Source organism: Mirounga leonina, unplaced genomic scaffold (assembly GCF_011800145.1).
Source record: "Mirounga leonina isolate KUSES-001 unplaced genomic scaffold, KU_Mleo_1.0 Mir_150, whole genome shotgun sequence".
Taxonomy (NCBI): domain Eukaryota; kingdom Metazoa; phylum Chordata; class Mammalia; order Carnivora; family Phocidae; genus Mirounga; species Mirounga leonina.
The window spans coordinates 29,230,567-29,301,554 of NW_023270374.1; the positions used below are offsets into that span (position 1 = coordinate 29,230,567).

A 70,988-nucleotide genomic window follows, 5' to 3' on the forward strand; every position below is an offset into this window, starting at 1 on the left:
CATGGGGAAGTATATCATGTTTTCTTTTTATTTAAATATCTCTAAAAGAGAATTGTTGCGACAGAGATAATAATGTATTTGGGGTTTATAACATACAACAAAGCAACAGTGTAAGACAATAGTGAGCATCAGTGCCCCACGGCCCAAGGTTCTCATCCCGCAGCCAAAACGGGGACGGTCTTATCTGCCCCTCTTGTGCTGCAGGCCGAGGACCCTGTTCCCTCCCACCGGGAGCAGATAGCAGCCAGGTGCCTGCCATATGATGCGCATGCTTCTGCAGAACAAACAAGTATACATCAAGCCCACTGGAGGGGGAAAGATTCTTCCAGACAAGGTGACCTGCCCAGCACTGGCTATGAGGGTCCTTTATGCCATCTCTGGATTGATGTAATGTGTGCGTGAGCCCAGCATGGAGCGTGATGACTTTCCAGATTGTTGGGTTATGAATTAATGAGGTCTCCCTGTAATTCCTAAAATGTACTCTTTCAAAATATCAGAGGCCTGTGTTGGGTGTTCCTCCTGTCCCTGGCCCAGGGGCTCACTGGGTTACTGTGGCCTCTCGGAGATGTGTGTGGACTTGAAGCCAGGTTAGAATGCATTTCACTTTCCTCGACAGGTTCCTTGTAGTATTGTTACCTTGGAGGATTCCACTTCAGCTAAACCTGATTAGTCCACTCAGCGTGCTCTAGGCTGGAGCAAGGAGCCCTGACTTTGGAACCCGGTTGAAACCCCAACTCCATCACTGCAGAACGGAGTGACTTGAGACAAATCACTTCACATCTCGGGGTGAGTCTGACTTAACAGGAAGACGGTATTTGCAGTTCTCCGCAGAGGCCTTCATCCCCACGTTCGACATGACAGCCCCATGGAAGGAAGGCAGCACGGGGTAGCCGTCCGCACCAGCTCCTGGCTCCAGTGGTCTGAGTTCGAGGCCCAGTCTCCTCACTTCACTGGCGCCCTTACCGGGTGACTTCACTTCCCTGCATCTTGATATCTTGATTTCATCATCTGTATCCTCTGGACGATAACAGACTCTATCTCAGATGTTTATGGCAGTTTAATGAATCGATATTGCTAAAGTCAGCCAAGCGAGAGGAGTATGTGTTAAATAAATAAAAGCTGTGTGCTGATATGAAACAGTCTGTACAAACTCTGGGCCTGCGAGGCTGGGATGTGGCACAGCTGGACTCAGCCTTTCTTCTTTCTGGAGGTCCTGGAGCAAGAACTGCACCCTCTTAAAGCCCCAGCTGTTGTGAAAAGATGCCAAGGGGGGACACTGGTCAACTGCAGGAGGGCGGGGCAGGCCTCAACCTCCCAGGGAGGAGTGGATGACCTAGGACGATTTAGCTTGCAGATAGGGGGAGGGCAAGCGTGGTGGTCCTCAAGGGCTGTAGATGAATACAGGCATAAAAATGGTTCTTACTTTCAGGATAAAACCGGCGACAAGAGATGGACGTTTCAGTGAAGAGAACTTCTGACCCATCATCAGGAAGACTGGTTGCCCCACCAAGGCTGGCTGACCCTTCTTGTCTGGGGTTCTGTCGGGAGCTTCTCAATGAAGGTAAAGAGTAGTTGGAGATGAGACATATACGGCCCCTCCCCAATCTAATAGTCCCGGACTCTAGTATTTCTGTTGGCTTTGAGATTTGACTACTGATAAGTGTGCTATTCTTTTTTTTTTTTTTTAAAGATTTTTATTTATTTATTCATGAGAGACAGAGAGAGAGAGGCAGAGGGAGAAGCAGGCTCCCAAGGAGCAGGGAGCCCGATGTGGGGCTCGATCCCAGGACCCTGGGATCATGACCTGAGCCGAAGGCAGACGCTTAACCATCTGAGCCACCCAGGCGCCCTGATAAGTGTGCTATTCTAAAGTTCCAAAATTTGAAGCTTGCCAAGAACTCTATAAAGAGCATCTGCCCAGATTCCCTGGGCTGCCTCCTAATGAAGTGCTCAGTGGCCTGACATTGCTGTAAGAAGCCCCTCCCCCCTCCTCCATGGATTAGGAAACATGGGGGTGGTAGTTTCAGCTCCTGGCAAGGTCATGGAAAGGCACTTTGTCTGAGAGCTGTCATTGCTCAAGAACCCAAAGATGGATCTTCAAACCCTCTTTTGATATTGCCAGTGGCTGCCCTTGAAATTTCAAAAGGGACATTCAGACCTGGCTCTGCGTTTGCCCATAATCCAGTGGCATCTGGACTTCATTTCAAAGGCCTGGAAGTCTGTGAAGTCATTCCGAAGAGTGGCTTTCGTATGTGCCTCCGCCAAAACGAGCATGGAGAATCCTGGTCATGAGGCACTTAAAAGTTTATTAGGCTCTGGTATTAAATTATAGCGTGACCTGTTAAACATGGATTCAAATAAGCCATGGTTCAAGTCAAGCTCTGGCTCCCACTACGGCTTTTCGACCAGCCGTGCAACAGATTGGTAGTGACCCCTCTGTCCCCAGAGGCATCAAACAGTGCCTATGTGACCACTTATGTGGGCCATGCTCACAGAGAGGGTTCTCGAACCCAGCAGAAGAAAGGCGGTAAACTTGAATGCATTCAAGCCCTGGGAGGGCAGTGGGAGGGAAGAAGTGTGGCCAGCCGTGGACAGGGGCGTGTGTGATCACCGCTAGGCAGCGGGGCCAGGTGTCAGCAGGCTGAGAGGCAGTGCCACCACGATGGCCAGATTGTCTGGTTTTTCTAAGAGAAGGTGGAAACCTGGATTTGTCTGTAAAAATCTCTCCATTTTTAAATGATGGCAACTCATTTTTTTTAATGCCAGTGTGTTTCATTTTTGCCATACTGGTTTGTTTGCGATATCATTTTGTTTTAGAATGTTTGATTGTTTTAGAATGCCAGTGTGTTTGCCACTTTTGCGAATAGAGAGTTATTCTTGCTAAAGAGCGGTGACAGGAGTCTGCAGGGCCGACCGCAGGCCGAGAAAGAATCCTTGTTCTAAGAGGCATCTGTAGGTGTGAGGTCAGAGCCTGCCGGTGCGTTCAGGTTGATCCCACTGTGGAGACAGGAGCGCTGGCCTGAGAGCGAGGAGGCCCAGGTTCTGGTCCCAGCCCTGCTGCTGCTGCCCTGTGTGACCTTGGGAAAGTCTTGGGCCTTCTCTGGCCTCAGTTTCCCCTTCTGGAATTGGCCCAGAACATCTCAGGTCCCTGATAGTTCAAATGGTCTCGGGTTCCTCGGAGGAACCCAGAAGGAGAATCGTCAAAAGTAGGGCTTGCGGTTCATTTGGGGTGAAATGGCTATCCTCGGGACTGGTTGTACATCTCGAAGGAGTTCCAAAGCTAAGAAAAGAATTTACCAGAGAGGAGGCTTTGCCAGCGCCTTCCAGAGTCTTTGTGCCAAGGGCTTAGGGCTGATGGAGGTGATGGGTTGGTATTCGTGAAGCACCAGTGGTGAGTTTAGGTTGTGATAGAAGGCACGTGGGGCTTCCATGACAGATGGAGAACAGCAGGTGGAGGGTCACACCAGAGGCCTGGCTTCTGCTCTCTGCTCTCACTCACTCTGACCTGAGGAGACCTTCCCTGTCTCTGAGCCTCAGTTTCCTCTTTCAAAATGAGGAGGTTGGCTGGCCGGTTTCTGAGCCCTGGAGTTCTACGATTCTAACCAATTATGTCGAAAAGTCATAGTTTTATCATCTGCACAAAGAGTTTAATTTTTTTTTTAAATCCAACAGCTCTTTCTTTAGCACCCACTGGTGACAGGCACAATGGATGCAGCCAGCAAAACCTGCCCCCGTGCTGCCTACCGTCTTGGGGGCCAGATAATTACCAGTCAGGTAAGGGAACAGCATAACTGGCAGAGTACCATAAGAACACAAGTTTTCAACGGGAGACTAGAACCTAGTCGGGGTGGGATGGCGACAGCTTCTTTGAGGAAGTGACTCGAGCTGAGATCCAAAGGATGCTGAGGGGAGAACAAGGTGAAGGGGACAAGAAAAAGAGCTGCTAGAAGAGGAACAGCATGTGCAAAGCCTGTGACCAGAGGCACTGAAAGGAGCCAGCACTGTGTGAGCTGAGGCTGTCGAGGTTCGGGCCGAGCCAGACCCTGCAGAGTCTTGTCATCCTTAGAGAAACTTGGATCCTGGTGCTGAGCATGTGGGGAAGCCTCTGGAGGATTTCCAGCAAGGAAAGACAGGGTCCAATCTGTGTTTTGAAAAGACTTCTCTGAGTACTGTTGGGAAGAGACAGGGAATGGTGGAAGGGATGAGTGGGGACCTAGGGAAGCAGAAGAGATTCAAGGGACCAGTGAGGAGGTGGTGACGGAGTGACAACATCCTGGGGAGACACGACAGGGGCCCTCCTGGAACCATGACAGCCATGAGAGAGGGAGAGGTCAGACTTGAGGGCACTTTAGGATTCTGAGTTCTCGGGGCTTGGTGAAAGATGAAGGAGGAGTTGGGGCCAACTCCCGGTGGTCTGAGCAGGGGCACCTGAAGGCGAGCGGGCCTCAGATCTATGGGCATTTCCAAGCAGCAGCCCCTGATGGTTGTCAGGGACCCCCCACTTCTGGTTTTTCACAACTCTGTGCTTTTCCCTCTCGATTGTGGGCTGCATTTAGTGACGTACCACTAAAAGACTATGTCAGAGGTGACGGGTGAAGAGGTTGGGTTATAAAAGGACGGTGACCTCTGTTTGGCACTCTCTCGGTCTCTCCATGGCTCGTGCTGGGGGGAGGCCCACTCTAGTGCATGTGGAAGTGGATCTTTGGAGGCCTGCCAACAGCTGCCTAAGTGAGTTTGGAATCTGATCACCACCCCCAGTCAAGTCTTGAGATCACCACCACCAAGGCTGACACCTCGATGGCTGCCTCATGGAAAATCTTGAGTCAGAACCACCCCGTTCAGCCACTTGCAGATTCCTGACCCACAGAAACTGAGAGTTAATAATCAGGTTTTATTTCCAGCTGCTGAATTTCGGGGTCATTAGTTAGGCAGCCGTAGGTAATCAATACAGCTCTCCCTGACACAGGCTGCACCCTCAGCTTCCCTAAGGCTGGGAAGGGAAGGGTTAACCACAGAGCCCAGGCCTCCAGGCCAGCAGCAAGGTTAAAGCCTCCAGCCTGAGGGACAGTTCATTACAGAGTTATCTAGTGGCTCAGCCAACATTTGGGTCTGTAGCCAGCTGGGCCGTAGCCCTCCTGCCGTGTCTGTCAGAGCAGGGACCCTAGAGGGGAGGCATCCTGGAAACGGACAGATTTATCAACAGCCTCGCTTCCCTGCATCTGCCCATGATGGGCCAGCTGCAAGTAGAGCCAGTGGGACCTTATGGCCGTGTCCCCAGCGGGGGGACACGGCCTCCACTCCTGCAATGTGCTGCCTCGCGGAGCTCATGGCCCCGGGTCTGCAGTGTTGGGTCCTGAGAGAGGTGCTGAGGGGCTTCCCCAAGCCCCGGAGACTGCCAGTAACCACACAGGAGTATGGAGCACCTCCTGGGTGATGAGCCCTTCTACTCATCACCTCGTTTCACCCTTGCAGTAACCCTGCCAAAGTGGGAATGCCTATGAGCTCTGCCCCTTTGCAGGTGAGAGAACCAAGGTCTAAGGTCACGTAGCTGAAAAGCACAAGACCATCTGACTCCAAAGTGTGTGCTTAACCACTGTGTCTCCTTGGTGGCTCTGTGGTGAGGAGGGATTTGGTGCCTCAGTGGTTGAGGGAGCTGGTTCAGGGAATACGGTGGGAGAGCCAAGGAGGCAGGGCCCCATCCAACTCCAGCAAAAGCAGCTCTCCTCTTCCGGGTTGTGCCATCAAGGGACCATGTAAAATTCCATTTCACAAACCAGGTAGCATAGTGTTTCAGAATGTGTGTTCTGAACTGAGAACTTGAAGTAGGAAGATAAGTCTGGTGCAGTAGGGGCAGGGGAAAGAGGATGAGAAATAACCGTTGTGGGTTTTCTCTGAGAGCAGAGCCTTGGAAGGGTGGAGTGGACAGCGATAAGATTAGAAACTTCTTCACATATTTCCTGGAGCCGTAAATCCTGGCTCATTTTACCCAATTTACCAAAGGGATTAAGCTGACATAGAGAGGAGCCAAAAGAAAGAAGATAGGCCGCCTTCCAGGACTGACTGTTTAGAGAGCTGAGGCCCAGCCTGGCAAGGGACAAACCTCTCACTCTGAGCCCAGGTTCTTTCCCAGCACCCCTGGACACAGCCCATCGTGTTCCTGCTTAAACCCTTCCGGTAAGGGGGAGCTCACATGCCCATACGGAGTAGACTGTTCAGCTCTCAGTGCTCAGAAGAGCTTCTCACCCTGCAAATACAAACCTTCCCCCAACAGCTTCATTCAATAATTCAGTGGGTTGTTACATAAAAGCATACTTTTAATATGTTTATTTTGAATCCAATAAAAATGCTAAATTTTCTTGTCAATTTAAATGACATAGTTGCCTATTTTGAGGTTTCTCTATACATAATTATGTTACTTTGGAAAGATGATGGTTTTGTTTTTTCTCCAAATCTTACTTCTTTCATTTCTTTTTCTTGCCTTACTGCCCTGGCTAAGACCATCAGTAAATGAGTAAATGGGTGCAGTGGGCATCCTTGACTTGTCTCTGATCTCCAAAGGGAAAACTTGCAATATTTTACCATGTTAGCTGCAGACATGTCTTTATCAAATTATGGAAATTCCCTTCTGTTCATAATTTCCTAGATTATTTTTTATTAGTTTTAGATCATGAATAAGTGTTAAATTTTTATCAAATGGTTTTCTGCATGTAGGTTTTGTCCCTTAATTAGTTTATGTGCTGAATTAACCTGAATTTCATTTCATTTAATGGACTTTCTTGTTCTTGTTCTTTTTCTTTTTTTAGAGAGAGAGAGAGAGCACAAGTGGGGAATGGAGGGGCAGAGGGAGAGAGAATCTCATCACTCTGAGATTCATGACCTGAGCTGAAATCAAGAGTCAGCCACTTAACTGACTGAGCCACCCAGGTACCCCAACCTTAATGGATTTCCTAATGTTAAACTGACCTTGTGTTCCTGGGATTAGTCCATTTCAGTTGTGGTATCATTTTGTGTACTGATGGATTTTTGTGGCTAACCCTTTATCCGTGATTTTTCATTTCTATTTACGAGTAAAATTGGCCTGTAATTTTCTTTTCTTGCCATATCTTTGTCCTGTTTTGATATGCAGGTTATGTTAGCCTCATAAAGTGAACTGGAGATTACTCACTCTTTTTCTACTCTCTGGAAGAGATTGTCAAAGACAAAAATAGTTTCTTCTTTGAATGTTGGATAGAACTTGTCAGTGAAGCCATCTAGAGCTGAAGTTTTCTGTATGGAAAAGGGTTTTAACAACTGATTCAATATCCTTAATTGTTAGAGGATTATGTAGGCTTCCTATTTTGTCTCAAGTCAAAATTGGTATATTTTGCCTTTCTAGGATGTTGTCCATTTCATTTAAGTTTTCAAATGTATTGACTCAAAGTTGCTCAAAACATTCTCTTTTTTCCTTTAATCGTGACAGTATCTGTAGTGATGTCTCACTTTTTAGTCCTAATATTGGGGTTTTGGGGAGCCATTTATGTTTTTCTCTAGATCAGTTTCATTCAGGGGTTTGTCAAATCGTCTTTTTAAAGAACCAACTTTGGCTTTGTTGGAGTAGCTCTGTTTTAACTTTTGCTTTCTTATTTTATTAATTTCGGTTCTTGCCTTCATCATTTACTTTTTCCTATTTTTATTAGATTTGTTTTTTTTTTTTTTAAAGATTTTATTTATTTTTTTTGACAGAGAGAGACATAGCGAGAGCAAGAACACAAGCAGGGGGAGTGGGAGAGGGAGAAGCAGGCTTCCTGCAGAGCAGGGAGCCCGATTCGGGGCTCGATTCCAGGACCCTGGGATCATGACCTGAGCCGAAGGCAGACGCTTAATGACTGAGCCACCCAGGCGCCCTAGATTTGTTTTGATATTCTTTTTCCAATATTTTGGCATGAATGTTGATCAGTTTTCAGCTTCTTCTCTGACATATGCACTTAAGACTATAAATTTCCCTCTACATACTGATTTACCCACACCTACAAATTTTGATATGAATTTTCTTCATTATCAATTGATCAAAAATATTTTCTAGCTTCCTTTATCAGTTCTTCTTTTAACCCATGGGTTATTTAGAAGTGTGTTTTTAAATTTCCTAGCCCATGGAAAATTTCTAATTATCTCATTATTGATTTATACCTTCATTATAAGGAATAGCAGTTTAGATAATATGCTCTGTGTGGTTTTAGTTCTTTGAAATCTGGTGAGACTGGCTTTATAGCTCAGTTCATAGTCAAATTTTGTAAATTGTCTTATGTATTTGAAAATAAGGTGTTGGATGCAGTTATCTGTATGTGTCATTTATTTAAGTCCTTTGAGTAAAGACTATTAATGCTCATTCCTACCTGATTCTTCTCTTTTGAGGGTGGATATAGGCAGACTACATTTTTCCATACCCTTGGAGACAAGAGAGGCCATGTGACCAGTTCCAGCTAAAGAGATGTGAATGGAAATATGTTTACCTTCTGGGCCAAGGCACCTAAGAATGTGTGCTACCTCCACATTTTTTCTTCTTTAGAAGCACACTGAGATGACAGAGCCATGTGGTGAGAGACGCCTGGATCCCTGGGTCACTGCGTGGAGGAGAACTTCCCTAAGAATTGCCTGACCACTGCACTTTGTGTGAGTAAAAAATAAACCTTTGTTGTATTAAGCCACCAAGACTTTGGGATTTTTTTTTTTTTTGGTCACCGTTGCATAACCTATCCCTATACTGACTTTTTGCCTCCATGTCCGGCCAAATTCTGAGAGAGATATATTGAATCTAACATTCTGATTTGGATTTGAGTATTTCTAATAGTTCTGTCAATTTCTCTTTTGTCCATTTTGAACTATGCCATTAGGTGTTTATAAAATTAAAATAGTTTACTGAAACATTTTTTATCATATGGTGCCCTTCTTATCTCTGGTAATACTTTCAATGACAAAGCTTCTTTTGTTTTCTATTAATATAGTCATGCCACAGTTCTTTTGCAAGCTGTATTTTATTCCATCCTTTTACTTTCCACCATGTTATATCCTTATGTTTCCTAGTGGGAGGGGTGATGGGAGGAAAGGGAAATTTAGAATGAATTCCACATACCTTCCATGTGTGCTGGTCATGTAGCTGGGTCCTGAGTTCATAGAAGAGAACAAGATACAGTCTCCTCTCTCCAAAAGGTTACAGTATAGTAGCAGAGATGACATGGGTACTTCAAAAATCACGTGGAATGTAGTAAGTGCCAGACATCTGATACGTACCTTTATAAATCATCGCTGAGTGAATGATGTGAATTGCCACAAGAGTTCCGAGGAGAGAGAAATTATGTCTGATGGGAATGGATCCAGGCAATCTTTGGAATGGCATTTGAATTGGGCCTTGGAAACCAGTTATTTTTGGACGTTCAGAGAAATAGAAGAAGGTAAGAACAATTCAGGCATGGGAGCAGCATGAAGGCATGGAATATCTTTTTATGTTTATGGAGATATAATTTATATACCAGAAAGTTCATCCACTTAAAATGTACAATTCAGTGGTTTTAAAGTGTATCTAAGAGTTACACAACCATCACCATAACCTAATTTTAGAACATTTTCATCATCTCCAAAAAGAAAGTACTCATTAGCAGTCACTCCCTATCCTCTTGACCCCACCCCCTCCCTGGCCTACCCCGTGGCCCTAGACAACCACTGATCTACTTTCTATTTGTCTATTCTGGACATTTCGTATAAATGGAATCATCCAATATATAATCTCTTATGACTGGCTTCTTTCATGTAGGCCTAAAGTTTACCAGGCTCATCCACGTTGTAGCATGAATCAGCACCATGTTCTCTTTCGTTGCGGAATAATATTCCATTATATGAATGCCCCACATTTTATTATCCATTTGTGAGTTGATGGACATTTAGGTTATTTCCACTTTTTAACTACTGTGAATAATGCCGCCCTGAGTATCTGTGTTCAACTTTTGTGTGCAGGTATGTTTTTATTTTCTGATTCCACTAAGAGTGGAATGGATGAGTCAAATGGTAACTATGTTTAACCTTTTGAGGAACTGGCAAACTGTTTTCCAAGGTAGCTGCACCACCTCATTTCCAGCAGGCACCTATGAGAACTCCAATTTCTCTACATCCTCTCTCACATCTGTCTTGTTGATCACAGCCATCTGGTGGGTGTGAAGTGGCAGCTTGTGATTTTGATTTTCGATTCCCAATGGTTAATGATGTCGAGCCTCTCTTCATGTGCTTATTGGCCATTTGTAGATCTTCTGAGAAATGCCTATTTAAATCCTTTGCCTCTTCTTAAATTGGGTTCTTTGACATTTTATTGTTGAGTTCCAAGAGTTCTTTATATATTCTGGCTACAAGACTCTCATGAGTTACACGATTTCAAATATTTTCCCCAACTTACATGTTGTCTTTTCACCTTCTTGCTGGTATCCTTTGAAACACCAAAGTATTAAGTGTTTATGAAGTCCAATTTATCAGTTTTCTCTTTTAGCACTTGTGTTTTTGGTGTTGTATCAGTCGTTCTATTTTGTTCACCTAGGTGCTGGTCCCCTGGGTGGTTCAGTTTGTGGAAACCCACCAGGCTATTAGTTTGTGCACTTTTCTGCACATGTATGCAAGATTTCCATAAACAAGTTTTTTAAGGGGCTGATCATAATTGCTGCTTCCTCCACTGTGTCATTGTGGGGACTGGATGAGTGAATGCATGCACAGTGCTTGGCATAGGTCTGGCCCCACTTAGCACTAAGAGATGGCAGCTGCTATTGGCATCATTGTAAAATCTAGCTCTGCTCCTTATTGGGTGGGTGATCTTGGCCCCAAGTCACTTCACCTCATCAAGCCTCACTATCCTCATCCATAAAATGGGTTAGTGCCACCCACTTCACCAGGGCCAGCAGGGACCTTGATGACATGAGATAAAATATTGTCAAGCTTGAGGTCTGCCCCAAGGAGGCCCTCATGCAGGCTTGGATCAAAAAAATAGGAAAAAAAAAAAAAAGAGAGAAAGAGAAAGAAAAACCAGAGTCATGACTGAAGAGAGACAAACTCTCAGGGCTGTGAGGGTGTGAGTGGCTGCCAAGAGCTGGCTGTGGGCTCCTTAGAGCTTGCGTGAGCTGGGCTGGCCAGGCCTGGGAAGGAATGAAGGGGGATTTGGTGGCTTCCAGGTAGAGCCTGGCCTGGTGGTGCCAGGATACCTGGTTATTTGTGAAGTCATCAGAGACCAGACCTCCTTCTTCCCCTCAGCTTCCCACACTGGTTGTCCCTGTTCAAGTCCCATCTCCTCTTTGCCCAAACAATCCCTCCACTTCCCCAATGCCTGTCTTGCCCTTGAGGTCCCACCAAGGAAGACTCATCCCCCTGCCCTGGGCCACTCCACATCCCCCACTCCGTCTTCACCCTGGTGCTCCCACTCCCTCCCAGGCAGCTGGAGGGAGCTTCCTAAAGAATCCAGGAGGTCATTATCACCCGCTGCCCACAACCCTCCAGTGGCAGTGGCTGCCAGAGGATAAATTCCTTCTCTGGTCTCGACGGCAAGTGCAAGTTTTAAGGGCCTTGAAGTTTTTACCATTGTGTGTGCGTGGGCGGGGTGTGTGTGTGTCATTAAATATGACATACATATATAGAGAGAAGTTCCACATACTAAGTGTAGAACCCTATGAATTCCACCAAACCGAACACGTCTGCGTAAACCGACACCACAGTCAAGAATCAGACCGTTACGGGCGCCCAGACACCTGCCCCTGGGGCCCCTTCTAGTTTATCACCCATCACCCAATGGCAACCACTTCTTACGTTACAGAGGAGTTTTGCCTGGCGTTGCACTTCACATGAATGAAATCATTCGGTGTGTACCTTTTGTCGGGCATCTTTTGCTTAACACGTCTGTGAGAGTCAGGCAAGCTGTTGCCTGGAGCCAGACGTTGTCTTTTCTCATCCCTGTGCGGGTGCTTAGAGCCCCTGCACTGCCCTTTAGATGCCTCTCCCACTGGGTTTGGGCCTCTAGGTTGTTTTCAGCTTTGGGATATGACGAAAAAAAGCCATTCTTGCCCATGTCTTTTGGAGGATACATGGACTCATTTCTGTTGGGTAGACATCCGTGAGAAGAATTGCCACCCCATCGGGACAAGTGAACGTTTGGCTTTAGAAGATACCACAAATCATTTTCCAAAGCGGTCCTGCCAATTTACACTCCTCTCCTGGCCACATAGGAAAGTTCTTGTTCCAGATCTTCATGGACACTTTGTGTGTGTGTGTGATATAGACAGAAAGAGAGATTATATATATACAGCCTCTTTCATTTTAGCCATTCTGGTGAGTAGGCTGTGTTATCACATTGTGGTCTTAATTTTGATTTTAGGGGACTATCTTTTTTTTTTCTAAAGATTTTGATTTATTTATCTGAGAGAGAGAAGGAGAGTGAGAGAGAGCATGAGCAGAGCAGAGGGAGAGGGAGAAACAGACTCTCTGCTGAGCAGGAAGCCCGACGTGGGGCTCAATCCCAGGACCCTGGGATCATGACCTGAGCCGAAGGCGGACACCCAATGGACTGAGCCACCCAGGTGCCCCAGGGGACTATCTTTAAGAGAAAAAATATAAGATAGAATTTTGAATGTAACATTGGGTACAAAAGTGAATATTTATTAAGAATGTGAAAAGAAATCATAACAAATTTCTGGAGACTTTCAAGCTTCAGATTCCTTTCTTGTGAGATTTTTTTGAGGCTGTTTCCCAGAAATGCTTACATGGAAGTGCTTCCTGATAGCAACCTGGCTCCCCTCGCCGCCTGCAGTGCTCAACAGCTGCTTTTGGTGAACAGGCCCCCGTGAACGAGGGGCTCAGAGCTCAGGCGTCACCAGCTTCCCGGGAAGGGACCTCTGGCCCCTTCCCATCTCCTACTCTTTAGGGTCTCAGCTTCCACGTCAGCTTCTCAGAAGGCCTTCTCTGCCTTCATTTTGTAAGGCCACGTCCTGAGACAGATGATGACAGAGCAGCAGTCACTGTGGACCCAGCCTGCCTGGGTTGACCTCTTGACTCCACCATCTTCTAGCTGTGTGACCTTGGACACGTCAGTCAACCTCTCTGGGCTTCAGTTTCCTCACCTGTAGAGTGAAGTAGAGTAGACCATGCTAGCTCCCACGTGGTGGGGCATTGTGAGGACCCAGCAAGTTAATGCACATAACGCAGTTGAAAGGGTGCTTGGCACCCTTCTCCATAAGATTGTCATGATGGCCCCCATCGTCATGAGCCTTGGTTCTCTCCTTCTGGCACATCTCACCTCACACTGATGATCTGCTTGAGTGCTCTGCAGGACACATTTGCCGTGGTGCCCGCTGTATCCCCAGGCCGAATGTGGCCCCTGCTATGCCCACATAGCAGGAGCAAAGAAGATGTTGAGTGACTGACTGTCCTCAACGGATCTCACATCCGTCCAGGTGTGTCCAAGCCACAGCCATACCCTGGTCTGTCTTCATCATTCCGTGCAGGCAGTGATCCCCTTGCTCACCTGGAGCAGGCACTGACTGAATACATGAGCCTTGGCCGCCTACCCTCATCTCACCTTTCTCAGATTGGGGCCAGAGTTTCTGTTGGCTTCTGTGTCCCCCAGGCCTTTACAGTTTACTAGGCCTGTTCCCTTCTGTAACCACATCTCTGGGTTCGGTAACAGGGCCGAGATTGGGAGCCCCAGTGCAACAGAGGTCTGGAAGGGGTAAGTGGCTCCTCAAAGTCACACAGCACGAGAAAGTGGGGGGATGGGACACATGCCCAGGACTCCTGGGTGGGCTGCCCACCCTTGGTCCCAGGGTACCTCTCATCCCTTCTGATGAGCACCAGAGGCTGAGCACATAGTAGGCACTTAGGTTTGTTCAGAAAGAGTGGAAAGAGGACAGGCTGGGCTTTAGTCGTTGGCTCTGGGACCGTGGGCAAGGCCTTGACCCACCTGTGCCTCAGTTTTCCCATCTGTAAGAGGGGTTCACTTACCAAGTGAAGGCAGATTTATCTCAACTGGCCTGGGTGGTATTTCTCCTCGGTCCTTCTGTCTTTCTGTCTGTCTACTCCATGATGACTTTGGAAGGAGCTGGCATGTAGTCGGGACTGACTAATGGCATGGAGAGAACCTGGGATTTCCCTCCAAGCCTCTGGTGTCCGTCCTGACCCAGAGCAGTGGCCGGGAGCCATGTTTGGAGAAGCAGCTCCTCTGCCATCTTTAAAGGATATTGATAGATATTGATGAAATGCCGCTGGCGAGCCCAGATGATCTGCAAAGATCTCGGTGAATGGTTAAGGGTTTGCCAGCCCCTGTAATACACTCCCCCCTCCCCACTGCCACCTCACAGGGTGGGCAACGAGCAGACATGATCTTGGACAGTTGTTGTGAACAGTGTGATAACACGTCCAGCTCAATGGCACTTCATGACTCCTCTGCTCCTACTCTCTCCTCTCCCAGGTGACGCAGGGGCAACTAAGGCCCAGAGAGGGAAGAGATTTACCCAACGTCGCCCAGCACATCCAGGCAGACCTCCCGAATCAGAATCAAGTCTGTGATTCCAGGTCTCAGCCTTCTTTACCCCCCAACATTATTAATTATTTTTAAAAATAGCTTTGTTAAGATATAATTCACATATGTTACAATTCACTTTTTTAAAGTAGATAATTCAATGGCTTTTAGAACAGAGTTGTGCATCCATCACCACACTTACTTTGAGAACATTTAACCACTCCAAAAAGAAACCCCGTACCCTTTAGGTGTCAACCCCCTTCCCCTCCCCCAGCCCCCACGAGCCCTCCATCCCCTCAGCCCCAGGCAACCACCCATCCATTTTCTGTCTCCATATGTTTGTCTATTCCGCACATTTCACATACGACACGTGGTCTTTTGCGACTGGCTTCTTGCACTGAGCATAGTGTTTTCAAGTTTTATCCATGGTGTAGCCTATATCAGCACTTCATTTCTTTTTGTGGCTGAGTAATAGTCCATTGTATGGGTGTATCACATTTTATTTATCCAGTGATCAATTGATGGACACTTGGGTTGTTTCCACTTTTTGGCTATTGTGAATAATGCTGCTGTAAACATTCACGTAGAACTTGTTGGGTGGGCATGTTTTCAGTTCTCTTGGGTATATACCTAGGAGTGGAATTGCTGGGTCCTATGGTAACTACATTTGTGAGCCCAGGTTCCTGGCTCTGGCTTTCTCAGACCTTCAGGGTGCTGATGGTGGGGAGGCTTGCCACTTGCAGTGCCCGGGGTCTGGGAACCCAGTCTTCCCTTCCACTTTGCAGAGTCTTCTGCATGGGAGAGTCAACTGGATTCTAACTCCTGCTCTCTGCCATCAACCTGCTGATGTTCCGTCAGCATGTTACGGGTGAGCTGTGTTACGTCTCTGAACCTTAGTCTTCCCATCTGGGAAATGGTATATTAATCTCTATGGTCCCTTCTGAGGGTTAACTGAGATCATAAAAACACAGTTTGCGTCCATTCATTCATTACATTCATTGGTGGCTGATATGCCATGCACTGTTCATAGCGGAAGAGACACTCAAAATCCCTTGTATTTACACAGGAAGCATCTTGCTTAAGCTTCAAGATAGCCCTGGGAGGAATACCTCCCAGTATTCCATCTCCTAGAAGAAGAAGAAGAGAGAACTCTGGAAGCCAAGTCCCTTTTCTCCATCCCCCTTGAGACTTAATTTTAGAATCTAGGAGTACTCTGTCTTTTGAACTTTTACTGCGGTAAGCCCTACACGCAAAAAGAGCACCATTGTGCGTAGCTGAATGTACCTGGTACTGAGCGCCCAGATGAAGGAAATCGAAACCCATCCCCATCCCCCCAGTCCCCCTGCGCTCCAGCCCCGTCTTCCCCGCCAAGGAGAACAGATGAGTTCTGCCCGTTCGTGAACTTCCTATGAGGGCAGTTCCGTAGTTCAAGGTCTTCTGTGTTTGCTTCTTTTGTTCAGCGCTAGGTCCGTGAGATTCATTGTATTGTTGTGTGTTATCATAGCTCCCCTGTATTCGAGGCCGTGCAAATGATTGAAAACAATGATGATTGTTTTCACTGCCTCTGCTTTTAATGGGTCTCTTTGGGCTTTTCTTCTTGAAACAGAACACCAGGTCTCACACTCTCCCAAGAGTGTGTGTCTGGACATCTGCCCAGACCTGTGTGGGAGGGAAGTGGGGAAGCCAGGACAGGGTATGTGCTGACCCAGTCCTGGCCCCAAGGTGCATGTGCTTCTAGGAGGCTGCCACCTGGCCCTCTTCCCAAGGCCCCTCCCTTTTGGACTCTGTCAATATTCTGTTATTCTAGGCTTGCCCTGAGGCCAAGGGGTGAGCTGGCAGGCATCCTAGGAAAGCAAGAGCAGCTGGAGAGGAGAGGGACTTTTAGGGGTGGGGAGACGGACCCAATCAGATCCCCACTGAGGCCTGTCAGAGCTTGTGTGGAGTACGCTGTGCCACGTGTCCTGGAGTACGTGGGAAGGGAGGGTTCGGGTGGAAATCAGACCTCCCCTGGGCTAGGCTGTGTGCTGGGGAGGGCAGGCTGCCTGGGTGCCAGTCCCAGCTCTGTGACTATAGAATCTGTAAAATGGGGGCAACAACCTGTTAGGGTTATCCGAGGAGGAAAGAGCTCAATGCACAGAAAGGTTCCTGGCGTGAAGTTGGCTCTTAGGATTATAACATGTAAGAGTCAGCTAGTTTATGTGTGTCATTGTTTCGAGCCTGCATACTGGTCATGGAAGGAGACACCATATCATCCCCATTCAACGGCTAAGAAAGCGGAGGTACAGAGAGGTTGAGAACCTGCCTGAAGCCACACTGTGAATCTATGGCAGGGCCAGGCTTTGATCCTGGGTCTGTGGCCCCAGCACCCAGGCCTCTGAGCCCAGGGCTCTGAGCCGTCGTGGAGCAGGGCATAGCCCTGCACTGTAGGGGCCTGGACTCAGCCCTCCCCTGGTTCTGGGAGCAGGAGCTCAGGCTCCTTTTCTTTGTCTGCAAAATGGGCCAATAGGAGCAGCAGGGCTTTTCTCCTTCCTGGGTTCCTGGCTAGTAGGCTCCCAGGGGTGGGACAGGCATGGGGGCTGGTCAGGAGAGGCCTCTGAATCTGCTCAGCATCGGCCGACTTTGCTGAAGCAGCCTTGCCCTTGCGTTTTCGGGGGGAGATGTCAGGCCTGGAGGCAAAGTCAGCAGTCCTGAGTCCACCTGGTGACCCCCTTGCAGGGCGTGTGCCCTGACTCTGCTCTTGGGGTGCTCCAGAGCCCCGGCCAGGCACACAAACAGCTGTTTCTAATCCAGGCTGCTGAGTGGAGCAAACGCTACCTATGATAGACCCAGGAGAACCAGAGGTTGAAGCCATTGGCCGCAGTCCAGGAAGGCTTCCCAGAGGAGGCCTCCTTGGAGCAGGGTCTTGAAGGCTGATTAAGAGTTCCTTAGGTAGAGATGATGGCAAAGCTTAGCAGAGGGAACAGCCATAGGCATCAGCTACTCAATTCTATCCCCACGCCCCACCCTTGCTTAGCCATCTGTTTTTCAGGGGGGCTGGAAGCCTGAAAATGATATTTTCCAGAGCCCCTTGCCAGCTCGTTTCTGGTTAGGCTCTGCCAGTGGGGAGAAAGCAGGAGGAGGAGAGATGCCTGCCCCCCTCCAGCTCATGCTGCAGCCGGGCCGGCCAACTTGGGCAGACCTCAGACATTTGGGCAGCCCTGTTGGCTCCAGCAGGCAGGGGGTGAGTGCCGGCTCGGCTGGGGGCTCCCGACCATTCTGGATGGTGGCTGCCTTGTCACCTGCCATCTCCCTTCTACTCTTCCTGCACGTCGGATGCCTTTGGAACCCATGTCCCTCGTCCTCTCAGCCTGAAATGGCCCAGAGGTTTCTGTTTTCCAGCCGGTCACTAACTGATAAAGTGCTCAGGCCATGTAGGCCAGGACAAGCTGTAGTCTTCAGGGGACAGAAGGATTCAGTACCCAGAAAATGTGATGATGTCATGTTTTCATTTTGATTTATTTTCTTAGGTGCGTGTAGTGTTCAACAGGAGTTCCCCCAGGGCAGAGACTGTCCTCCATTGTTTATTCAATCAACAAACATTTATTGGTGGCTGGTCAGTGGGGAATGAGGTGAATGGCCAAGTTCCCCTACTTCTACAATCCCAGTCTAGAAGCCACCTGTGGTTGTGGAGAACCTGAAACGCGACTGGTCCGAATCGAGACGGACTGTCAATGTAAAACAGAGGCCACGTTTCACACACTTGGTATGAAAAGAATGTAAAAGATCTCACTGTTTATATTGATTACATGTTGACATAATATTTCACACATACTAGGTTAGATAAAATACATTATTAAGACATATTTTACCTGTTTCTTTTTACTCTTTTTAACGTGGCCACTAGAAAAATTTAAATTACTAGAGCTTTGCATTTGTGGCTCCCGAGCTCGCCCTCTTGGACAGCCCTGGTCTTACGGAAGCTGAGCTGAAACACATCGGTTTATCAATTCAGCATTTATTGGAGTCTATTTAAGAGACAGACTTCAGGTAGGATGGGAAGGGGGACAGATACAGCAACATGGAACTAAAATTCATGGTGATAAATGTTTGAGTTGGTCCATGTTCCAGGGCTCTGGGGGGGGGGGGGTTGCTGAGAAGAAATCTAGGAAGGCTTCACAGAAGAAGTGACTTTGGTGTTAAGCATTATAGGATGAGTAGGAGTTTACCAGATGGATAAGGAAGAGGAAGAGCACTCCATGCTCAGGGAAATACCCAGGCAAAAGCTAAGAGGTTGACAGGTGCCCAGGGCATTTGAGGGAGTCAGGAAATTTACTGTGGTCCAAACATGATTTGTTGGAGGAAGAGGCTAGAGATGAAGCTGGGCTGGGTAGAAGCTTGAATGCCAGTCAAGTTTCGACCTGGGGGGTGGGGGGGCTGAGGCTGGGGAAAGACTCTTGGGCAGAAGGAGGTGGCTGGTCCCAATGTGGGTGAGTTCACCTACCTACCCACCCTCCTCAAAAGTGGAAAAAGGACCAGACCAGACCTTGTTTGAATGTGCAAAGCAAACGCTTTTATTTTGGTGCTCATGCTTTGTGGCTCAAAAGCATCTACTTCCTGCTTGGAATCCAAAAACATTTACAGAACCATAGAGAATCACTGCAACCTTTGTAAGAACATATACATGTGGGCTTATTTTGTGGTCCTTCCCTGTGCAAATCAGAAAGTTCTACATGCATCAGAATGACTTTCTCCAAGTTCCCCTCTGAGATTTTGGGGGCCCTGGAGGCTGTGACCCCACCCCGGATAGAGCATTCTCCTTCATCCCTCTTCCAGCCCAGTCACATCGAGAGAGTGGGAGATAGAGTCAGAGATGACAGCGCATGGGCTCTTGGAGCTTAGGGCGAGGGCTGTGTTCCTGGGCCCTAGCCCTGCAGAAAGGGGGCGGCTGAGGTGCTAACTTTGTTGGTTAGTGACCAACACAGGCGGCTAAGTCTCTCATGAAGTCTAGGCATTGCAGTGGGCAGGTTCATGGGGAGGACAGGGGCCTCTGGAGCTCTCTTCCCCAAAACTGGTCTGAAGGAAGGTGCCTGGGCACAGACAGGGGACCCAGACAGGGCTGGGGGTGGGAAGGTTTGGTCATGGTCAGGGTTTCACACTCAGAAACATCTAGGCCTGTGGCCTCAGGCTCTGTAGAGCCAGGGAGGAGGACTTGCTGTCATTTGCAAGTCTGGGTCTTCTAAGCATTGGAAGAGCAGAGCCGAGAGGTCAATACTCCATTGCCCAATGAGGAACCTGAGACCCAGAGAGGGGAAAGCAGTGGCTGATCGGACTTGGGGCTCAAACCCAGGGCTCTGACCCCTCCAATCTCCTCCCTACCTCACCCCAACTGTATTGTTTCTGCTCAGGTTCCAAATGGCCTCGTTAATATTCTCAGGTCAGGGCTGGTGCCATGAATGGGGAGCTGGACTCGGAGTCAGAAGTCCTGGGTTATGTTCCAGTGCCTTCCTACTACCCAGTCTTGCAAATAGCCTGCTGGTGCAGAGTGAGCTGCCTCTCCCTCCTCCAAGCCCCAGTGTCTTCACCGAGAAAGCAGCTCCTACTCTGTGATTTCCCATGGTCACTTAAATGGGTCAGTAGCCATGTGAGCACTAGCAAGCACAGGAAGTGCCCAGCCCATCGTAGGTGCCTCACAATGGTGGTGGTGGGGAAGGTTGGGCCAGGGCTGCTGGGATGTGAGGGAACCTCGGCTCTGGCCTTTCCTGGGACTCCACCTGCACCTGCTCTGGTTCTCCCAGGGGCTCCTGGGGCCTGTGTCTTGCCTGGGATCTGGTCAATGGGCACACTGTCTCCCTTTGCTGGTTCCAAAGGGCTCTGGAGTAAACCAAACAATATGGTGGGTGGTCAGTGGTTTCCAACAGCATTTGGGTTGTAAAGGGAGGCATGGGTGCCTCCTCCCCCACCCCAGACCCAGTCAGCCAAAGGCAGTGCTCCTAAGGGGGAAGCACAGAACATTCTTCACAGTTAAAGGGAGATGGGGATCCAAGCTCAGAGGCACAAGATAAGCCAGTAATACATTCCATTCCAAAGAGCCCCCATAGGCTCTGAGGTCTGGGGCCCAAGAGGGGGCAATTGGTGCATTAGCTTGGAACAAAAATTGGGGTCAAGTTAGGGGCTCTTAGCTGGCTGAGGCGGGGCTGGGCACATGGCCCTTAGGCGGGACCAATGATGATGTTCCTGAAGCCTTTCACGGCCTTCAGCTTGTCACTCTCGAAGTTCACCACCAGCATATGGCGGCCCACGTGGCATGGCAGCAGATTCACTCTCACCTTGACCTCCTCCCCCACTTCCACGGGGTCCGGGCTGTGGAGAGGCCAGGATGACATGTGACTACTGGGGACTTAGCACAGAGCCTCAACTTCATGCAACAAGAACAAAATGGGCCCACTCACCGCTCTCCAAGAGCCTGGGCAATCTGCCCTCCCACGTGCAGAGGGGCCCGCGTGTGTGCACGTGTGCATGGAAGTGGACGCTGTGCTTTGGGGTAAGAGTGGGTACACTCAGGGGACTCCATGTGTGAGAATGCACTGAGCTGTACATACAGGACTTGTGTTATTTACTGTATGTAAGTTACAATACAATAAAAAAGTAAAAGGATCTCTGCTTGTACTTGTGTATGTAGATATGCATCTGTGAGGACACACCCACACATGTGCACGTGCACACATTCCAGATGTGGATGCTTGTGTTTGCACGAGGCCCTAGAGGCGGGTGCTTAGTGACTCAATGTGTTCACTGTTCAGGCCTGGGAGGACACGGGCCGGACTGCAGCTAGAGTGCTACGGGTGCTCAGGGAGGATGCGAGGTGGCGACTGTGCCTAAGGGGCTGGGGAATGGTCACGTCGGTGTATTAAGGCAGGTGTGTGGGTGGGTGTGTGGGAGATGAGAGGAGGGAGTTACCGGCCAGGGTTTGGTGCCTGCAGGCAGCCCCTCCCTCCACCAGCACCCGCCCTGTGCTCCCCAGCCCCCCAGCTGGAGTGACCGGCACTCACACGTCCACGATCTTCTGCTCCTCCATCAGGCCGGCCCCCTCCATGGTGAAGGTGCAGCCTGACAGGGGCATGGGAAGGGGGTTCCGCAGGGACGCCTCAGCCACCAGCTTGCGGTTCTGCTTGGGCTCTCCCAGGATCTGGAAGACGGAACACATGTCAGAGGGAGAGGAGCCTGAGGCCCTCAACAGCAGGCAGGGGCCCGGCGGGGCCCGGCGGGGCCATCTCTATATTTGCTGCGATTTGGCCCCACTCTGGCACGATCGCTCCCCACCTCTGTGCCTGTTTCCTCATCTAGAAAACACGGACGTTCACGGACCTGCAGTGAGGCTCCACGTGACTCGGGGGATGTAGAAAGTGCCTCCCTTGTTCTAGGGCCTGGATGGAAAGATCACAGGCTTTGGGGCCAGGCTGATCTCTACCCCTTCCTCACTGTGTGACCTTGGGAAAGTAACTACCCCCTCTGAGCCTTGGTTTCTTCTTAGGAGAGAAATGCCTTGCTGCAGGGCTCTCCTGAGGATTAACTGAGCTAATATGTGCAAGCTCCTAGCAGAGTGTGTGGCATGCAGTGCTCACTCCCACCCCCTCTGCCCTTTACCACTTATTTGTAACTGCAGCATTTGGGATTCTGGGGCTGTGGCTCCTCCAGGCGCATCACTATGGTGCCGAGGATGATGGTGATAAGAATAGTCAGCCCTTATGAGCCCTTATAATGCATTTCCTGGGATGCACATTTAATTCGTACAACACACCTAGGTGCTAGTATTAACTCCACCTTGCAGACAAATAAACCGAGGTCCAGAGGGGCAGAGTGACCTGCCCAGGGCCACCCATGCACAAACCCAGGGAGTCAGACTGCAGAGTCTGTGCCCTTAAACCCTCTGCCTCTCCCTGCCCCACTAGGGCCCCAGGGCCTGGGGATCTCACCTTAGCTCTCAAGGGTCCATGATTCTGAGATCCCTAATTTCCACCCACCCCCAACCACTCTGGGATTCTAGGATTCATTCCTAGAGGTAGGAGTCCCAAATTCTTTCAGCTTCATGATGCTTTCCTTTGATGAAGTTAGAATTTGAAGAACCCTGGGGCATCAAAGATCTGGAGGTGGCAGGGCTGCTGGTATGTGCATGTGGGGTGGGGGAAGCTGTCCTGGGACCCCGCCCCCAGCCCCATACCCTGCCCAGCCCACCCCTTACCCGGATCTTGATTTCTGGATTCTCCAGGTAGATGTCCCTCTCGGCCAACAGGTAGCTGTTGGTATCCGGCTCCATGAGAAGGCCCCGCACCTTGATGAGGTTTGACTCGGTCAGACACTCACAGTACTTCTCATAGAGGATTCGAAGGGGAATGCTCTTCTCTGCAGGAAAGGAGAGGGAAGAACACTCGTAATAGCTGATTTACGGCCCCCATCTCTCCCATGGCATCTCCACGAGGCACAGAGAGGGGAAAGAATGTGCTTGAGGTCACATAGCTAGTGAACGAATAAGCAGATCCCAGGCCTTTCCCCCCCGTCTGCCCTGGCTCGGGGGTCCCCAGGAAGGAGCTGGGAGGGGAGGCAGGACAGCTGGTCGGGGAAGTGCTGGAGCTCCAACAGGCCTGGGTTCTGATCTTGCCTCTCTGCCCTTAGCCAGCTGGTGATGCTGGGCAAGTCACTCCACCTCTCAGGACCTCAATTTCCCTGCATGAAGCTGGTGGGATTGTACCCATTTTACAGATGAAGAAATACTTCCACCAGTAAGTGCTCAGATCGGGAGACCTGGTGCAGCACGGCCACTGACTGGCTGTGTGAGCCTGGGAAGGTGACCTCTCCTCTCAGTTTCTCCTCTGTTCCCTGGGACATCTGGCACCTGCTGGGAGGAGCTAAGACCAGAGGACATTTAGAACAAAGCCACACAGTGATGAGGGGATGAGAAGAGCCAACCCCTTCCACCGTGGAGAAGCAAAGTGTGGTTTCTAGCCCCATTTTTCTGACAACACTGAGGCACAAGGACACTAGGGGTCAGCTTGCAGGAGGCAGGAAAGAAGAGCAAAGAGCACAGGCCTGAGAATCTGCAGGCTTGGCCGTGAAGTGCTTGTCCACTCAGTCCCAGAGAGCCTTGGGCAAACCCCTTCTGGAAGGCTCCTCGGACCTCCCCTCAAATGGGAGCGCCGGAGGGCTGGTCTTGGGGCTCAGTGGAGCCCAGCCAACCCCGGGCCATGATGGGAGACGTGGCTGCCTCTTTTCCTGCCATCTGTCCCCTCACTCCCCTACCAGGCTCCTGCCACTCACCGGAATTTGCACACATCTGAGGATAACCTCGTTATTTGCTCATTGTTTTGCTCTCAGTCCACTTGCCTTATACTTCTTAACCTTTTTTGCCTGGGGACGCTTTTCCTTATTTGCGGCAAACCAGTCTCATTTACTATAAATAGAAGGTAACTGGCAAAAATAAATACAAGCCAAGTCACGCTCGTTCAGTTCCAGCTAGATATTCTTGTCTGCCGAGGGCTCCAGGCTGAGGCGGGAGATCGGCGAGGGGTAGGGGTGCTGAGCCTGCAAGCACCACTGAGATGCTCCTCACGGGGTCCGTCTAAAAGACGGTGGGGGCCTGACGGACAGCCACCTTCTCGCTGCAGGTCAAGGTCTAAGCCCCGGCCTGCCCCGCGCCCCAGCTGTTCATCCCCAGGGTGGATCCGCCCCAACCTCTGAGCAGACGACGTAGGGGAAGAAACCCCAACCTTCTGCCAAAAAAGACAGAAAGGAGTGAAAATCCCCTGGTCAGGGCCTGGTGGAACCGAGTGGAAACCGGCCAGCTACATGGGAAAGGACAACACCGCCCTCCAGGAGCTTAGAGGATGTGGCCCCAACTGTTGACTTTTCCAGAAGGCTGAAGCCAGCGTGGGGCCGGACCTTTGAGAACCTCGGGCCATGGGCCAAGGATCACGGCCTTGGCAGAGAGAGGAAAACATACATGTACAGCCAGTCTCAGTCGTTCCTTAGATGACTAGCCCTGTTCTAGAAAGTGCCCTGGGCGTGGCCACAGAGGCCACAGTGCCTGCACTCCCAGTGACCCACCTGGAGGGGTGAGGGGAGGAGAGAGAGGATGGGTGGGGGCAGGAAGGGGAAGGGAGAGGAGCAGCGCAAGGAGGCAAGGGTGGGGATGGCTCTCTGTCCTAGGCCTGGTTTCCTGTCTATTAGCACATTCTGGAAATTCCCCAGATCTTATTATCTAAGAATAACAAGCAAGCCAGCCAAAGTCTGGGGTCATGGTGGGGGCAGGGTGGTGAAAGCCTCTATCTGAGGCCAAGCTTGGCACTGGAGGCCTGACCGAGCATCCTAGACTAGCCCCACCTTGCAGCCCGAGGGCAACACACAGGACCTCTGCCCTCCTCCGCCCTCTCCCTGCAGGCTGCGTCCCTCACGGGTCGCCGAGGCAGGAGGGACCGCTCTGCCGTGAACACATCCCCGGGATGATGGGAAACACCGACAGGCTTGGCTGAGCCTCGGCAGAACAATGCTCCAAGGTCCCAGATGGTAACTGGGTGGCAAAGGGTGACTCAACAGGAAGGAAGTTCTTCTGGCATCGTTGGCCCGAGCTGGAGTTCACCTAATGCCACACATTCCAGGAAAGACAGTTCCTCCCTTTGAAGAGGTTCCGAACATGAGAAGAACCTGCTGGTGCAGTCACACGCAGGGGCTGGTGGGCTCTTCAAAATCAAACAGCCTTCCTACAAGTGGGGAACCTGAGGCCTGGAACGGAGAAGACAAATCCCCGGGGGCCCACAACCCATCGACAGAATGGTAGGAACTAGAACTTGGGTTTGCTGGCCATGGCACATACCCGTAGGGATGGACCCCTGCCGAGGTCCCCCGGGGCCAGGATGCAGAGGTGACAGCTGGGTCCTTCGCATGCCATTGGGGTTGGGAGGGGCTCAGGAGCCACTGGGCCCAGCACCGAGACCGCCGTCTGGCACAGCAGGTGTTCAGGACAGACCGTCAGGGCTTCTCTGCCTTCCCATGATCAGGCCCCATTTTATACTTTCCAGATATTTCCTGAGCGCACGGTCTCCTCCAGTCCTTCCAGGGGCCCATCAGGACGGTGTGCTGTTACCCCACTGAACGATGGGGGTGATTCGAGGCTCCGAGAGCAAGTTCATCCCACCCAGGTTTGTACATTTAGAAGGTGGGGGAGGCCATAGGCGAAGCCAGGCCTGGCTGGCCTCAGAACACGTGTTCTAGCAGCCCGAAGTGTTGGGGTCCTGTCCTGGCTTTGCCCCTAAGGACGTCCCCCTGCTCAGGGACCCTGCTAGGCCCTCTGCTCTGGGTATGCGGCCCCAGGAGCGCCCGTGGTGGGCCCGAGACAGAGAAACCAGGAGGTGGCACTGTCGCCACCACGGACTCCAGGCCTGAAACAGACAGGCCTTCTGAGGAACTCCAAGGCCGTGGCCCTCACGCCAGACCGTTGGGGGCCAAGGGCAGAGGCAGAGGTAACGAAGGGGAGGAAACATGCGTCTGAAGGCAAGAGTAGGGGCCAGGCGAGGGCAAACAGACTCCATAAACACAGAGCCCTCCGCGCCCTGGGCCTCTCCACCAGCTCCGCATGTGAGCATGCCGGCTCCCGGGTATGGAGCACCTACTCTGTGCACCGCCCCCCCCCCAGCCCACCGGACAGTCCTACACTGCAGGATCATGACTGCCACGGGCCTCATGGGGACACTGAGGTTCAGGGAGGCAGCCATTTGCCCAGGTGACCCAGCGAGTGGGACCCTCCTCTCTGAAGCCCCGGGATGAAGAGTGTTCACACTACCCCTCAGAGGATGATCAGAAGACCCCACCACCAAGACCCCTTTGCCTCCTCAGGCCTGAAGGCTGCCCAAGCACAAACCAGGATCAGGTGGCTGGGGGGCAGGACACCAGGCTCTACGCTGCCTCACTAGGTGACCTGAGTGGCCACAACCCCTCCCAGGGCCTCAGGCTTGTGTTTAGGAAGATTATCAGGTGCAGTGACCAAGCCAGGCAGGGAAAGAGACCCAGGAGGCGTGTGTGCGGGTTTCTGACCAGGAGGCTTGAGCGACAGAGGCTCTGTCTGGGGGCTGCAGACTGGGTCGGCTACTGACATTGTTTCGCCCCAGAACAGGGCAGGGGATCTGCCTCACAGGGAGGCCACGTCGGAGGAGAAGTTCAGGCCGGGAGGAAAACACTTCCTCCCCGGGGGCCGGGCTGTTCTCCTCTCACTGCTCCCAGAGCTACACTGCCCAATAGGGCAGCTTCTGGCCACATGCGGCTGGTTAACTTGAAGTGGAATTAAAACTTGAGTTCCGGGGCGCCTGGGTGGCTCAGTCGTTAGGCGTCTGCCTTCGGCTCAGGTCCTGATCCCAGGGTCCTGGGATCGAGCCCCGCATCGGGCTCCCGGCTCGGCGGAGAGCCTGCTTCTCCCTCTCCCACTCCCCCTGCTTGTGTCCCTGCTCTCGCAGTTCGTTTCAAGTGCTCACCGGCCACATGGAGCTGGCCGCCAGCGTCTGGACAGTGCAGACACAGAACAGCTCCCACGTGGCAGAAAGTTCTAGAGCCCCTTCTCTTTGAGGCCGAGAACCTCCCGAGAGACAGGAGAGGTTCTCGCAGGGGCCGTGGGGGGAGCCGGAGGGAAGGAAAGAGCTGAGAGCAGGCAGTATCGCGTTCAGGGAAGTAACCTGAGGTCCCATGAAGGTGACATGGACCGAAGCAGTGTAGTTGCTGAGAGTATAGGTTCAAGTCTCAGTCCTGTCCCTTCCTAACTGTGAGGCCTTGGGAAAGTTCCTTAACCTCTCTGTGCTCAGTCTTCTCATCTGGAGAATGGGGCAATAAAAGAATCCACCTCCCCCTTTTGTTGTAAGAATTAAGTGGGTTGCTCGTTATAAAGGACGTGGGCAGGGCGCCTGGGTGGCTCAGTTGGTTAAGGACGTGGGCAGGACCTGACCCAGAGGACGTGCCACAGGAACATCTGCAAGGTCCACCGCACCTGCCAGGGGCCGAGCGCATTACCTCGCGCATCGTTGCTTGGCGGTCAGTAACAGCTCCGGGAACGCAGGGCCTTACCGGACAAGGGCTCCAGTGGAAGACTGAGCAGGTCCTTGGTGCCACACTCGGGCCCCAGGGCCCCGTTGTAGCTGACGGTGCGGGCATGCAGCAGGAGACGGCAGGTGTGGCGCTCGGCCGTGCTGTTGGTGATGTAGGCGAAGACGTCAAAGTCACTGCCCATGTTCATGCTCTGGCCCACGCGGATCCGCATGGCCACGCCCGTCTCCACTTTATCAGTCAGCTTGTTCAGGTGGTTGGCCCTTTTGAAGGCTTCTCTCTCCTCTGGAGACCCTGTGAGGATGGGGATGAGAGCTCCACTATGGCCCTTGAAATAGGGACCAAGGACAACGAGGCTGGGGCAGGGCAAGCTGGCTTTTCAGAGTCCCGGTGACTCAGAGCAGCTCTGGAGGATCCCCTTGTCTACACTGCTGTGCCAGGAGGACGAAAGAATATTTTATTCACTTTCCACAAGTAAACTCCTATACCTCCCTCAAGACGAGCCCCAAACGACACCCCCTCCTCCAGGAAGCCTTCTCTGACCACTCCTGCGCCAGGATAAATGAGTCACCATGTCTTCTCGAGTTTCACCTGTGCCTATTGCCTATCATACTTTTTATTTAACCAAGTTGTTTTCTGTTTATGTACTTACCCTCTTAAGCGGCTCAAAGACTAAGACTGTATTTTACTTACCTCTGTCATACCCAAAGCCTCTAACAGTGCTTGGTGGATAGTAAACACCAATATGATGACGCAAACTTTCTCACCTCCCAGTGTTCACCCGGGTATTACCTCTACCTGAGATCTTTTCCCCCTCCTCCCCTCCCGGTGGAGCTCCCCGCCTCTGTGTCCCATCTACCTTTCTCCTCTGCTCCTTTTTGTTTCTTCCCCGGTGTTTCTGGGTGCATATCTACGTCTCCCAACAAACCATCAGCTCTAGACCTTTCAGAGACCAGGGGAAGCACCTTTTCCTTCCGTTGTCTCCCTTCCAGCTAGAGTATGGCTGCTTGTTCCCCAAACCCCGGGCCAGCGCCGCTAAGTCAGTGGGAGTCAGATGAGGGCAGGAGCGATGTCTCCTTAGACACCTAAGTGAGCCCTCCTGGGCTCACGGATGCTTAGAAAACATCTACTGTATTGCATTGGCTGCTGGTTGTGTTCCAAAACAATTTAAAAAATAAGCTGTGTCCTTTCTTCCCTCTCTTGATTTAACACAAGATGCGGAGAGCGGCTTCGTCTTCCTATCAGATTGCAGCTCTCTTATTAAGTTGCTCTTGCCCCACTTCTCTCCTCCTTCCCCATCCATCTTCACGCTCACCTCCCCAGCTCCGTGTGAAATACTGCACAAATAAACACTACAGTGTTCCTGGAATCTCTTTTCCAGGGCCCGCCCCTCTGGACTTGCAAGCTGTTCTAGTCCAAACACATTGCAATTACAAGAAAAGGGGGGTGGGGGTGGGATAGCCCATCTTCGGTTGTAGGTGCCATTACGACAAATACTGTTACAAAACAACACAGACATCATTAATCTTTCTGTTCAGATGCATGCGTCTCCAACATAACGGGCATCCCTTCAGTTGTATTTAAGTCAAACCAGCCAAAAAAGCAAGGCTTAAAAACCCCATGGAATCCTTTTGTGGAATACAGAATTCTTTTCTTAAGTGAATACTCCTCTACTACTGTCTCCCAGTGTGCTTTTTTCTAAGAAAAGATGTAAAATGGAGAGTAACCTACAGGTCCTTATTGTATGCAGGCTGCCAAAAAAACACACATGCATGCATGTGCGCGCACACAAACACACACACACACACACGAGCCCACTGGCTGGTAAAACGGGCTGGTGAAGGCTCTGGGGAGCCGGGCACCTACCCTCCGGGTACTTGTAGGTGTGGGTGATATCCTCCCGCTCATCACGGCCCACGCTCTTTGTGCTGATCTTCATCCCCACGATCTGGGAGTTGTTGGTGGACTTGCACATGGATCCATCGTCCTGCAGGATCCAGTTCACCACGTCGGCATTGACCTCAGCAAAGACAAAAGGAGCGTCGTACTTGGTGCTCAGGTTGCCCTCCTTGATGGCACGAACCGGAACCGGGCCACAGCAGTATGTCCCTGGTTGGAGATAAGAGGAGAGATGGGCCTGGACTGCGGGGAGGGTGGCACCCTCTCACACCTTCCACATTTCTTTTTTTTTTTTTTTAAAGATTTTATTTATTTATTTGAGAGAGAGAGAGAATGAGAGAGAAAGAGCATAGCGGGGGAGGGTCAGAGGGAGAAGCAGACTCCCTGCCGAGCAGGGAGCCCGATGTGGGACTCGATCCCAGGACTCCAGGATCACGACCTGAGCCGAAGGCAGTCGCTTAACCGACTGAGCCACCCAGGTGCCCACACCTTCCACATTTCAACCACATTGTTGCAGGGAATCTCAAGACCATCCAGCCCTTTGACTCAGGGACTCCATTGCTGGGAAAGAAGGCAGCAGAGAGTAAGAATTGACAATGGAGACTCTGGAGCCCACCCAGCTTCTGGGGTTCAAATCTCAGCTGGCCTCTTATTAGCTGGGTGACCTTGGGGAAGTGACTTAACTTCTCTAAGCCTGTTTTGTGTGGTGGGGATATTTGTACCCACCTAATGAGGATTCGGGTACACTAAATGCTATGTAAGTGTCTGAAATATAAAATAGAAGCGTATCCTCAGGCATCCTGAGGAAGGGAGGGAGCCATGTGGTAGAAGGCGTCCATCTGTCCTGCTTCCTGCCCGCACAGAGAGCCACACCCGCCCATCAATGTACTCAGGGAGTGCACCATGACTGAATGAACATGAGAGCTGGATGCTTCTCTCACTGGGGTTCACAAAGTTAAATGTGGAGGGCTAGAGGCTGGGTAGCTTACTACAGTATATCCATTTGATGCAACGCGGTAACATTCATTTAAAATTAAAATCACGGAAAACTATGTATAGAGAAATGCCAAGGACATATGGAGAAGTGACGGGGCCTAGACGAAAGGCCACGTGCAGCTGGAGATCTTAACGCAGGGACCAAAGACCCCCAAAGCACTGCAAATAGAATTCGGGGGTCCGTGAACTTGGATGGGAAAAAAATTACATCTTTGTCTTCTGAATTTGGATAACACTTCCTTCGATTGCGAAAGCAGACAAACCATAGTCTCAGGTGCACTTATGACTTCTCACCCATAAGGAACACAGACATTTATGTATCACTTTATAGTTGTCATAGATAATTGGAAATACCGCTTATATGCATCTGTACCAGTACATTATGGAACTTACGATCTCTACCACTAGATCTTGTTCTGTAAACCATATATTATTATATCATAAATTTATTTTTTTAAATTTTGATAACCATGTTTCAGTGCAATTGGTTTTCTTTGTTACCCTAGGTAATATATTCTATGCATTTAAAAATATTATTCTGTTGGGAAGATGGGGTAACTGGGTGATGGGCATTAAGGAGGGCACGTGATGTGATGAACACTGGGTGTTATACGCAACTAATGAATCGTTGAACACTATGCCAAAAACTAATGATGTACTATATGTTGGCTGATTGGATTTAAATAAAAAATAAATAAATACAAATAAAAATATCATTCTGAGAAAGGATCCATTTGGTTTCACCCAAATTTGCCTTGGTGTTCTGTCTCTTTTTCTCTTTCTCTTTTCTCTATCTCTTTCTCTCCTTCTCTCTGTCTCTGTCTGTCTCTTTCTCCCTCTGTCTCTGGCTCTCTGTCTCTCACACACACACCTACAAACAAATATATAATAGGAAATTACTGGAAGCTGTGTGTAAATGTTAATGACATTTCTTTTGAGGGGGAGAGGACAAAGATGTTGTTTGATTTTTTTCTTTGTGCTTCTCCATATTTGTTTTCCACAATGCATGTGAATTACTTTTCAAATCATAAAAGAAGCGGATCGTACACTACGAGTGAGGACCCCCCACACTCGTGCAGACCAGTCAGTGGTCTCTGCAGTCAGCCAGACTGGGGTTAGAACCTGGCTCTGCCTCTCCCGGCTGAGGGACTGTGGGGGTGTTCTCGCCAAGCCTCAGTTTCCCCGTCTAGGGAAGGGGGCCACGCCCACCCACCTTCACTCTTCTCCTGGGGCGTGGGGTCGAGGGCCTGCCACCCCTCGTAGCCAGGCTGCAGGTCCGGCCTGCTCATCCATGACTCCGCCCAGCAGTGGTAGTTCCTGTGGGAGAAATGAAGCGAGGACTCACACTCCTCCCGCGGGCAGTCCACACTCGCCTGTCCTAGGCTCAGCCCAGAGCGTCCCCAACACTCCTCCTTGCTCTTCCGCCCCTGGGCCCCCGCCAGGTGCTCACTCCTACTTGGGGAGTCATTGTCAGCACCTCTCCCACAGCCCTCCCCTTTCAGTGGCTCCTTGAGTCCAGCTGATGGGACCTCCTTGCTTCTTGGCTGTCCCTTCTTCTCCAGCTCCTGGGCTCTGCCGAGTTTCAGGCCTGCCTGGGCCACACCCCGGCCCCCCGCCTGCAGTCTCTCCCCTTCTGATCTCCTGCTCCAGGGTCGTCAGTGTCCCTCTCCCAGTTTGAAGCCTTTGGTGACAACCTGCTGCTTTTGGAGTCAAGCCCAGACCCTCTAACCTGGCATTCCAGACTCCTGAAAAATCATTCCCCTGACACCTTTTCATGCATTGTTCACTTTGTGTGTTGACTTTCCCTCCTTTGCTCATGCTGGGGCCCCTACCTGGAGAGCCCTCCCTAGACCCTGTTCCCCCTTGTCCAAATACTGTTCAACTTCTAACCCCAATTCAAATGTGACCTCCTCTGAGAAGTCTTCCTAGGTTTCCCTTCCAGGGGACCCTCCCCAGTGGGGTCCACCCCTGACCCCAGGCCCCAGCTTACCAGATCATCTCGCTTTTGTCCCTCTGGATCTCCCCAAATTTGTTGTAGACATACTCGATGAGCAGGTTGCTGTTCTGGTCATGGGCCGAATTAAAGTTGGTCACCACTCGGGTGGGGATGCCAAGGCACCGCAGCACTGGGGGTGGGGGAGGGGACAGGATGGAGAAAGGGATTAGGGGATGAGCTGAGGATCTGGAGACATCTGCCCTGCTCTGTGCATCCACGTGCCCATCTGTATCCCAGGCAGCACTGTACCCATTATCCAGGTGGTGAGGGTGGGCACCATCCCCTGACCTGGATGATGGTGCCCACCTCACTGGTCACTCCATGTCCACTCTGCCTCCTCACATCACAGCTAACAGAAGAAGCCCCCAAAATGCAAGTCTGACATCAACACTCCTCTGCTAAACCTTCGATGGCTCCCCATGGCCCTTGAAGTCAAGGCCAGACCTCTGGCTATGGCCGTTGGCCCTACAAGGTTTGGCCCCTGACCATCTCCTGGGCACTTTGGCCAAGCCACACTCGCTGCTCCTCCAGCACTCTGCACTCCTGCCAGCCACAGGGCATTGGCATATGCTATTCCCTCAGCCTGGAAGGCCACCCACCAGGTTTAGATTGCTCCACCATTTGCATTCATAGCAAGATTGGGGATTCATCATCCTTCACAACGGACGGGCATGTGAGGGATCCTTTAATTTGTCCTCTGAGGGCAGTGAGTGATCTGTCTTACTTTACGTGCCCAGAGCCCAGCACAGGCCTGGCACAGACAATTTTGTCAAATGGATGAAGGGGTGGATGAAGCAGAGAGAGGAGGAGGAAGAAGGGGAAAAGGGAAGAAGGGCAGGAATGGTAGAGATTAGGGCAAGGAGCACACAGTGGAGCAGGCAGAAGAGGGAACAAGGGTCCAGGGGGCCTTCCACGCAATGCCGGCTGCTTTGGGCTGTGTGGCCTGGGGCCAGTCCCTCCAGTTCTCTGGGCCTTGTTTCCCCCTCTACCACACAAGGTCATGGTACACACGCAGGGCCGGCAGTCATGCGGGGGCGCCGTCGTGGAAGGGGAGGGCCCTGCGCTCACGCCAAAGCATGGTTTACAGAGGTCACAGTGGCAGGGGAGGGACAGGAGTCACAGTGGCGGGGGGGGGGACAAAGAAGCAGGACAGCAGGTGGCACCTACAGACCTCCGAGGAGGGAGGGGGGCCCGGGGCAGGATTCGAGCCTGAATGGCGGGGTGCTCCTGACAGGCGGCGTTTTGGGTGCCTTTTCACTCCCTCATTTTTTAATGAGTTTTTTATGTGTTTTGTGAAAGTAATATACTCTTGGGTGGGATAAAGGAAATAAATAAATTTTTTTTAAAAGGTGAGAAAAGGGGGCGCCTGGGTGGCTCATTCGTTAAGCATCTGCCTTCGGCTCAGGTCATGATCCCAGGGTCCTGGGATCGAGCCCCGCATCGGGCTCCCTGCTCTGCGGGGAGCCCGCTTCTCCCTCTCCCCCTCCCCCTGCTTGTGTTTCCTCTTTCACTGTGTCTCTCTCTGTCAAATAAATAAAAAATCTTTAAAAAAAAAAATTAAAGAAAAATAAAAAGTGAGAAAACCCCTACTGAATGGGACTTTTGCCTTTTAGTTTTGATTGAGATTGAGTCTTGGAGATGGTGGGTGGAGTGTGTGCATGTGTGCGTGTGTGTGTGTGTGTGTGTGTGTGTGAGAGAGAGGGACCTTTGCCCTGTTGCCCTGGGTCCACTGTCAAGCAGGGTAAGAGGTCCCGGGAAGGCCCTGGATTCTGGCCCTGGACGAGGGCCCCTGGGAGCGGGGAAGAAGGACAGTGTTGACCTTCCCCCTCCTGCCTCGTGGCTCCCCTTGAGGCCCCGGCAGTAGACTCTCTGCGTCCCGACCCCAGGCCTTGCCCCATGACATGACAGGGCTCAGGATACAGACCAGGCGTGGGGAGGAACAAGGCATCACCCCTGTCCTAGAGCTGGTGTCCCAAGAGGGCTTGTCATCACAGGCTCAGGCCAGGAGGCTGCCCCAGAACCGGGGACACCTGACCTCAAGCCTGGCCATGCTGCTCTCCAGCTGTGTGTCCTTAGGCAACCACTTCCCGTCTCAGATTCCATTTCCTCTTCTAAGAGGAGCTGATAATAGCAGCTTTGGGGGATGTTGCGGTGATTCAGAGAGGTATGGATGTGGGCAGTCTCGTCTGCCCCGTGCCCAGCCTGGAAGAGCAGGGTGCCACGGTGCCTGTCACTGCAAATGACTATCCAGTCACCGTGGGCTGACTCTGGGACATTTCGAAAATGCTCCAGGGTCCGGCTGAGGAATCCCAGCTTCCCCTGAAGCCCACAAACCCAAGCCTAGCCTGAACCAGAGACTGTGCAAAGTGACATCTCCCCGTGAATTAGGTCCGTCACCTCTGTGTCCATTTCATAGGTGAGGATACAGGCTTGGAGACCCCAGTTCTCTTGCCCAAGTCCACCCAGGGACAGGTGACAGAGCTGGGATTCAAAACAGGCAGCGGAACACCAGAGTCCCTGGGCCAGTCCAGCAGGCGGCTTCCTGCAGAAGCTGCGGGGGCCTGCTCATCCAAGCCACTTTTCCCTGGCTCTGTCCCACACCAGGCCGGGGAGAAGGCTGCAGGGACCCAGACTCAGCCCTGGCCTTGGGGAGAGAGGGGTCTGGAGCAAGATCTCCGGAGGTCACAGCCCCAGGGGAGGGAGGCATCTGCGTGTGAGTTTGTGGACCCAGGCCACAGATGGTGGTGGGTCTCCAGAAAATCCTCTTAGGAGGCATTTCAGGCCCCTAAGAAGAAGAGGTCTAGGACAGGGGAGTTTGCACGAGAAAAGGGAATGCACAGGTCCCAGAAGCAGGCAGGCGTGGTGGTTCGGCCGTGGGGAAGGGGGAGCAGAGACAGCCCAGCTGGGAGCCTGGGCCGCACTACCCCTACCCAGACTGCTGGTGCGGAGGACAGCACCAGGACGCCCCGAGGCCCTTCCCTGGGCCTGGGCCCTGGTCCCGGAGTCAGAGAAGCTGCGAATCAGGACCAGCCTCTTAGATTTCCTGAGCCTAATAAATAATAATAGCAGTGTAATCATCGTAATAAGAATAATCTAACAGCATGAGATAAGTATTTGCTGTTATGCAACTGAAATCATTTCTAGCACTTCATACATTATCCTCACAACTGCCCCAGGATAAAGGCACTGTTATGTCCGGTTCACACGTAACAGAGCTGAGGCTCAGAGAGGCTCAATGATTACCCGGGGACACAGCTGGTTAAGAAGCAGAGCTGGGACTGGGATTCAGGCCTTGACTCTGGAGTCTATGTTTTTATGTGGTACAGGATACGGACTCATTCTCATACGCACCAACCCCAGCCCAGAACAGTCTTCACCATTCTCTGGGCTCGAATATGTAAGATTTTTTAAAGATTTATTTTACATTTTGGTTTTAAATTGCTTTCTCTTTCCTCATCTACATTTTAGAAAGAGTTTCTCTTTCTTGACATTGATAATGACTGTTATTATTGAGTTACTAATAGCTAATATTTACTGAGAGCTACATTGGGCTGAATTCTGGGCCAAGCAGTTTTCTATCGACCCACCCTAGGAGGGAGGCCCTCTCGCCCCCATTTTACAGACCAGGAAACCAAGGTTCAGAAGGAAGTCATTTGCTCAAGGTCACAGAGCAGCTGAGTGTTCCTGGGGGTTTTTAATTCAGGGGTGCCTGTCTCCAAAGCCCATCTTCTCAACCCTGAGCCCAGGCTGCCTCCCAGATGACATCCCTTGATCCTAATAACCACCTGCAGGGCAGTGGTTGGAAAAAGGACCAGAGAGGGGCAGCCGCCGACTCCAGGCCTCACAGTACGTTGGTGGCATTGGAGGCAGAGACAGGACCAGAACTGGGATCTGCTGATTCCCCTTTGAGTGCTCTCCCTGCCCCCGTCCCGGCGCTCAGGGAGGCTGTGAACCGGTCCCAGCCCCGGCCCCCGCCCAGCGTGCAGCTCACCTGTGCAGGCCACAGCTGCGAAGACCCAGCACTGGCCGTACTTGACACGCTGGCAGCCCGAGGTCTTCCAGCGCCGCAAGATGTCCACGCTGCCGATCCAGAACATGGGGCTGACGCCATCCTTGTAATTGTTGTCCCAGCGTCCCAGCAGCACACCCTGGTCATCATTGCAGTTGACCTACAACCAGCAGGGCGTCAGAAGGGCCAAGCCTGGGGAGCAGGTGCTGTGAGTTCAGTATGCGGTGAAAGGCAGGGAAAGGAATTTAGGAGCGGGAACAGCCCATGCAAAGATACCAAAGTGTGACAGGCTGGTACGTGGGAGATGGTTGGGGCTGGAGCCCGGGGTGTGGGTGAGAGAAGGGGAAGAAGGGAGGAGGTGGTGAGGGGTCAAGGTCATGAAGGTGATGCTGGTGATGTGAATTGGTCCACGGGGTGGCAGGAGAGTGACAAGAAGTGATCTGAGTTTTATGAAGACCCCCTCCGGCCCCTGCGTGGATTCTGTCATTCCCCTCACGCTCCCATTGCCTTGAGAATAAAATCCAGCCTCCTGACTGTGGTCCATGAGGCCTGCATGGCCTAACCCCTGCCCACCTCCTGCACCCCACTCCCGCTCGCTCACTCCACTCCAGCCATGCCAGCCTCCTTTCTGCTCCTTGAACCTGCCAAAGTCGTTCTCTCCTCAGGGCCTTTGCACAAACTGTGCCCCCTCCCTGGAATGCTCTTCTCCCACTTACTGTATCAGCTTAGGGATTATCACGTAAGGCGGGGGGGTCCCCCCCAGCCCCTCACCGAAGTTGGATTCTGCAGTTAGACACTCTCACACCTCTGGCTTCCTTCGGTGCCTGCATCATCATTTCTGATTGTGACTCATTCCCACGGTATTTCTGTCAATGTCTGTCTCCTCCCACCCACCCATCCACGAGCATATAAGCTCTCTGAAGTTAGACACCGTACACGTCTTACACCCAACTGTTTCTCCAGTGCCTAGGACATGGGTGGCATCTAATAAATATTTGCTGAATGAGTGAATGAATGGATGAATTGCTTTTAGGGACCACGTGACATTACCCTTATTTGTGTAAATCTTGTCTTTCCAAATACAAGCTCTCTTAGCTGAGACTTTCCCATCTCCTGGGACCCCCCCAACCAAGCCCAGGGTGGAGTGTGGCCTCCATCATCACAGGAAGGGGGGAGCCGACTGGGGCCCATGATGGGCCCAGACGCTGGGATGGGCCCCGCCTCTCACTCACCATGGCGCTCACCACCCGGCCCATGTAGACAGGGCTGCTGCGGCGGGAGCAGTCACGGCAGGCATCCTTCAGGAACTTGGGGTTCATGTCCAGGAGCGTCAAGCAAATGTCCAGGATCCCGTCTTCAAACTGTGTTGGGGGAAACAAGAGGAGGAGGAGGGAAATGAGAAGCTACCTCCTCCTGGAAGCCTGCCATGCAGCCCTGCAGCCATAGGTCCTCTCTGTTCCATCTCACACACTAGGGAAGTCCGGGCTGGGTCAGCCACATCTCTGTGAGGCCAGCTCTGCCTGGCCCAGGATGGGCTTTGGGGGGACAATGACTGAGTTTGTGAGAAAGAGGAAGGGATGTGCCTGCATTCAGAGCCTGGCCGGGGTGGAGGGGAGGGGGTTGTCCTGGGAATGTGGAGTAGCACCCACAGTGTCCCTGGGGCTTCCCTCTCTTCAGAGTCACCTCAGGCCCTGCCACTGTCCCTTCCCCGTATCTGCTGTGCCAAATATCTCATTTCCCCTAAGGCCTGACTCACCCTGCAGAGCTGATGAGAATCCTCTCTCCCGCCTGCCCCCTCCACCCCAACACACTGCTCTGATTGGAAATGAGGTAAATTATATCTCGAAATCACTCCTCTGTTTCCACTGCACCTAGAATAAAATCTAGACTTTGCCCTGTGACCTCAAGACCCTTCACAATCTGTGTCCCACCCCATCTCTGACCTCATTATCGCCACTCATTGCCCCAGGGCCTTTGCACTTGCTATTTCCTTTGCTTGGAATGCTCTTTCAGCCACTCTTTGTATGGCCCACACCTTCTCATCCTTGCAACTCAAATGTTATCATTATCAAAAGTAGGGCCCTCCCTCCTTGTCACATTACACTGGACCACCTGTCTGACCAGTCCAAAGGCAATCTGCTCCCTGCTACCCACCCTCTGTGGTGTTGTCCTAAACCAGGCTTCATCACAGGTCTCCCTCCATGGCTTTGAGCCCTTTTGTGGCTCCCTATTGCCATCTGCCTGACATTCGCACCCCGGACACTGCTGACTTCTCCCACTTCATCTCTTGGGACTCCTCCAGACATAAAGTGCTCCCTGAGCTACAGAATTCTTCTTAAGCACAAGATAAACTTTCCCACCTCTGAGCTTTTTGCTCAGGCCATTCCCTTTGCCTTGTATACCGTGTTTCCACCTCCTCCATAGCCCAGCTCAGACCTTGCCTATTTCAGAAATTGCCCTGATTCCCATCGGCAGTTATTCACTTCCTTCCTCTAGGTCTTATCATTCTGGATTGTGATGGCTTCCAGAAGATTTGCAAGAGCTGTGTCCAGTGGCTCAACACAAACCTGGACACAGAACAGAGAGTCAGGAAAGGAAAGGAAGGACTTGGCTTTTGTTCTGTTTCTCAGGGGAGAATACAAAGCCCCAGGAATTAAGAGCCAATTTACTCTGCGATGTATTTTTTGTATCCCACCCACACCACCATTTCATGTACATCCCAGAGCAGGCTATAGGTTCTTGGGCAGATATTCTTGCAATTAGTATCCCCAATATTCAGATGGGGAAACTGAAGTCAGAGCCCCACACCACACAGGGAAGACTTCCCTGTGGTCCCAGGGCAGGACTCTGGAGACCTGAATATGGAAACCCTAACCCAGGGGCTGTTGGGAAAAGTCTCAAGGTGAACCCCATCCCAAAAGGCCAACACCCCCCAACACACCAGTAGGTTGAAGGGCCAGGAAGGAGTGTGACAACTCTTGCTTCATGAGTTTTCTCAGCAAGGTCTCAAGAATTTTCATGGGAGCCTGGATGGCAGGGGAAATGAGATCCCTCATTCAACCCACCAGCCTGGGCTGACTTGCTAGAAGATGAGGAACCACATGGAACAGAGATGTGCCATCTAGCAGAGGTCAGCCACGCCCAGCCTAGGCAGCCATGCCCCAGGTGAGCCATAGATTTATAAGAAATAATAAATAGCTGTTGTTTTAAGCCTGTAAGTTTTGGACTTGTTTGTTATTCAGCAGTAGCTAACTGATACAACCAGTGGTTCACAAAGTATGACCACTGATCAGCAGCATCAGCATTGCCTGTGAACTTGTCAAAAATGCAAATTCTCAGCCCACACCCAGGCCTACTGAGTCAGAAACTAGGGGTGGGACTCAGTGATCTGTGTTTTAACACACTTTTCTGGTGATTCTGATGTATATTCGAGTTTGAAAGCCACTGATCTAGATAATGGTGTAAAGCTTCCCCTCAGCACACACAATGGCATTTCTATTATTTTGGTATATGGCCTTGAATATTCCCTTTCTCACTCCTGGAGCACCTGCTAGCCCCACAATTCCCAAAGGCTCTCCCGATTCTTTCCCCACTTTGAATCTGGGACTGCCATTCCCACGGTGGGTAGGGCAACCCTTTGCTGTATGACCTCAGGCTTGGCCTGGACCCTCTCTGATCCTCCAGCCATTTCAGGGCTCTTGAATCCCTGACAGCATGGGGTGGGCAGCTCTGAGACCAGCTCGCACCTCTGCAGCTTTGACCACCTCAGACCCAGGGCCCCACACACAGTGGGCCTGCAGTGGTTGGGAAGGGCAGGATGTGGCCCTACCTGCCCAAAGTTCCAAGGTATGCTCTTGATGCACTTGACCGAGCCCTGGTAGATGAAGCCCTGCTGGGTGAGCACGTACTCCTGCCGCTCGTCCTCTGAGTCCAGGTATACAGCATCCGCTGGGGGTGGGAAGGAAGGGGCCTGAGCTCTGGGAGTGGCGGAGTGCAAGGTCCCCAAAGACATGGCAGCCAGGGGGCCGAGACCCAGGGCTAGGTCAGAGTCTTAGAGGTCCTTCTATCTTTGAATCAGAAAAGCTAATCATTCATTAATAATCCCATACCCATGAGATAAGTGTTTTCAACTAGTATTATCAGTGGTTGCCATTTCTCTAACACTTGCCTGTAGTAAGTGTATGACATATATTAATGTTTAATTTCCGCAAGAGCTCTATGAGAAAGGGACCTTGAAAGCCCCATTTTACAGGTAGGAAAACTGATGCCCACACAAGAGATAGAGGAGCCCTGGACCAGGAGTCAGGAATCTCCTAGCTGATCCTCACTTGTTGTGTGACCTTGGGGAGATCACTTCTCCTTCTTCATCCCCCCCACTGTGTTCCCTGAGGGTAACATGGGATGCAGAGCCGAAATGTGCTTGGAAAGCTAAAGCCCTGAGCCAGTGTGAGAAGGAGCTTGATTCAAGGTAGAGAGAAAGCCTACTAGGGTTACTGGGGCTCCGGGGAAGTGCGGTCCTGTCCAGCTGTGGGGAGGGGGTGGTCAGGGAGGATCGCCCTGAAGCAGGTGCCTTGTGAATGCTGCTTTGAGAAATGACTACGATTTAGATACTCGGAGTCTGGTGGGATGACACGCTAAGCAGAGGACCAGAGACAGCACAGGGACAGGTACTGGTATGCATGGCGCTTAGCTCCTCGTGGCTGACGACCACAGAAAAGAGCGCTGGGGCAGTCGGGCCCACATGGCAGGAGGTTAGAGATCAAGCTGGCCTTTACCAGGCCCCACTTCACAGGTGAAGAAACTGAGGCCGGGAAGAGGAAATCCAGAGCCACATTATGACTTGGGTGGGCCCTGGGCATTTTTGCTTCTGTGGGCCTCTTCCTCCATAAAAAATAAATAAATAAATGAAAATAATAATAAAATAAAAATTAATATATTTTATGACTGCATTGGTGTAATAACAAATATATTAATGTAACATATTCTCTGACCTCAACTTCCATTTTTGTCTTCTGATTTTAAAAGAAATTAAAACATTTTTATGGGTCACTAAAAATATGGTGGCACTGGACTGGAATGCAGCTGCTCGGGGCCCTTGGGCCTTGGGGATGAGAGGTCCCCGCACATACTTGGCACTTGCTCACTCCCTCCTCTCCTCCTGTCCTTCCTGAGCTCAGGAGTAGAAGGCTCTGGTTTCAGGGGCAGGTCCCAAAGGGACAGCAGTGTTCCCACCCAGCAGGCCCACCCCAAGGAGCCCAACTTCCTGCCTCCGAATCACTGGCTCCACGCCCCGCCCTCCCCAGGCTCCCACCCTGGGATGTGGGTCACTTTAGTCACTGTGCTGCTTGGCTGACAGCCACCCTAACCCGCAGGATGGGATGGGGCAGGGCTGGAGGAAAGGCAGAGGAAGGGGACATCCCGGAACCTTGATCCCTGTTCTCTGAACTCTGAAACCCTGCCATGTTGGTGAGTGGGGAGGAGGAGGGGGACACGGGCCTCTTCCTGCTCTGTGCATGGGGCGGCCTACTAGCTGTGAGCTCTGCAGATTGACAAAATCAAAACAAGTCTACCGCGGGGTCCAGCAAGGCCACTTCTATCCTGAGAAAACATTCCATGTGGCCCAAGGGCGTGTGAACAAGGGTGCTCTATAGACACCCTTCCTGTGAGGATCCACTGGGGACAACCTCATGTCCTTGGGTGGAGGGCCAGATCAATGAACGGTCCACACTGGCAAGACACAGGGCCCTCTGAGCTCTTAAAAAGAAAAAGCAGGGGCACCTGGGTGGCTCAGTTGGTTAAGCCTTAGGCTCAGGTCACGATCCTGGGGTCCTGGGACCCTTATCAGGCTCCCTGCTCAGCAGTAAGTCTGCTTCTCCCTCTGCCTGCCGCTCCACCTGCTTGTGCGCTCTCTCTCTCAAATAAATAAATAAAATCTTAAAAAGAAAAAAAGCAGATGTGTATGCACGCCAATGTGGAAAGATCGTCAGGATGTATGGTAGAGGGGAAAAGTAAATAAGTTGTGGGTTGATGTATACTATGGGATCCTTTTGTTTAAGAAAGACAGAGAATCCCATTAAGGTGGCAGTGTCTCTAGGCATATACACTGGAATCTAAGGAGATGAGTCCCTCAAGACAGCTAATAATGCTGCTCCCCAAGGAGAGTCAAAGTGGGGCTGTTTTCCTGCTTAAAGCTTATATGAAGAGGACATCTAAAAGCCAAAGTATATAAAAGAGAAAATAAAAAATCTTTCCCCTCGACTGTGTTATAAAATGCCTCAAAATGGAGAAGAAGAAATAAAGCAGCGGCCCAGTAAGAAGCAGGTTGTCTGATGCTGGAGAGGCCAGAATTTGTGGCTGGGCCCCCGCTTTGAGGAGGGACACCCTGTTCCTCAGCTGGGGCCCACCTGGCCTGTCTCTCTGCCTCGCTATGCAGGAACAGGAAGGAAACAGATCCGGCTGCCCTGTTAGTCATATGGGGAAACTGAGGCCTGGGAAGGGGTGTGGCAGCCCCTGCTGCCCCCTTCCTCCTTGAGCCAGCCTCGGCTCTTCAGGCCGTCCCCTCCAACTTGCTAGTTTTGTCCAGCATTGTCCACTTACTTCCTGAGGAGCTTCCCAAAGCCACTTGACCTCTCTAAGCCTGCGAGGACACTGACAGTCTCCCCCTTGGGATTGTTGAGAGGAAGCAGGGAGGAAGCGTATAAGGAGGCACTTAGGTAACCAAACTGCTCCTGCCCGCCGCTTCCGGCTACCTTACCCCTCCGCCTCCCTCAGTTTCCCCTCCCCAAGCCCGTCTGGTGGAATTTCCAACAGAGCCGCATGAACCAGAACTGGGAGTCGGTGGTGAACGGCGGCCCCAGGCAGCCCCTGGGCACCCCATTCCTGAATGGGGCTGTGACCCCGAGACACCCGCACACCCAGGTCACGGTGCTCGGGGAACACACGCGCCTCGGGCTGATGCGGGCTGAGATCCCTTGGTAGCTGTGTGGCCTCGGGCAGGGCAGGGGCGTTTTGCTTCCCAGTGTGCATCTGCCTGTGTAAGGGGGTAACAGCTTGCGCACATGGCGAGGGCTTTGTGAGGCGGGCCTGAGGGGGCTTCCCTCAATCTTCTGCCCCCACGGGTGGTCTAGGCCGGCCCAGCACCCCCCCTCGGCCCCGCCCAGGGGAGTATGGCTTACCTGGGCACCAGGTGTTGAAGAGCAGCGTGAAGTGGCCCAGCATGAAGCTGGAGCCCTGGTAGCCGGTGGAGGCCTCCAGGCTGAGGCGGTACAGGCCGACGGGGGCGCTGGCTGGGGTGCTGAGCTGCAGCGAGACCACGCCGTCCTGCTGGTTCAGCACGGTGGCCGCCCAGGCGCCCTCCTCCACAGCACTGGATAGTGGGAAGCGGGCCTTGGTCCCGGCCTCCTCGCTGGGGGCTGGGCCTGGTGGAGAAAAGGCCGTGGCCATGAGCCAGCCAGACGCGGGCAGGGCCCCGGCGCACGCAGGGGGTCCCATGGGCCGGGGTTTGAGGCCTAGTTCCGCAGCTGACCAGTTAGGGAACTTTGGCAAGAGGTTTCATCTCCCTGAGACTTGGTTTCCTCGTCTATAAAGTGAGGATCAGACCCCAGCCTTGCAGGGGTGCTTTTGTGAGAATGCGTGAAAAGCCACAGGCACCAGGCAGATTTCTCCTGGGAGAGGGGGCAGCTCCACCCGGGGCAGGGTCTCAGTCACGCTGCCTGGGCGGGTGTGACTGTGCACAAGACCCCCCCCGCCCCCCCGCTCTGGGCTCCGTGTGTCCACCTGTAGCATGAACAGGAATCCTTGGGGAGCATCCCCTTTCCCACCTGAATCCTTTCCCTGCTAGGGAGCAGCTTTCCCTTTCAGAAGAATAAGCCCAGACTCTGAGCAGGAGAGGACCTTGGTTCTCTGATGTCCCTATGGGAGCCCATCTGAGAGGCCCCTTGTTGTGGAGTGCTGGCCCATCCAGCCTCTAGGTGTTTGTCTCCCCAGGCCCCCCTCTGGCTTTTGGCCTTTGTATCTCCATAGGCAGCTCCAAGGAGGGGTCATAACCATCCCCTCCCACCCCACAGCCTTGGCCCTTCCTGCTTCCCCTAAGGCCCCTTGTACAGGTAGGAAAACTGAGGCTCAGAGAGAGGAGGGTCTCCCAAGGATATCCCAGGAGTCTGGGGCAAAGTTAGCATCTAAGCCCAGGTCTCTAGGCTCTGGGCTGTCCTCCACGGTGCCTCTCATTCCCGTGCTCTCTCATAGGGGTCTTGAAGGCTCTGTGGGATAGGGAGCCGGCCTCAAGCTTGGCTGCTTTTTCTGGTGGGGGGAAGGCCCTGCCCCTGCAGGCAGGTCTGAGTCATGGGAGGGTGAGGAGGGGCTGGTCATCCTTCCTGGACTTGGGTGGCCGAGAGGAGAAACAGAACCTTCTCTGCCTAGTTGGTTGGCTGCCCAGGAAAGTTTATTTTTATTCTTCCGAGCTCCCTGTAGCTCAGCCCACCTGCTTCCGACATTATGGGGGCCTGTTCACTGAGGGGCTCCCTCCCCGCACCCTGCCCCCTCCTCCCAACCCACGAGCCCCACCCACACCCAGGCCCAAATATAACCATGAGCTAACAGGCATGACACAGGCCTCCAAGGAGTGCCAGGAGTTGGCTGTAAGCCTTTAAATCCTCCTGAGCAGTTGAGCAGCACTGAGCACTGAGCACTGAGCCCCCGAGAGCCAGCCAGGGTCTGGTTCCCCTACTCAGGCTCTGAGCACTGTGTGACCTGGGCTAAGTCACCAGCCCTTTCTGATCTGCAATTTTCTCATCAAAGAAGAAAATAGGCTTAGACTAAATGTCTGGGAAGGTCTGATTCTAGGTCTCAAACTGGCTCCGTGACCTTGGACAAGCTACTTAGCTTCTCTGTGCCTCAGCTTCCTCATCTGTAAAATGGGGTCAATTACAGTCAATTACAAATACCTCCTTATAAGGTCATTGCAAAGTTTAAAAAGGTGGAGGTACCTCGTATGGTGCCTGGCACACAGTAAGTGCTCAATAAATGGCAACTATTTTTTGTTATTGTCACTCCCACGTCCTAGTGCAGCTTAGAGGACCGGCAGAGACTTCATAGAAAGCATTCCAAACGGTGACTAGAACAATAATTATGCAGGATACGTGAGCATTCCTCCATGTCACCAAAAGGGACCATTACAAGTCAGAATCCTCAGGCCAAACAACAGATTTTGAGGACTGGAGTGAAATGTAGAAATTGCCTCGTTCAACTGAATCACTTTACAGATAGGGAAACTGAGTCTGAAAGGGACCAAGTCAGGGTGACCATATGGCCCAGTCTGCCTGGGACAGTCCCAGCTTACAGCCGTGGCCCCAGCATAATTCTTAATGGTGCTCTTTCATTCTCAGAAATGTCCCTGTTTGGACAATCAATGATTTGGTCACCATAGTAACAGCCCGGGCCAGGGCCCACGGCTACTGTCATTATTGACATACCACCCTCAAGGACAGGTCAGGAAACACATTTCCCTTTCTCTCCACCCTGGGGCAGCCGTGCACACACACACACACACACACACCCCTTTCTTCCAAGGGGCCCTGGGCTTGGGGGGGATGAGGACAGGCTGTCCCCCCTGGTCCAGCCACTGCTCATGTGGGCCGGCTCCGAAAATTCACTGGCTGCCATTCCACGTGGTACTCTTTGTGGGGCCAGAGATGCTATAGGGATCCCTCTGGGCCTAAATAACCTGGAGAGTCGGGAGTCCTGGGGACTCTCCTAGACCATGGTTGGCGGGGGTGCGGGGAGGGGGAGTGGATGAGGAGAACCTTCTGGAGGAAAGCCCTCTATCAGCCTCATAAAAGTTCTTTTCACTACTTCAGGCTGACCTCAGTCCCACCCCACTCACCCTCCAAACCCTGGCCCCCTCTTAGAGGGAAGCAGAGCTTTATTCCCATAGTAAGAATGGTATTTGTCTACTGTGGTCTGTACTCCAAAACAGAGCCTGTCAGGTCTCCAACCACCTGGGCGAAATACACAGCATCTCGGTATTTATAGGGTCAGGCCACATAGTCTGCTCACTGAGTGACCTTCTCTGGCACTCTCCCCTCTCTGGGCCTCAGTTTCCCTAAAGAGGTAGGACAGGCTGATCACATGCTAGAATGTTCTGGCACATGAGCAGGGTGGCCAGGCCAGGCCCAGGGCTGGGTGCTAATCCAAGCCAGGCCTTGAGGTGAAAGGCCTGGCTTCCTGGTATTGTCCCTCAGGCTTCCCCAGTCCATCGGAGTTCTTGGAAACTCAAACAGGGAAGTTATGTGCATCCAGAGATAGAGTGCCTTCCCAGACTGCCCGCCGGGGCTCTGGAGGTGATCAGGGCAGATTGGCTAGGGTTTGAGGTAAGTCGCTGCAAACTGGAGAACAGAGATTAGTTGCTGGGGTGGGAAGATCAGCTGCCCACCCAACCCTGACCTTAGGGCCTAATTATCTAGCCCCAGGCTGCCTAGATGGAGGGAGGAGAAGAAAGGGGATGCCTTAAGAAGAGAAAGAAGGTGGAAGTCACAGGTAGCCCCCTCTGGCAACGGCTCTACCATTCCATTTCACAGAGGAACAAACTGAGGCCTGGCTGGCCCTTGTGGTGAATAGGTCAATGTGTCTGCTGTCAGCTCACAGCAAGGAAACCTCAACACTGAGGATGGAGTTTGAATCCTGCTTTGTCCCTAACTCACTGTGTGACCTGGGCAGGTAACTCGACCTTTCTGAGCCTCAGTATTTTCATCTGTAAAACGGGGTCTCATTATGCTTCCAAGATGGGAGGATTTAGGATGAGCATGCATACAGTAGGTGCTCTGTAGGTGCTGTGATTCTCATCATCACAAGCCTGACTCTTCCCAGGGTATCCTGTTAGAACTACAACGTTGCACTTTACAGAGAGGGAAACTGAGGCTAGAAAGATCAGAAGCTCCTGAAGCCTCCTCGGGTCAGTTAAAACAGGCCCTAAAGGTGCTGGCTGCATGTGAGGAGGGCCAACCCTGGACAGTGGGTGTATCCCTGCCAGAAGGGGAGGGAGGAGGAGGAAAGACAAGGGGGTGGATATCCGTGGCCAGTCTGCAGGCACAGTGATAAGCCTTATCAAAGGGCTGCCACGTAAATACGGGCCTCAGCCTGTTGGCGGCTCTCTCTGACCTTGTAGGTCTCAGAAAGAACTGGCCTTTGTCACCCTTTAGCAGAGTCCCAGCCAGGTGGCCCCTAGCTGACCTCAAGGGAGTGGTTCCCACCCGAGGGCAAATCCAGAGATTCGGCATTCAAGGCTCCTTTCCCAGGAATGGCAAGCCAAGAAGATTGGGCACTGGGCATCTGGGGGTGGGGTGTCTGGGGCCTCAATGTCCTTTCACCCATCGCTGGACCCCCCGGAACAAGAGCAGGAACCGCGGCTAACGTCTACAAGGCACTCCCCCATGTCCGAACCTTCGGCCCTAACAACCCTCCACCACGAGTGCTTCGCACAGGATAAAACGCGAGCTCAGAGAGGCTAAGCAACTTGTCCAAGGTCACACAGCGGGTAGGCAGTTCAGTCTGCACCAGAACCCAGGTCTGTCTGTCAGCCCCCGAGCCTAAGGCAGCCTCCCGAGGCTTGGAGAAGGAACTATGGGAACACAAAATTACCCTCTCAGAGAGACAGAGCCAGCTGGGTTCTCTCCACCACCCAGACCCGATATGGACCTGAGCCCAGAATCCTGATTGGGTTATGTAGATTTGAGGAAGTAGCTGTTGATAAGAGTTGAAAGCCGTTCTGCTGTGGGGAAGAGTGGGCAGGACCTTGATGGACCTTGCGGTAGGAAGCTGAGCCCCACCCCTCGGTGACAACAGGTTTTCAGAACTCAGGCATCCAGCCCACTTGTCTACGAGGCTGGGTGGCCTGGGGCATCATCCCTCCACGCTCTGGGCCTCAGTTACCTCATCTGTAACAGGGAACTAGTGGCCGATAGGAACTCCCTGCAGCCCCGTGCCCCGTTGTCAGGGGGCTATGAAATCACGGAACACAGCAGGTCAGGGCGCGGGGGTGGTGGAGGATCTCACCGGTCACTGCACTGAAGGTGAGGCTGTCCGTGCTGGCCTCGTAGCTTCGGCCCTCGAAGTGCAGGGTCAGCCAGAAGGGCTGGCCCCGCCTCACCACCAGTCTCTCCCGGCACAAGTCAGCTGTGTGGTGGTCATGGCCGTTGACCTCCAGCTGCAGGTCACATTTCTTCAGAACCAGATCTACGGAGACAGTGGGAGGGGTGTGAGCCATGGTGGCCTCCCTCAGCCAGCTGTGACCCCGGGGCTCCCTGGATGTGGGGACACCCAGGGTCATCTGGGAGCCAGCCCTCTCTACCCCCTCCCAATTCCCTGCCCCGCCCTGCCACCCTGGGGCTAGCTGGGCCAGATGTCCCCAGCTCTCAGTCACAAGGTCATGCCCACTGTGGCATGTTGGGAGAGGTCTCTGCCACCTTCCAGCAGTGTACTTCAGGCAAGTCCTCTTTCTGGGTGTCGCTTTCCTCATCTGTCCCCAGGACTGTTGTGAACTGCTCAGCACGGTGCCTGGCACGTTACCTGCTTCCTTCAACACGAGCTGTTCTGTCCTTATTAAAGGGTTCTTTAGGTAAAAACGAGGTGGGGAGCAGTATTTGGTGTAGGTTATTTACACAGGCTTTGCCTTTTAGTTTCAACTTTCAATTTACAAGAAATAGGGAGGACTGAGGAACATGTTCCACACAGAACCAGGATGCAATAGACAGAAACAAACACTCTGGGAAACAATAGGCAGAGGATCCACTTTCCTTAACAAATAAATTGCAAGGAAAAAAAAATCGTTGAAGGGAGAAACTATAGGTTAAGAGAAACTTAAGAGACATTTCGGCCCATTTGGATCCTGATTTTTTAAAAAACGAAACTTCTCTCTACTTTGATGTACGTTCAGTATTCGCCATAATAAAAACGTTTTTAAAATGACAGGGACTTTGGAGTCTTCTGGACCTACATTCTGGTTCCGCTGTGGTGCTGTGTGACCCTGGGCAGGTCTCTCTCCCTTTCTGGACCTCCTCTGAAGTCTCAAAAGACTGATGTGAGGACTAGGACAGGGTGTTGGGCACCGTTTCCCCAAGGCCTGGCCCAGGGCAGAAGTCTGATATGTGAAATCTCTATTTATAGTTTCAGACGGAGCTGAAGACCAGGGCAGAGGCAGGGGTGGTGGGTGGGTGGAGGTCTGAGGGAAGGGCAAACCTCATAAATCTTGGCAAGCTCAAGGTCATGATTAGGAAGACCGTAGCATGGGGAGAGTGGGCAAGGCAGTCTCTCCGCGTTGCGGGGTCCTTGGAGAGTATGTGGTCCAGCTGAGGCCAAGGGCAGGGATTTCCCCAAGTCACCCAGCAAGTGGATCCTTCCACGGGGACATCGACCCACGTCCCCTGCCTTCTGCTGTGGAAGATCCCAAAGTGCCCAGTGACTGCTGAGGGACGGCCCTGACACGGTTCATCTCCACTTAAACCTCACAGCCTCTCCACCCACATGGGTAGAGTCCGACTGTGAGGACTCGACTGTGCAGAGGGAGATATTCTGTGGCCCCAGGTCCCATGGCAAGCGGCGGCATGGGGATTGGAATCCAGGGCTGTGGAGTCTGGAGCCCGCGCTGGAAACCATCTCACTCACAGCTCAGCGTTTGTTCACCATCTCCCCCATTCCTTCCTTCCCCTCCCTCCCACCCCTGTGTTCTGAGCGTGGGAGGAAGCCTGAGGAAGCTGACCCCCTGTGCACTCAGAGCAGGAGAGACCTCCACACCACCAGGGAGAACTTCCTGCTGGCCTGCTGGGGTGAGGAAACGTTGTTTTTGGAAACTTCTATTCCAGAAAGCTTAAGCAGTTGAGACAACCCCCCCCCCCCCCCCGCCCCGGCCCATGGTCCGCCTGGGAGATCCTGGAGAGATGGTCACTTCCTGGGCTGGGGCAGGTGGGGTGCTTTCTTGGGTTATTGTCTGAAGAAGGATTTCCAGAAATCATGCCCAGCTCCAAAGGCACAGAAACACTGAGTTCTAGGATCATAGGATTTCTGCACTGAGAAAGGAGCCGAGGTCTTCCAGGCCAGTGGGACCCCTGTAGGAAGTGGCCACTGTGGTAATAAGGCGGTGGCTCATCACAACCGGCACCTCCAGGGTCCCCCAGCCCCACGGAGCCTCTCTTGGGGACAGGGATGGGAAAATGCATTGGGGACAAGTGGCCACCTAGGTCACCCATCACAGCCAGCCCTGAGCCGGTTTTTGATCCCATGTGTTGGGGAGCCAGATCCCAGATAGGGACAAAGCTGGCCCGAGGTCACACAGCAAGTCAGGCAGGTCCACGGTTCATCCCTCTCTTCCCTTTTCCACGTGCCCCACCTCCCTCTTCACATTCCCTCTCCCCGCACCTCCTTCCGGGGGCTACAGTGTGCAGAGGCCATCTCCAAATGGACTTGACCCAAGAGTTGGGACACAGGGCACAGTGGTCTTAGAGCAATGACATCCTCCATTGCAGAAATCCCTCCCCTGGGACAGAAGGGCGGCCACCGTATGCGTGTGTGCGTGCGTAGTGGGTGGAGCAGGTAAGAAATTAATCAGACCCCTTCTCTATTCCTTTTGGCCCTCACCGATGTACCAAGAGCCACAGTGCTGTCCATTTTGCAGGAGGGGAAACTGAGAATCCACAAGAGGCCAAAGACCAGAGTTGCAGAACCTGAGGGCTGGAGGGACCTTAGAGAACCTGTCTGCTCTCAGCCCAGTCCCCATAGGGTGCTGAAACCTCTTCTCTGGCCCCGGGGCCAAGCAGTCTCCCAGGTACCACTAAGGAGAACGTGCATACCTCTTCCCAGCTGGCAGGGACTAACCAAAGCCAAGTGTTCGGAGGCTGGACAGACCCCTCTGCACAGCTTCATGGGACGCAGCCCCACTAATTGACTGAGGACAAGTGACAATGGTCCACTAGTCCAGGACTTTACAGTTTACCACACATTTTCACGTTCCATTGCCTCATCTGATCCAGGGAGGCAGGGGTTAATGGTTATGCCCTGGGGATAGGAAAGTAAGGGCCCAAGCTGGGCCAGGACTGGGAACCAGGCACTCCTCACCCAGCCCAGCCTTCCTGTTGCTCCCAAACTGGGGGACTTAGGGACTGAGCCCCTGGCCAGGTGTTTCCTCCCCTCCCCCATGGCCCAGGCAGGACCACTGCGACCAGGAGGGATGGCCAGGGGCAGGGCGCCTGCGTGGTGGCAACGCTGCCCCTGATACTCACCCTCGGCCATGGTCAGGTGGTGGCGATGGCTCCTCCTCTGACCAGTGTGGCTGGACCCTCCAAGTGCGACCACTGAAGGCAAGCACTGCTGAAGCTGAGAGAGCCGTGAACTTATAGCAGCTTTGGGCGGGCAGGGGGCGGGGCCGCGCCTGAAGGCGGGGACCTGGTGGGGCCACCTTTGCCCAGGCTGGGCCCGCTGTCTGCTCTCCGCTAGTTAGGGTGCCCCCAGGGGCAGGAGCCCGAGGGAGGGAGGGAGCAGCCGCTGCGCAAGGGCGCCCCCTGCAGGAGCGGACAGACATCAAGGCTGGGACCGCAACGGACAGGGATATACAAGGAGACCAGGACCCACAGACACACCTGGACACATAATCAGACCTCGGGTAATAGAGACACCGAGGCGCGGAAATAGACACAGGCAGGTACAGACACAGAGCTGCGCCAGGACACAGCTTACCTGGATCCACAGACACGGATCTGTAGTCAGGTCTACCCCGGATCAAGAACACACACACACACACACACACTCTCTCTCTCTCTCTCTCTCTCACTCAAATACAGATACAGATGGAGCAGACACGGACACACAATCAGAGACATTGGGACATGGACACTCAGTGACACACACACACTCCAACAGATATAGAAGATGAACGTGGACACAGAGACCCAGTGACATGGATGCAAAATCAGATTAAAATCACAAAGACATGCCAGGACATTGATACAGCCCGACACAGAGAGACGGGTCCCCATCCACAGCCACTCGCGGATCAGCAGGGGTCCAGATGCAGCCAGCTCGAAGACACACAGATAGACCTCACAGACACGGACCCATCATCAGGTGTGGACACAGAAGCAGATTGGGGCACCCGTGGACGCACGAACCTGCAGATACTCTGAGAGGGACCCACACGCAGACACGGACTCATGTGCAGACACGCAGACATGCCCACAAAGACAGATATACCCCCATCTCTTCCTGTAGCCCAGCTCTGATAATCTGCCTCTCCCACCCATCCCTCAGTCCCCCTCATCATCCATCCATCCATCCATCCATCCATCCATCCATCCACTCACCCACCCATCCCTCCCTCCTCTCTCCCCCTCTCCCTCCACTGAGCTTCCTTGCAGATCCGCTGTGTGCCAGAAAGGACCAAAGCCAAACTTCTAGGGACTCATCCTCTGAGCCCCGGAACCCAGCACCCTGGCTGTGCCCATCCTGGTTTCTCTGTTTCCCCAGCTTCCTACGCTTCTTACCCACCATGAGGCTTGAGCAGAAAGGGTCCCTGGAGAGACTGGGGCCTGTAGGCCTCCCCCAGTTTTTTTCTGGAACAAGTTCTGTATCTATTGATGGATCTGAGCTACGAAACTGGCCTTCATTCCCATTCCTGTGTAACACAGTGCAAGGAATAAACCATGTTGCTTTTGCGGATGTTTGTCCCTGGGCCCAATGGGCCCTGCCTGGGGTCTTAGTGAGAAAACTCATAACCCAGTGCTGACTTGTAAAATATAACCCTGTGAGCGAACCTTGTAATTGCTCCCCACTTTACAGATGTTGTTATAAAAACTGTTTCCTGCAGCTAGCAAGAGCTCAGAGGAAGAAGCAGGGTGAGTGGACATCAGCCAAGAAACCCGGTTTTGAGTTCCCACTCTGACGCTGACTAGCTGTGTGGCCACGGGCAGGTATTTTGGTTCTCCAGGCCTCAGTTTTCCCTCTGCAAAATGGGGGCAAGAATTCTTCCCTTACAGGCCTGGAGTAAGACTCTGCCAAAATGACTGAGGTTGAGCACCCAGTATGTAAGGAGCACTTGATAACTGGGGTCCCTGAGTTTTGGAACAAAGATGACAGTGTTCCAAAACCTGGCCCTGAGGGACAGGGACCTCAAAGAGAAACAGGAGGCCTGGGGCCAGTCAGGCTGTGCAAAAAGAGATCTGCAAGATGTACGTTTCTAAAAGGGTCGGCCCTGCCCCAACTGAAAGGGTGCATTTTGCTTTTGTCCATTCTTTTCCATTTGGAAATGATAGGTGCTTCTTTCTTTGCTACTAATTTCCCTTGTAACCTCTGGGAACTCCCTGGAGGACAGGAACCCATGTGAGTCTTATTAGAATACCCACCAGGTTGTTTCCTAGTATGGGGCTTACCACAGAGCCCCGGGCCTGTGCCCAACTCAGCTGTCTCTGCTTCCTTCCTCTCCCCTTTCCAGAGAACCATGGTCACCTGAGTGATACAGTCACTTGAGCAATCGAGGGCCAGTCGGGGTCAGGACTGGCTTCCAGGAAATGTCAGGCAGGGGCCAGTGCCCAGGCTAAGCCTAAAGACGTGGATTTCACCTGGCGACCAGGGGGCCCTTGCCCCCCAGCTCTGGGTTTCAGTTTTCCTATCTGTTCAGAGGGGCTGGGAAACCCTCTGGGACATGTAAGGATTCAAAATTCCATTTTACTAAAGGAAAAACAGAGACCCAGAGAGGGTGATAATAGGCTCAAGGTCCTCAAAGAGTGTAGGCAGGGCCTTTCTCATCCTATGCAGGAGAAGTGCCATGCAATGGTGGGATGGGGAGCATCTGAGGTCACTCTTGGCTGTGTGACTCTGGGTAATTTACTAGACTTCTCTGAGCCTCAGTTTCCTCCTCTACAAAATGGGTATAAAAAGGACCCCCACCTCTGGGGATTAGAGATAATATCTGTTCAGTACCCTGCACAATAATAAGTGCTCAATAAATGTTACCCAAAACTTCTTAATGATGATGCCATCAAGAATCTGGACTCCCCTCCCCCATAAAAGGGACAGTCTTTATGTGTAAGTAAAGCAAGTTGCAGACAATGTAGAATGTTCAGGGTAGAGATGCTCAGAAGAACGCCCTACATCCCAGATAAGTCTTGTACCCAGGGTCTAATGCCTAAACCATTAGAGAGATCAGTCCTTTGCCTCCATAAGGATCTCCAAGCCTCAAGGTAGAGACAAAGGTGAAGTTTTAGAACTTTTGAATAACTCCTTACCAGCCAGATATGGCATTTAAATCTCACAATATGGGGCTTGTCATTTGTTAAATAAGGAAACTGGGGCTCAGAGCAGTGAAGCGATTTGCCCAGGGTGACACAGTCAGGAAGTGGGGGCTTGGAACCCGGGCTTGATTCAAAAGCCCGTGCTGGCTCTCCCATGGTTCAGAAGGCGGTCCTATCCCACCCGGCCCCCCAGGGGTGGGGTCTCAGGGGCCTGGGTCGTGTTCAGTCCTACAGCTCTTGGCAAGTGAGGCCTCCGAGGGCAGGGGTCCATGCTCCTGAGCCATGGTGTCTGGTGTAGGTTCAATTAATATTTGTGGCATGAGAGAGGGAGGGATGAGTCAGAGAGAGCTGAAGGAAGAATGGAAAGAAGGAAGGAAAGGAAGAAAAGAATAAGTTCAGAGAGGTTGGGTAAACCACCCGAGGTCACACAGCACAGCTGGGCTCCCAGGCCCTGGCTGGGCTCTGCCATTCCCCAAGGACAAGGGACCCCCAGGCCGGAGATGGCCCTGGATGGCAGAGCTGGGAGGACGGGGGAAGGCAGGGCAGTAGTGGGTGGGACCATGATAGGGCGTTTGAAGGCCTCGATTTTTCTACCAACAGGTGACTAATGACAGATGAGCAGTGCCAGCATGAGGGAGCCCAGGGAGGGCAGGGCCAGACTCCCCTGAGGTGGGATGGGTGAGGTAGGGGTGTTAGGACAGGGGACTTATGGAAAATGTCAAGGCACAGGCGTGACCTTTCAACGGGTGGCCTGTCTGGGGCTAGGATCTGGGTGGCCCAGGGGTGGGGAGCAGAGAGCCGAGTGCCTGATTGGGAAGGGCCATCCCAATGTGTCCATTTTACAGATGGAAAAACTGATGCGGCCATCTTGTCTGCAGCTCTGCCCTCACAATGCCCCTTAGCTCTGGGACTGGGAGCACTTTAGTTCCCCTTGGTGGGGCTTCGGTTTCTGTTTCTGTGAAAGCAGAAATCACATCCCAGACCTCATGGGGCTGCTGTGATGATGAGGGGAGCTGTGGGGCCAAAGGGAGCCTTCTGAGGAGCTGTCTGCATGGGCCCCTCCCTGCCGAAATACCTCAGGGCCAAGGCGAGCTCTTCGCCTGGTATTCAAGACCCTACAGATCTGGCCCAACTTACCCTCCAATTGCATCGTCCACATCTGCACCGTCCAGCCTCACCTGGCACACCGCTGGCCCCACACACACCCCGAGGTTATCTGCCTCTGGGCCTTTGCTCGAGCTGCACCCTCTGCCTGGGATTTCCTCCCCTCTCCACCTCTCGAAGTTTCACCCAGGCTCTGCACCCTTCCCAAAGGCCACCTCCTCCTGGAGCCCATCCATAGCAGGACTTCCTTCCCCTCACACACAGGGCACCGTCACCACCTGCCATGAAGCAGGACCACATGTGGGCATTCATCTCCCTCCACCCACCAGCTCACTAAATGTTTGTTGAGTAAGTGACCTCTGGGGGTGGGGGGAGAGACTTATTCAAGCCCGGGCTAACCCCAGAGCCTTGATTGGCAGGATTCAGGGTGCCAGTTGCCCATATCAGGACCAGGAGCCAGGGTGTGTCCCTGGGGCCTTTCTCAATTCTCATTGCATCCCTCAGAAATGAGATGTTTGGGCCCAACTTACATCTCCTACAATCCCAGGAGTAGGAAGACCCCTTGCTGAGCTCAGGGAGGGCCAACAACTTTTCCCAGGCCACACAGCAAGGTACAGAAGAGTTGGAGTGGAGCCTCCAAACACTACACAGAAGTAAATTCTGGCCCCATACCTCTGTTCCTAATTTTGAAAAGGTAGAAAGCTGCTTTTATTTAACTTGCAATGGGGTACTGCGTTGTCCCAGGGAGCAGGTTGGGACATGAGGCATGCAGGATAGGACCAGCGATGAGCTGGTGTGGCAGGGGCTGACCCGGGTCCCACGGCCCCAGGCTGCAAGCCTAGACCCTTCTTGCTGTCTGCCCTCAAGCCTTAGTCTCCTACGAAAAGAGACTCCAAACCTCCAGCCCACTGGGCTACGAGGAGGAGGTCTGAAGAGGAAGTGAAAGCCCCTCCCAAGAAGAAAGTTGGTTCTATTATTGTTGTCCCCACTAAGTGGTTTCAGTTGTGAACTCTCCAGACACCCCAGGGAGTGGAGAGTTGTAGGACTTTGGAGAGTGGAGTCCTGACAATTTCAGGCAGCAAGATTTGCTCTACTCATGGGAAAACCTACTTCAGACTGGACTCACAACCCATTAATCACTTACTTGGCATTTGGTCTTAACAAAGAGGTAACATCCTGACCTGATGAAACCACCCCCAAAGATTAGAAGTTGAGAAATTAGGATTGGAGAGAAAAACCACTAGACGAGGTGCTGAGACAGAGAGAGAGAAAGAGAGAGAGAGAGAGAAGGAGGAACCTGATACCCTGCGCAAACAGCCAGCTGCAGAGGAGCCTGGACCTTGGCAATGCCGGGGGCCCTTGGCCTTGGGTAAATAGTCCAGCTCACTCTGTCCAGCCGCACAGCGCACTCATCAGCGTTCATGACAGTGACCCAGGGGCAGCCCGTGAGCTGCACCTTGAGCCCACAAGACACTTTCCACTTTCCCTTCTTGCTTCTTATGGTAGCAGTGTGGTTCAGCTACAAGGACACAGGCTTGGGAGCTAAGGAAACCCCTGGGTGCCTTCTCCAGCTCTGCTGGTTACTTTCCCGTGTGATGGGGGGTAAGTCGCGGCACGTCTCCAAGCCCTGGCTTCCTCATCTGTAAAACAGGGACAATCATAGTAGTGACCCTTCATGGGCTTTCTGTGAGGATTAACACCACATGCCTGGTGGTGAATAAGCTGTCAAAAGGGGGGGGGTTGATTATTTGATGATAAAAAGGCCCGATGTCCTGACACATGCTACAACATGGATGAATTTCAAAGCCATTACACTCGGGGAAAGAAACCAGTCACAGGAGACCACACATCTCTTTTCGTAGGAGACCACACATACATGACATGCCCAGAAGAGGCAAATTCATAGACACAGACAGTAGACTCATGGTTGTCAGGAGCTGAAGGGAGAGGGAGTCAAGGAGTCACTGCTAATGGGTCTGGGGTTTCTTTGGGAGAAGGGTGAAGAAATTGTTTTTAAATCAGATTTGGTGATGGTTGTACAAATCTGCGAATATACCAAAACCCACTGAACTGCATACTTGAAATGGATGACTCTTCTTGGGTATGAATTATATCTCAATAGCATGGTTTTTAAAAATAGGGGTTGCTTTGGGACGCCTGGGTGGCTCAGTCGGTTAAGCGTCTGCCTTCGGCTCAGGTCATGATCCCGGGGTCCTGGGATCGAGTCCCACATCAAGTTCCTTCCTCAGCAGGGAGCCTGCTTCTCCCTCTGCTGCTCCCCTTGCTTGTGCTGTCTCTCTGACAAATAAATAAATAAAATCTTTAAAAAAATTAGGGGTTGCTTTAAAAACAAACAAAACATCAAGAAAAAGCTTTGAAATCCTTGGTAAAGAGTACCCCTATTCTCCAGTCAAGAACCTAACAGAAACACTTGCGTATGTGTGCCCAAGGGAAATGGACAGGGAGGGTATTACGGTATTATTTGTTATGGCAAAATTTGGTCACAACCTAAATGCCCAGCAAGGGGGAATGGCAACAGAAAAAAGGAAGAGGTAGTCCTCTGCACACAGCCATGGTTAACCAACTCCAAGTCGTAATGTTGAGCAAAGAAAGGAAATGGCAGGATATTATGCGGGGATGACTTCCCCACATAACGGGTGACTGTTCACTTTCTATGAGAACAAATAAGGAAATATATGTAAAGTATGTCAATGTAAGTCCACAGAAGTGTTGAAAAAATCCACTCCAAATTGCTGACAGTGGTGGGAGGTGTTTGGGGGCCATGCTTGGGAGGGTGGGCAGCAGTGACTAAAAGGGGTTTCAGTATTCCTTGGAAGTTGAGAAAATTGTTAAGTGGAAATGTTTTTATGCATCGCTGAGGTCCTTAAAGACCGATTTTTCAGAAGAAAAGAATAACCCATTTTACACTTAGAATCAAGCTTTTATAAAAATGGAACTACTCTAAAACAAAGAAGTTCTGGCAAGTTCGTAGAAAAAATATAGACGGAGATAAAAGAGAAAATAAGTGTGCCAAAAAAAAAAAAAGTCTGCAACTAACCCATGAAATACCTTGGACAATATTGGCACAAACATAACAAAATCAAACCCACAAACACAGCATACGAGGAAAGAGGAAACTCATGACGAGAGTTCCCACATGAAATTCAGAATTTCGAGGACTGTACATAGATTTTCAGTTTACTCCACAGCCCTACGTATGTCTTACAATGCTTCTGGAGCACCGCCCCCCCAAACACACACATGCACACACTCCAAGAAAGTGCTTGAAAAACTTTTACTTAGTTGAAAAGAGGGTCAGAGAGGTGAAGGGACTTGCCCAAAGTCACACGGCTTGGGAGGGGCAGAATGGGTGCTCGGAAGTCCATACTTCTAAGCAATATTGCTAGGATTTCATGCAAGGGGAATTAAGCCTTGGGGTGAGTGCCTGCTGACCTCTTATCTGGGACTGCTGGAAACCTGGGGGATGAAGCACCAGATTCTGCAGCATTCCCCAGCATCTCTGCCCCACCCCTACCCCCTTAGGCTGAGTCATGGGCTGTGTCTATCTGACACACCCAGTTCAGTCAATAAGAGTCAAACACTCTTTCGTGAAAATAAATGACCCTCTAGGGCAGTGGCTGAGCTTGTCTGACTAAATCGAACACTTGTTTGGCTGAACTGACCACTTGTTTCTCCCTCCTGTTTGATGAGCCACTTGAGTGACTCTCTGTCCCAACTGAATGCTTGGAGGGCTGAAGCAACACTCAGTGTGACCCAGTCAGTCTGAAGCCAGACCTTCCCATCCGAAGGGGGCCTGCAGTCACCATGTCTCCATGTCACAGGAGGTGGGAAGTTGGACCTCATTCCTGAAAGGGTAGAACTGAGTGTCCAGAACGATAAACTCCAATACACACAGGTCTCTTCAAGTTCACGGACCCCTTTCTGTACAGTTTGTCCACTGGTTTGCGTCTGGGTAACTGCCCTTTTCTATTGGCTTAGTGGGCTGTCAATCAGTAGCCCTGTCCAACTGGAATAAAGGGCGGGCCTGAGACCCAAACTCAGCCAATCAGATCCTCTCCTGGGACTTGGACTCTTCTTTTGGGTAAATAGCGGTGAGTCGTCCCCATGTCCTTTCAACAGAGTTTTTGGATGTTAAGCTGCCCTGAGTCTGTGCTTGTCCATGCAACCAAAGAGCTGAATGGGTGCACCTACATTTCCTTCGTGTAATTCTCCCCACAACGCTATGGGGTTTAGGGGTTATTGTCCTCGTTTTACCGAGGACACAGGCTAAGCGAGCTTAAATAACTGGCCCTGGACCACACAGCAGGGACTTGAATCCGAATCAGAGTCATGACGGGAGCCACAGCTGCCTTTCTAAATCCCTAGTCGCGGGGGTAGGAGGGGAGCAGCTCCGTCATGCAGGTTCTACCCAATGTTCTCTGACTGACAGTTGATAGAATCAAGGCTTCACTCTCTTCCTCCAGCCTCAGTTTGCCCACTTGAGAAATGACAAGGTTGGATCAAATAATGAATTCCCGATGCTCCTAGAGTCTGTGCTTCCAACACGCTGTGACTGTAAGAGCCGAGTCATCAAGCCCCGGTCTTCTGATAAACAATTCCAGGGAAATAGAGCTGGTGGGGGAGAGAAACCCAGCGCTCACCCCACGGCAGCCCCCACAGAGGGCTTCCCGAGCCTGCACCCGCCTGGCTGACCCCCAGAGGAGCAATTTGCACTCTCTGCTTTTCTGCCCTAAGATAAAAATACCCCTGTCACATTGGATTAGCATCGCCCCTTTCGCAGAGAATCTTCTCACGGATGCAGCCCCCTTGCTTTGTCAATATTTTCAGCATATTCAGGTTTCTAAACAAGACCTGACAAGTTGGGGTCTTTTTTTTTTTTTTTTTTTGAAGGCTCAAATGAGATTAACCCTGTCCTTTCCTGGCGGCGGTTGGCTGTTGGCTTGCTGGGAGATGGAGAAGTGGGAAGAAGGAGGTGATTGATGCCCCATCTCAGGTCAGGACAAATCCTGCCTCAGGACCTACCTTGACCGCAGGCCACCACCCTCCCTGGGTGCTCAGGGCAGTATCCAGGCTTATCAGGGAGCCCAGAGGCAGAGCCAAGCATCCAGCTGCACGACCTTATGCAGGGGTCTTCCCATTTCTGCACCTTTTTCCTCACCCAAAAAATGGACATAGTGGGAGCACCTACCTCCCAGACTCAGGAATAATGACTCAGTGCCTGGGAGAGCATGGGGCCCAGGAAAAGCTATACAAATATTGCCTAATTTTATGACTCTTATTATTCCCAAGGGCTTGGAGGACCTCAATTCCATGTGCCCCCTTGGGCATGTGCGAGAGGATGCTGGCGTCATTAAGCGCAGCTGTGCCAGCTCTGCGTGGAGGACAGTTAGGCACGTTATTGCCTTTTGTTGGTTGGCTTCCAGCCCCAGCTGGCTGCACAAGGACCCTACGTTGTCATTCGCTCTGGTGGTTCTCTGTCAGTCTGATGAATGGCTCTGTCCCCCAATTTCCAGATGAGAAAGGTGAGGGTCAGAGAGAGCAAAGGTTTTGCCTACAGTCCTGGTGGGACTTTGGACCCAGGATGGGCCTTGGGGTCTGCAGGGTGGGTTCGCATTCCATCTGTGCCTTTCTTGCAGTTTTGGTCCTGTGTTTTGACACATTCTGCCAGCTGAATGCAAAGGGCACCTCTGCTCCCCACCCCCACTCGGCTGCCATAAGTAGCTCTGGGAAAAGTGTATCTTTCTAGACCAGCAGCTCCAAGAAAGCCACTGGAAAATCGCATTCCTGGCATTCAGATAGGCCATCCATTGGGGTATCCTGAAAGGCAGAGGCCAGAAGGATGTTAGCCTTCATTAACCTTCCCTCCCAAGTTCACAGGGAGCCTGAGATGCTCTTCCCTGATGTGGTTATCTAGGCATGGTTTTGCATCTGAGTAGTAAGCTCAGAGGAAACTCAGTAATGACGGGGTGAAGATTTGGCCAACACATTAGATGCTGTGTTATCTCAGAGATTTCTTAACTTTTCTGTGTCCTAATTTCCTCGTTAGCTAACTAGCTCTTAAGTGAGCTGGTGGCTTCACTGAGGTTTCTGAGTTATCACGGCTTGTGGGGAGAGACGGGTCATGCCCTCAGAAGCCAGCAGGGTCAGCCTTGCAATTTTATAGCTGGGGATGCTGAGGCCCAGAGAGGGCTCACATTGTCTAGAAACCCATAAAGAGTTAGAGACTGCAGACAGGTTTTTTTAGGGATTACTTTACTTACTAGATAATTTATTTATTGAACATTTATTGAGCACCTCCTGTGGGTGAGCCATGAATAAGACACAGCTCCTGCTGTCAAGGAATTGTCAGGTCAATGGAGGAAATAGGTCATAATTCACTCACCATATAAATGGTAATTCTCATAACTATGGGACAGAACTGGGTTGTGGTGGAGGAAGGCTTGGGGCCTGAGGGACCTCAAATGGGAGAGGGATTCTTTCTGTGTGGCAGATCAGGGTAGGCTTCACAGAGGAGGTGACACTTAATCTGGGTTTTGCAGTATGAGCAGGGGTTTGTCAGACAGATAAGGCAAAGAGAAACATTTCATGCAAAGGGACCTATCTGGGCATTCAGGGCCCAAGTCACAGAGGTGGGGGAGAGTGTGTAGAACCCATGGGAAGGGGGAGTCAACCAGCATGGCTGGACTCGGGGGGGATGTGGAAGGAATGTCAAGGCTGGAGAGCTTAGTAGGGGCCAGACCACAAAGGGCTTTGCCTGCCAGGCTCAGGTCAAGCCATAGGGAGCCATGAGAAAACTTTTTTTTTTTTTAAAGATTTATTCACTTGACAGAGAGAGACACAGAGAGAGGAGGAACACAAGTAGGGGGAGTGGGAGAGGGAGAAGCAGGCCTCCCGCAGAGCAGAGAGCCCGATGTGGGGCTCGATCCCAGGACCCTGGGACCACGACCTGAGCCAAAGGCAGACGCTTAACCGACTGAGCCACCCAGGTGCCCCGCCATGAGAAAATTTTAAGCAGGGGAGTGATGCAGTTAAGGCTGAGTTTTGGGAAGATCATGGTGTAATTTTTAAACATGGAAGTTTAGAGCTTGAATTTAGTGATTATCATGATCCCTGGGCCCAATTTTAAGGCTGAACAAATTGAGGCCAAAGGGGGAAATGATGCCCATAGCGTCAGGGGCAGAAACATTTTCTCCCACCTGGTCTCTAGGTGGGCAGAGTCTGAGGCTGGGATATATTTGCAGGTCTTGTGAGGTAAACTCTCCCCAAGAGGACTAGTTCCCATCCTTTTGTGACATCCCCCTCTATGTTTCTCCCCTTTAGTCCTGCTCTGGAGTCTCTGAAAGCCATGACTGATAAGGGAGCCCTCTCCCTACAGGTTCGTTTTCTGGTTGTGGGACCCTGACCATATCCCTTCCCCTTTGGAGCTTCAGTGTTCTCATCTGGTTAATGGGTATGATAAATGAAATGGTGGGTGCAGATTATCAAGCATCCTGAGGGTTTCCCCCAACCCTCACTAAGGCCCCAAGGAGGAAGAAGACCATCCATTATCAGGTTTCCTGTCCACTGGCAGAAAGGGTGAGGCAGAAGCTAGCTCTTGGTGAGATGATCAGATAATCTGCCTCCCTCACCCAGATGTGGCTATGGGTGGCACAGAGCTAACTGAGACTCTCACTTTTCTCATTCTGGTCCCTGTGCTCCACTTAATGTGACTTAAGTTCTCAACAGTTGTGTAAGTGAAGGTGGTACAGACCGGCCACTGAGGAACTCCTCACAATACGAAGGAGCAGCCCTGAAGAAGGACAGACACCCCTTTCAGGTCCCCACAGGGCCTTTGCCTGGCCGAGCCCAGCTGGTAGCAGTGATGTCAGGCCTTCTTGCTGGCAGACCAAAGCAGCAATTGCCCCAGATGCACGGGAGGGGCAGGACTGAGTCACTGATCTAGCTGCTAAAGACCCTAGAGCATGACCTCACCCAGGCACAGCCTCCATAAGCACTCAAGACTGGCACTTGGGAAGAGTCCCATGTCTTCGGCACTTGGCCAGTTTTAGCTGGGAGAAGCGTCACCATGTTAGAGTCAGGATTATCTTAGGAGCTCAACTCTTCCCTCAGGTTCCTTGAGAAAGACCCAGAAATCCCTCAGGCAGCAAATGAAGGGACACTCACCTGGTCACCGAGCATGAATTGGGGCCCACTCTGGACCCAGTTCTGTGCTAGGCCTTGAGGGAGACAGAGAAATGAGGCAGGCACGTTTTCTTTCTGTGGCTTTAACCGAACATCTGTGGTTTTCTCGTAATTGATATTAATGCGTGTTCACTGTTCAAAATTTATAAACTACAGAAGATCCAAAAGAACAAAGTAAAAGCCACTTTGGATATCATAAGGGCGCCTGGGTGACTCAGTCTGTTAAGCGTCCAACTCTTGATTTCAGCTTAGGTTGTGATCTCCTGGTCGTGAGATAGAGCCCCATGTCGGGTTCTGTGCTCAACTCGGAGTCTGTTTGAGGTTCTCTCTCTCCCTCTCCCTCTGCCCCTCCCCTCCGCGTGTGCTCTCTCTCTCTCTCTCTCAAATAATAAATAAATAAATCTTTTAAAAAAATATCACCACCAGAGAGAACAACTGTTAGCATTTTGTTGTATTTCTTTCAGCGTTGCTAAATCGTATTTAAGTTTATGTGTATTTGTAAATTTATGTACATATAAATAAATTTCCACTTATTATACTTAGTCACTAACAATAGAATCTCTTTCACTCATCCAACAAATGTTTACTGAGCACCTGCTCTGTGCCAAGCACGCGTGGCATGCACACGGGATGCACAGGTGGACAGGACAGCTGTGGTTCCTGCTCTCTCGAAAGTTGCCTGTAAGGACTATCTTGTCGCCTGTTATTTTTCAGTGTGTGTCTAACAGTTTTCAAGTCACACGTGTATTTCTACAGTGCATGTATTGGTTGTCTAGAATGTGACCCAATAGACGAAGCCTAATTTATCTAACCCATTTGGTGGCACATTTAGGTTGTTTCCCATTTTTCACTCTGTCGACAGCGGTCATCCCTGCAGCCATTGGTTATGGTAGGTTGGCTCATTCCACATCCATTTCAACCTCTTTCCAGATGCCTTCCTGTACTGCAGGGGCTGGAAGGGTGAAGACTGCATTTCTTAGACTCCCTTGCAGCTAAGGTCTGGAGACCAGTTAGGTTATGCCCATTAAATGCCCACGTGTGAGACGTGGAAGACACACGTGAGGCACAGGTCGTCTTTTCTTCCTGCTTGGGCTGCTTCGGGCTGGTTGTAAAGTCGTTAGGATTTTCTGCAGCCATGGTCTCAGTGTCTAGTCACCAGCTTGTGGGTGTCCAGGGGATGGTGATGAGAACATCATCGCCGCCTGATCCCTACATTAAAGCTAATGTGACAAAATTCCTGAAGACAGCAGTCCCAAGCTTCGGGGTTGTGGTGGAGGCGGGTGGGCAGGATGACGGGGACGTTCTGAGTCATTCCTGGAGGCCCAGCCCACTCTCTAGATCTTTCCATAATTTTGCAAGAACCCAACTTCCTGACTTAAATGTCTCTCCATTTAAAGCAGTAAATGTAAAAATAGTAAAATTAATAAAGTGGTAAATGTAATTTCTGCTTCCCGCAACTGAATTCCAAGTGATATAAACTACATCTTTGAGTCTGTTGACAATTATGGCCTCGGAGTAAATTTCTAACCATGGAATCAAGGATTCAGCCTTTGTTTTTTTTGTTTAAATAGTTTTATTGGGATATGATTAACATGTCATAAAATTCATCCATTTAAAGATTTTAATAGCTTTTAATGTATTTTAATGTATTTAAAGTTGTTCATCCTCACCACAATCTACTTTCAGGACATTTTCTTCACCCCAAAAAGAAATTCCATACCCATTCACTCCACACTGTTCCCCCAACGGACACAACCACTCATCTACTTTCTGTCTCTATGGATTTACCTATTCAGGAAATGTCATATAAATGGAATCATACAGTAGGTGGTCTTTTGTGACAGATTTCTTTCACCTGGCATCATGCTTTCAAGGCTCCTCCATGTGGTAGCATGCACCAGGACTTCATTTCTGCTCCATGCCAGACACTATTCCATTATAGGGATTCCCCACATGTTATTCACCCATTCATCGGTTGATAGACATCTGGGTTGTTCCTACTTTTAAGCTCTTGTGAATAATGCAGCTGTGTGCATTTGTGTACATGTTTTTGTGTGGATGTAGGTTTTAATTTCTCTTGGGTATATACCTAGAAGTGGAATCGCTGGATTATATGGTAACTCTATCTTAAACTTTTTGAGAGACTGCCAGACTGTCTTCCCAAAGTTGTTGCACCATTTTACATGCCCACAAGCAATGGCCAGATTTCCATTTTCTCCACATGCTTTCCAACATTTACTACTGTCTCTTTCTAAAAATTACAGCCATTCTAGTGGGTATGAAGTGGTATCTTATAGTTTTGACTTACATTTCCCTAAAAATGAATAATGCTAAACATCTTTTTATGTGCTTGTTGTATCTTCTTCGGTGAATGTCTATTCAGATCCTTAACCCATTTTTAAACTGAGTTGTTTGTCTTTTACTATGTGTATGAATTATGAGCATTCTTTATATACTCTGGATACAAATCCTTTATGTGATTTGCAAATATTTTCTCCCATTCTTGGGTGTCTTTTCACTCTCTTGATGATGCTGTTTGTAGCACAGAAGTTTTTCATTGTGATGAAATCTATCTATTTTTTTGTCTGCCATTTTTGCTCTTGGTGTCATATCTAAGAAGGCTTGCCTAACTCAAGGTCATGAAGATTTACTCCTATGTTTTCCTCTAAGAGTTTTATAGTTTTAGCTCTTACATTGAGATCTATGATCTATTTTTAGTTGATCTTTGTGTTGGTGTGTATCTATACATCCAGTTGTCCTGTCATCATTTGTTGAAAGACTTCTTTCCCCCGTTGAATGGTCTTGGCATCTTTGTTGAAAATCATCCGACCATAAATGCAAGGGTTTGTTTCTGGATTCCCAATTCTATTCTCTTGAGCTATCTTTCCTTAATGCCAGCACACACTGGCTTGAGGACTGGTTTTGTATTTAGTTTTGAAATTGAGAAGTGTGAATCCTCCAACTTAGTTCTTCTTTTTCAGGATTGTTGTCACTATTTGGAGTCCCTTGCAATTCCATATGAATTTTAGGATCATTTTGTCAATATCTGCAAAAAAAAAAAAAAAGCCAACTGGAGTTTTGATGGAGATTGCCTTGAATCTGTAGATCAATTTGGAGAGAATTGCCATCTTAACAAAATCAAGTCTTTTGATCCATAGACATGGGATGTCTCTCCATTTATTTAGATTTTTTACTTCTTTCAACAATGTTCTATAATTATCAGTATACATCTTGCACATCTTTTGTTAAATTTACTCCTAAAAATTTTATTCTTTTTGATACTATTACACATTGAACTTTTTCTTAATTTCATTTCAGATTATTCATCGTTATTGTATAAAGACAGAATTGATTTTTGTATGCTGAACTTGTATTCTACAACCTTGCTGAACTTGTTCATTAGTTCTAGTAACTTCCTACTTGGTTCCTTAGGATTTTCTGTGTATAAGATGATGTCATCTACAAGTAGAGATAGTTTTACTTCTTTCCAATCCAGATGCCTTTTATTTTATTTTCTTAACTAATTGCTCTGATTTGAACCCCTATTACAATGTTGAATAAAAGTGGCAAGAGTAGACATCATTGGCTGTCTTGTTCCTGACCTTAGGGCGAAAACATCTAGCTTTTTGCCAGTGAGTATGATGTTAGCTGTGGGTTGTTCATAGATGCCCTTTATCAGGTTCTGATCATCCATTTTTTGAAGGCTTTGTTTTGTTATATGAATCATGCCCCTTTGACATGCCACTCATTCTCTTTGGCCACTACATTTTCCACATCATTCCAATGATGACCTCAGTGACTATGAAGGTGTAGTCTCCAGAAATTACCAAAACTCTCCAAGTGATGACTAACCAGCAGAGAGAGAGAAAAAGAAAGAGAGAGAGAAAGAGAGAGAATCACCTCCCTTGATCAAGTTACAATACTTCTACTCACACAATTTAAGTAGAACTGGCTTTTTGGTGACTGTAATCATAATGTGGATTCCTTGATGAGCTTCAACTAAATTAGTGGTTCTTAACCCTGTCAATCCAAAGGTCCCCTCCCTTTAGTAACTTTATTGAGGTAAAGCATTGTTATGTGTCAATTTGGCTGAGCCACAGTACTCAGATATTTGGTCAAACATTATTCTAAGTGTTTCTGTGAGCATATTTTAAAGATGAGATTAACATTTAAATCAGTAGATTTTGAATAAAGCAAATTACCCTCATAATGTAGGTGGGCCTCATTTAATCAGTTAAAGGCCTTGATAGAAAATGACTGACTTTCTTGCCTCCCCCCCATCCCCCAGGAAAGGAGAATTCTACCAGCAGACTGCCTTTAGACTCAAACTGCAATATTGGCTCTTCCTTGGGTATCCAGCCTGCTGGTCTACCCTGCAGATTTTTGGACTTCCCAGGGTCCACAATTGTGTAAGCCAAATACTTAAAAACAAGCAAAAACAAAAACAAAAACAAAACAAAAAACCCCCCACCACACTATATATAGATAGATATAGATAATGATAAAGATATCTCTTTCTCTCTATGAATATATATATATACACACATACACAGAAAGTGCACATAAGTGTACAGCTTGATGGATTTTTCACAAAATGAACACAGCAGATCAAGAAAGAGGATGTGACCATCACCCAGAAGTTCCCTTGTGCTTTCATCCAATCTTGAACCACTCAAGTGTAACTGCTGTCCTTTCTAATAGATAGATTAGTTGTGCTGGTTTTAGAACATTATATAAATGGCATCATTCAGTACATACTCTTTTGTGCCTGGCTTCTTCCACACACCTATACATTCACCTGAGATTCATCTGCATTGCCGTGTGTAGTGGTAAATCATCCGTTCTTCTCATGGCGGAGTATTCTGTTGTCCGGCTCACCTCAGTTTAGGTATCCATTCAGCTTTGATGGATATTCCATCGTTCTTAGCTTGCGATTCTTACAAATGGTGTTGCTGACAACATTCTTGCATGTGTCTTTTGGTGAACGTGTTATAACATTCTAGTTGGGTAGAAACCCCAAAGTGGAATTGCTGAACTTCCCTTTTTATAGCAGTTTTATGCTTCCTTTCATTTTAATTTTCTGAGATGAAATTCATGGACAATAATCTCCTAACACACTTATGTGTCAACACTATGCCCAGTCTATAATATAAAGGTGGTATAAAAGGGAAGTAATTTTTACTAAAATCATGTGTATTGCAGTGTGTTCTTGGACACAACTACCCAGCAAGACATAATAACCCGTATCTACTCATGATGAATAACTTTGGATTCCAGAGACGTAGGCAGACTAGACAGCATTACACACAAGCAGTGCAGGAAAAGACAGGGCAGGAGGCACAGGTGGAAATTAAACTAAAAACTGTTGTAGGACAAGAAGCAACAGCCCTGACTTATTTGTGTGTGATCAGAGAGAGAGAGAGAAATAAACTTAATTGAAGTAAGAACATGCCAAGACACAATGCAGCCTGTCAAATGGAGAGATAAGGAAGATGAGCCTCAGAGTGCAGTGACAAGTAATTCCCATTTTATGACACAGGACAGGGTAGTGGTGGGGTCCCACAGAAAACAGATCTTCCTTAGAAACCCATTTCTTGGGGTGTCTGGGTGGCTCAGTGGGTTAAGTGCCTGCCTTTGGCTCAGGTCATGATCCCAGGGTCCTGGGATGGAGCCCCACTTCGGGCTCCCTGCTCAGCTGGGAGTCTCCTTTCTCCCTCTCCTTCTGACCCTCCCCCCCGCTCATGCTCTCTCTCTCTCTCTCTCACAAATAAATAAATAAAATCTTAAAAAAAAAGAAAGAGGGGCGCCTGGGTGGCTCAGATGGTTAAGCTTCTGCCTTCGGCTCAGGTCATGATCCCAGGGTTATCTGCTTAGTGGGGAGCCTGTTTCTCCCTCTCCCTCTGCCTGCCTCTCTCTCTCTCTCTCTGTCAAATAAATAAAATCTTTGGAAGAAAGAAAGAAAAAGAAAAGAAAGGGAGGAAGGAAGGAAGGAAGGTAGGAAGGAAGGAAGGAAGGAGCCCATTCTTCAAAAGGGGTGCATTCTGTCTTCAGATCTTTTAAAAAAATGCACTTTGCGATCACATCCCTCATTAGGCAGAGGCGATGAATGCATGGATCACAAAAGGAAGCTTTCCATCCGACAATGTGGAGAAACCTCAGGGTGCATCTGAGTAAGATTGAAAAACAATACGTTTTTTATCTCAACGTTTAATTTTCATAACATAGATTCAAAACAACTATCCTTAAAAAAAATTCCGTGAGATTTCTATTTCTTTCATCTCTAACTTACTAATATTTGGCTCTAAGCCCATAAAAAAGGAGTTACACATCCCTATTAAATATTTACAGTTGGCCTCACTGTTTTTGCGGTTACTGCATTCATGCTCTGGAACCCCTTTCCTCGAAATATGTAGCTGGTGATGGTCTCATGCATTGACTACACAGACTGTAGAAAGGAACAGATTCAATAATTGAGTTACTGTCCTTATTCTATGTACTTCCCTGTCCGTAACAACCTTCTCCTAAGTTACTGAGCTTTCCACATCACTTCTTGTATGAACCCTCCAGTACCGGGATACACGAAAGCCTGACCTATTTTTATTTGTTGTGTTTTCATCCTATAGACATCTGTAAGGTGGGAAGGATATAGGGCAATTTTCAACAGTGTGAGGCTGCTCTGTGGGATGTGGGATGGACCTTACCCCCCAAATGTCATTAGAGCCCCCCAACCGTAGAAATAGCCAAAAATGACCCATGAAGTCAAACATCCCCTGAGAACTACTGATTTAGACCTGCTTCGCTACCATTCTGACCTCTTCATTCCGGACTGTGTTGTTGGGGTTGGGTCCAAATCTAGGGGTAGACATTCACTCGCATTATATTTTGTGTTCTTTTTTTTTTTTTTTTTTAAGATTTTATTTATTTATTTGAGAGAGAGAGGGA

General features: G+C 50.7%; 1 protein-coding gene across 1 annotated transcript; it reads right to left on the reverse strand.

The window, feature by feature from the left end:
• Window positions 1-19,041: 19,041 nt before the first annotated feature.
• On the reverse strand, window positions 19,042-51,844 carry TGM2 (transglutaminase 2). Its single transcript, XM_035006298.1, has 13 exons — window positions 51,738-51,844; window positions 48,520-48,699; window positions 43,647-43,889; window positions 40,301-40,419; window positions 37,704-37,832; window positions 36,454-36,631; window positions 32,457-32,592; window positions 31,680-31,783; window positions 29,438-29,680; window positions 27,593-27,865; window positions 22,734-22,894; window positions 21,544-21,680; window positions 19,042-20,854 (listed from the first exon to the last, which is right to left on the reverse strand). Exons 1-13 carry the CDS (start codon window positions 51,745-51,747, stop codon window positions 20,704-20,706), a joined length of 2,064 nt encoding a protein of 687 aa, XP_034862189.1. The 5' UTR covers window positions 51,748-51,844; the 3' UTR covers window positions 19,042-20,703.
• Between the last annotated feature and the right edge of the window lie 19,144 nt (window positions 51,845-70,988).

Excerpts from the sequence above, each read along its gene's own strand:
- TGM2 (XM_035006298.1), bottom strand. Across the intron at positions 21,681-22,733 it reads ATCCAGAAATCAAGATCCGG|ATCCTGGGAGAGCCCAAGCA; the intron begins GTAAGGGGTGGG and ends TCCGTCTTCCAG. Across the intron at positions 20,855-21,543 it reads GAGCAGAAGATCGTGGACGT|CCCGGACCCCGTGGAAGTGG; the intron begins GTGAGTGCCGGT and ends GCCTCTCCACAG.